The 72,089-nt window shown below is 34.5% G+C and overlaps 4 protein-coding genes across 7 annotated transcripts; 3 read left to right on the top strand and 1 right to left on the bottom strand.

Annotated features, from left to right (window-relative positions):
• Positions 1-18,197: 18,197 nt before the first annotated feature.
• On the top strand, positions 18,198-26,071 carry LOC114258408 (transmembrane 9 superfamily member 8). Its single transcript, XM_028198368.2, has 7 exons — positions 18,198-18,514; positions 23,126-23,290; positions 23,664-23,773; positions 23,871-23,979; positions 24,094-24,206; positions 24,306-24,456; positions 24,695-26,071. The coding sequence occupies exons 1-7, from the start codon at positions 18,329-18,331 to the stop codon at positions 25,850-25,852; spliced, it is 1,992 nt and encodes a 663-aa protein (XP_028054169.2). The 5' UTR covers positions 18,198-18,328; the 3' UTR covers positions 25,853-26,071.
• Positions 26,072-29,813: 3,742 nt separating this feature from the next.
• Positions 29,814-30,749, top strand: LOC114271206 (early nodulin-like protein 15). The gene is made up of 2 exons (XM_028212811.2): positions 29,814-30,092; positions 30,204-30,749. The coding sequence occupies exons 1-2, from the start codon at positions 29,870-29,872 to the stop codon at positions 30,560-30,562; spliced, it is 582 nt and encodes a 193-aa protein (XP_028068612.2). The 5' UTR covers positions 29,814-29,869; the 3' UTR covers positions 30,563-30,749.
• A 2,652-nt stretch (positions 30,750-33,401) lies between these two features.
• On the bottom strand, positions 33,402-49,161 carry LOC114271158 (uncharacterized). Of its 4 annotated transcripts, none has more exons than XR_003632257.2 (7): positions 48,785-49,160; positions 48,625-48,680; positions 48,324-48,378; positions 47,719-47,799; positions 47,391-47,631; positions 33,616-33,709; positions 33,402-33,551 (listed from the first exon to the last, which is right to left on the bottom strand). XR_003632257.2 is itself a non-coding variant. In XM_028212768.2 (6 exons), the coding sequence occupies exons 1-5, from the start codon at positions 48,990-48,992 to the stop codon at positions 47,396-47,398; spliced, it is 636 nt and encodes a 211-aa protein (XP_028068569.2). In that variant the 5' UTR covers positions 48,993-49,161; the 3' UTR covers positions 33,402-33,706; positions 47,391-47,395. The 4 variants fall into 4 exon arrangements, 2 of the variants coding, with proteins under 2 accessions (XP_028068569.2, XP_028068570.2); XR_003632256.2 differs by having other exon boundaries at positions 33,616-33,706; XM_028212768.2 differs by having other exon boundaries at positions 33,402-33,706; positions 48,785-49,161.
• An 831-nt stretch (positions 49,162-49,992) lies between these two features.
• LOC114271191 (uncharacterized) lies at positions 49,993-51,027 on the top strand. The gene is made up of 2 exons (XM_082890426.1): positions 49,993-50,560; positions 50,780-51,027. Exons 1-2 carry the CDS (start codon positions 49,993-49,995, stop codon positions 51,025-51,027), a joined length of 816 nt encoding a protein of 271 aa, XP_082746552.1.
• The last annotated feature ends 21,062 nt before the right edge of the window (positions 51,028-72,089 follow it).

Below are 72,089 nucleotides of genomic sequence, written 5' to 3'. Positions count from 1 at the left end.
ATGTAATTAACCCAATAAACAGACATATTGTCTCCCAATACACAATAAACAGTTAGAGGACCACTATCAACCCCAAATCTGTAGCCATTTTTACATAAAAAATAAAAACCCTAAATTTATCATTCCAGATATACCTATCTTCATGTCGTGACGTAAAAAAATAAAAATAGATGAAATACTTATACCCTATGACTTTATTGACACACTATTGGCTGCATATTTTGTATAGGCCAATCACAGCTTAATACGTGGCGAGATAAGGGTAACATAGGGAGGTAATTCAAGTCTTCAATCGAAATCAAACACGTGGTAGTTAGTATTGGTAATCAAGGATCTGCGTAGTACTGGATCAGCGGAAAAAATACAAGATGATGTGGCCTAACGGTTGCTCACAAAAGTTTAAATTCAAAATCAAGAGGGAAGCCTAACTACAAGAGTGACGTAGTGGGACTGACTGTGAGAAAGCATGTTCAGCAATCATGGGAGGACAATTCGACAGTTGAAAGCCCACTTCGACGGTTATCATTGAAAAGTATAAATAATAGAGAAGGCCCCAGAACGAAGGATCCAGACTCAGATTAAAAAACCAGTTTATTTACTTCGTTTTTCCTTCCAGTTTTTACATTTCTGCACTTCAATTCCTGTACTGCATTTCATTCCTAGGAGTAGTTTCAAATAGCATGTTGCTATAAACCTCTAAGAGGCTGGGTCAGATCATTGTAAGTTTTTCATTTTATTTAATGAAATTCAGATTCTGAAAATTATTCTTCTTGTTGTTATTTACTAAATTCTCCTAAACAAACCACCAGTAAAAGTCATTTTCATTGAGGCTGAGAGAACCAAAACACAATCGTCTAATAATTGGTTGGCAATTAATATTCTGTAAGGGCTGATTAATCCTTACTAGCACGCTTAAAATTACATTATTAACCTTTGAAAACCAAAAAGCCAACATATATTTTTGGCACGCCCGGTGGGACTAATTGAAATGGCTAGATGTAGGAGACAAGAAGAAAATGAATGCCTGGAAGAACGTGTGGAATGAGAGGTAGAAGTACCTAATCCAAAGGATAATGTGATAACACATTCTATGGAAGCATTTATCTCATCAGAACCTATGGTCAAATAGACCAGCAATTCAGAACATGTAGACCATCCACTGTTCCATCTACCTAGCCAATGAATACATGGGGAAGCTTGGTAGATGCCATGGGACAGCAGTTAATGAACACAATGGAAAGATGGGCAATATCCTTTATGGATCGAATGAATTCCCATCAACCAACTAGCACAAGGCATATGGAGGAAAATTCAAATGTTCCTCAGCAAAGATTGGCTAGAGATAAATAGCCTAGGCAAAGTAATGGACATACTAATGGTCAGACTAGTAATCAAAATTATGAAAGACCATCACTTATACCTTAGCCATGGTATGAGCCTCTTTCGAGACCTGTGGTAAATCAAAATGTCTCATTAACTAACAGTGAAGCCATACAAATTGGTGGATCTAGGCCAACACAAGAAAATGGCATGAGAATGTTTCCAAATCCCATGTTCGAAGCCATACTTGGTATAAGGGGGTTCACTAATCCTCTGTTCGAATTCACACCCGGGGCGTTAGAAAGGTTTCCTGCGGTTGGGAGAGGAACAACACATGTTCCTCTTATTGTAGCACCTTTCTCAGGTCCTTTCACAGGACAGGCTTAGAGAGGTCAACCATACCCTCAACAACAGCCAGTACCACAGGGGCAGCCAGTCCCAAACATATCTCCCTATAGACCAAAAGGGCCTCAAGCACAAGGGTTTCTACCAAATCCTGTGTTTGTTCCTCCAGTGGTAGTCTAACAAGCACAAAATATGGTTCCTAGGGACCAAATTGTTGATATTGTTAGAGAAATGTATGGACCTATGGCTTAGGGGGTTCAAACTCTTGTGTATAGAAAGCCATATCCAGAATAGGTAGATAGGGTGCATGAATACCCAAGGGGGTTTAGAATACCAAATTTTGCTCTCTTATATGGAAATGGAAACCAGTCAACAGTATAACACATTGCTAGATTCATAACCCAATGTGAGGAATTTACCAATAATAATTATATGAAGTTGAGACTCTTTCCAAATTCTTTAACTCGGGCAACTTTTATATGGTCTATTAACCTTACACCTGGCTCTATCCAAACTTGGCAGCAAATGGAGAAGACATTTCATTCCTAATTCTTCCAAAAAGAACCAGAAGTCTCCATGGCAAACTTGGCAAGGTTGAGTCAAAGGTCTGATGAGAAGGCAGTTCAATTTATTACCAGATTCAAAAGAGCACGGAACAAGTGTAGGGTCATTCTACCAGAGCTTGAATTTGTGAGATTCACTCAAAATGGTTTAGAGTTTAAGCTTCGAAAGAAGTTCGACTCAACTGAGTTTCGAAACTTAGTGGAATTAACCTATAAAGTGTCTAGATATGAATCATTACTTGAGAAAGAACAAAATCAAAGTAATGCATCATACAAGACTTATTATAGAGACCCTAATTACGAGAATAATGCAGGAGAGATTATAGGGAAAGAGCCTATGACCTGTGAGGCATTAATTCATAAGGATGCTACAATAGACCAGCAATTTAAAAAGAAAGACTTTCATAGAAAATACTCTTTTGATTTAACAAAGAGAGATGGCATTTTTTATTATTTGCTTGCAGCAAATTTCCTGAAGTTACCAAAGGGAGTTAACCTTGGGATGGGAATCAATATTACAAGGATGTACAAAGATGCCCTAAACCAACCAGTACCTACAATAAGATGCCATACACAACTGGTCCCAGACAGCAACCATTCTTGGCTGAACCACTAGCAGCTAGAGTGCATCCCAAGGGTAAGAGACCTCTACATGAGTTCAGACCACCCAACTACTACATGATGGAAGGCAATTATCCTGAGAGGAGGCCTAAAGTGGGCTCAAGTTATGGAATTAGAGCCAAAGATTGGCCTCCGAGATCAGTCTCAAACAAGATGGAAAGTAACCAACCTGACAAAAGGCCTGAATTAGGTTCAAGATAGGGGATCAGGACCAAGCAATGGTCTCCACTGGTAACTTCAAAGCTGGCTTCGAAGGCAAAAAGTGCTAGTTCAGCAACTAAACTAGTAAGTTCATAGGTATCTGGGGTTCCAAATTGGTTTGTCATGCAGAACAAGCCTGAGAAAATGCCTGCCCAGAGAAGTGTCTTTGGAGACCAGGGTAGAATGATTAAACCTTCCTTGGTGGCTGCAAATAATTGGGTATTACTAAAGCACCCAAAAACAAAGGAACCAAATATGGTTCTAGTAATCTTCAGGTCTCAAAGGCGGAAGATCCAGCAAAGGTACACTCAGTACCAAAAGAATCTAAAGGAAAGTGGAGAAAGTTTTTCATTAGCCCAGTCAAAAGGCCAGACAGAGGGAAAAGATGGTCCAAAATTAGATTCTAGTCCAAAATTGGCTTATTAGAACAAAAGAAATGTCAGCAAAGAGCAGTTGGCTAAAGTTCGCACTAAACTAAAAGCCAGGGAAAGATCCAGCTTAGCAGGTCTTGAAAAGGCCTTGATGGAAAGTGATAGTGTGATAAAATGAGAAGTTAAACTAGGCCAGAGGAAAGAAATGACTGAGGATGAGATGTTTGAAGCCTTCATGGCTAAACAGACATTTTTGGTCAAAAAAATTGCAGGAGTAGACCATTTGAAGGAAGTCACTAGTACTGAAGTACCAGAGTGCAGCATGGAAGATGCTTCTAAAATAACTGAACAAGTTAGCCTAGAAAAGAAACAAGTGCAGCCAACAGTTCAGTTTGGCTCATTTTCTCCAGTGTTAGTGAATATGGTGTATATATTGCCACAGAAGTTTTAGGCTGAAGATGGAAACCAAGAAGGTCAGGAAATTGACCCTATTCCAGTTTCTAGTGAAGATTCACAGGCTAGCATGGTTCAAGACGAGTCTGTAGTGGCCACGTCAATAGAAACCGAAGATGAGAGGAAGGAAGTGAGTATTAATCTCTCATATCCCTTTGAGTATCCTGCAACTTCCATGACACAGCACGTTAAGCCCTTTTATATCAAGGCTTTTTTCGATGGAATACAAATGAATAGGGTATTGGTGGATAATGGAGCAGCAGTGAACCCGTTCCCGAAGTCCTCTTTGAAGAAACTAGAGAAAAGAAACCCCAAATTAATCCCAACCAGCACAACCATTACTGGCTTTGCTGGGGATAAGCAGATGGCTCAGGGTATTTTGCCCATCAACCTGAGTGTGGGAACTAGAGATTGCATGACGACATTCTTTGTTATTAATAGTAATACTAAGTGTAATGTTTTACTTGGCAGGGATTGGATCCACACCAACAAATGTGTGCCTTCCTCTCTACATTAGAAAATGATGATGGCCTTATGTAATGGAGAGACAGAGGAGATCAATGCAGACCCTTAACCCTTATCGCTTGGGCTGACTTTGCAGAGGCCAAGTTGTATACTGAAGGAGTAACACCACTCAGTATATTGAAAAAACCTGATGGTTCAACCAAAGTGACGACTGATAAGAAAGTAGCACACTTGAAGCACTTAGTACAGGAGAATGCTGATGAAGAATTTGTCATCAAGGATGATAATGATGCCTGCTTATATAGAAGAAGATGAAACCCAATAAGCCAAACCCTTGGCTTTAGTTAAGTTTTCAATGCTGGACATAAAATCGATAGTCCAGAAGGTTCAAGAATAAGAGAAAGAAGCCATGGTAGTTGGCTGTAAGTAGGAGTAACAACAAGTCAGGTCTTTGACCTTTGATAAATACTATGCATTGGACATTGAAACAAAAGTCCAAGAAATACAGGAAGAAAAAGCCTTATGGATAGACTTTCTCTATGAGGAAGAAGGCAAAGATGTTGAACCAGAGAAAGTGGGAATAGAACAAAACCAAGAAGTTGTTTCGAGGGCAGAAGAAATCAAAAGAGAAGCATTAATAAGTGCTCAAGTACAAGACCTCTTGGAAGAAGTCAATTTAGGGGGATGTTCTACACAACAACCCATTTATATCAGTGCTTGGTTAAATTCTTATGATAGAAAGCAGTTATTGGTTGTCTTAAAATAGTATAAGGATTGTTTTGCTTGGTCTTACAATGAACTGCCTGGATTGGACAGATCATTGGTAGAACATAGGCTCCCTTTGAAGTCTAATTTCAAGCCATACAAGCAGAAGCCAAGAAGGATGAATCCTGAAGTGGTTCAGAAGGTCAAGAAGGAAATTCTTAGGCTCCTTAAGGTAGGCTTTATTAGAATAACCAGATATGTTGAATGGCTGTCCAATATTGTGCATGTGGTTAAAAAGAATGGTAAAATGAGGGTATGCATCGATTTTAGAAACATGAACTTAGCAACTCCAAAAGATGAGTACCCCATACCCATAGTAGACTTATTGGTGGATAGTTCAGCAGGGCACAAGATTTTATCTATGATAGACAGACATTCTGGTTACAACCAAATCTACATTACAGAGAAGGATGCCCATAAGACAGCATTCAGATGTCCTGGGAACATTGGCACCTTCGAATGGGTTAAAATGCCATTTGGTCTGAAGAACGCTGGAGCCTCATATCAAAGGGCAATGAACACTATCTTTCATGATCTCATTGGAGGATATTTAGAGTGTTACATTGATGACATTGTAGTAAAATCCCAGTCTATGGAGAAACACTTGGTTCACTTGGAAGCAGCTTTCGAAAGAATGAGAAAGTTCAAGTTGAAGCTTAATCCTCTCAAATGTGCTTTTGGTGTATCAGCTGAAAACTTCTTGGGCCATGTAGTACACAAGAAGGGAATACAGATTGATCAGAATAAAACCAAAGCCATCATTGAGGCTAAGCCTCCATCAAGTAAGAAAGAAGTACAAAAGTTCCTTGATCAGGTTAATTTTCTTCGAAGATTTATTTCTAACACTTCAGGGAAAACTAAAGTATTTTCTTCTTTATTAAAGTTAAAAGATGAAGAGGAGTTTGTGTGGAAAGTAGAGCATCAAACTGCTTTCAAAGGAATTAAAGCCTACTTGGCCAAGCCTCCAGTGCTGAAGCCACCAAAGAATGACAAGCCTTTAAAGTTATACATTGCTGCAGTAGAGGATTCACTGGGAGCTTTCCTAACCCAAGACAATGAAGAAGGCAAGGAGCGAGCAGTTTATTACCTTAATAGATTTTTAAATTCTTGTGAATGTAAATATTCAGCTGTAGAAAAGTTGTGCCTTGTATTGTACTTTGCAACAATGAAATTAAGATATTATCTTTTGCCTAATATTGTCTCAGTAATTGCAACCACATACTTGGTTAAATATATGTTATCTAGACCAATGTTGAGAAGAAGAATTGGCAAATGGATATTAGCCTTGTCAGAGTTTCATCTAAAATATGTCCCCCAAAAGGTAGTAAAAGGACAAGTTTTGGCTAACTTTTTGGCAGATCATCCATGTCAAATGGAAAGCCTGGAGATAATGGATCTTGGTATGATCAATGTTAAGCCATGGCAGATGTGGTTCGACGGGTCAAAGGCCAATGGTCTGATTGGAATTGGTGTTGTAATTAAGTCACCACTGAGGGCAGAAACCACAAACGGTTTCAGAGTGGATGAAACTACTTGTTCCAATAATCAAGCTGAATATGAAGCTTTAATAATGGGATTGGAAATGCTTATTGGATTACAAGCTCATACAGTTGATATATTTGGAGATTCTCAATTGGTGGTCAACCAAGTGAAAGGAATTTTCAAATGTTAAAGTGCAAGCATGTTGCCATTGTCATGACTCGAACCCACCCCCATGGGTTAAGGACATAACCGGCCAGTAATCGCGAGATTACCTACGGCCTCAAACCAAATAAGACATAACTCATCAGAGTAAAGGAAACGAAAGTAAATTTAAAACTTTGTCCTTAGAGTTGTGCTTATATGGCACGTCATAACAAACCATACATATACATGTTAATTACTCACATCAAAATATGTACAAACACAAAGCTCTGTACATACAGGATCATTCAAGTCTAGGTCAGCCAATCAAAACTATATACAATCACAATCCAAAGTCCTCACCAACATGACAAAATATAACAAGATAGCAAAAGGGCGAAGACGAGTCTCGTGCATGAAACGTGAGGGCTGACTCTTCAAAACCTTGGTTGTTCCACACAAACTTTACTGAGGCTGGGTTTGGACCTCTCTTAGCTCACCTACAAACACATGAATAAGCGTGAGCGAAAGCCCAGTAAATAATATCAAATAAGGAAGATATATTAGAATAATGTACATCAGACGGCCTTGGGCCCAATTCATATTTCTATCTAGTATATATATATATATATAGATCAAGTGACTGCGGTTCCAAACACGTCGGATGGCCTCGGGCCCAATCCATTCATGTCAAACTGGCCTTTGGCCCATTTATCTTTCATTCTTGTCAAACGGCCTTTGGCCCATCCATTCTTTCATTCATGTCAGACTGGCCTTTGGCCCAACCATCCTTTCATTCATGTCAAACTGGCCTTTAGCCCAACCATTCCTTCATTCATGTCAAACTGGCCTTTGGCCCAACCATTCCTTCATCTATATCAAACTGGCCTTTGGCCCAACCATTCATATGTCCGACCATCATTCGTGTCAAACTATCATTCATTTATGTCATACGGCCTCTGGCCCATTCATTCATGTCATACGGCCTCTGGCCTATTCATTCGTGTCATACAAATATTTGTCCCCAATTCAATGTAACAAACTCGTAAGACTTATGTGGAAATAAGCAATTGGACAAATAACATACTCCAGACATCTTTATTAAGATATTACTCACAGTGATCGGCTGGATGATTTGCCCTGGAGCTCAATCCTACACATTCCATGAACACAATGGGTCACAAACAATTCAATCCGTTCTTAATTCACATATTCCTCTTTAGGCTTCACTGTTATCCTTTTAACTCATTTACAATGCTTAATGCATGCCTAAGAGTACTTACAAATGAAAGAGAACGGAAAACGAAACACAGAACATCTTTACAAAATTTCTAAAACAGGGGTCCCCGCTCGCGTGTGGGCTTCCCCGCTTGAGCGGACCCATTAGGCCTGTAAAAGTACTGGTTGCCTCATTTTTACGCTCGAGCGAGAACTCGGATGCTCAAGCTGAAGGTCTCACTACATGGCTCCTCGCTCGAGCGTGAACTTCCCCGCTCGAGCGAACATCCATGTCTGCAAAAAGTCCTGGGAGCTCGTATTTCCCGCTCGAGCAGCGCTTTCCCCGCTCGAGCGGACATGCCAAATTTTGGAAAATCTAGAATTGTTCTTGGGCTCAAATTCAACATTCAAAAGGCTTCAAAGCTCAAATTAAGGCACCAAAAACATGCAAATACATCATATGGCATATGAATGTAAACAACATGAGGCCAATTATTCAAAATCATGGTCCAATCTTCAAAATTAATCAACATTTCTTTGTATAATCAAAGCTCATGCATTCAAACTTCATATAATCTCCATATCTTCAATATTCAAACATGCATGCCAATTTTTTGCTTCAATTCCATTTCAAATGATGCAAATGGTGTCCATTCTCATGAAATTCAACAAAACCATGCTTGCATGTATGATCCACACTCCCAATCTTGTATAATTGGCATGCTACATGTTAGATTATGCAAATTCATGGCAATTCATAGCAATTCTATGCATGCATGAACATACCAACTTCAATTTCAACTTAATCAACTCAACTCATGATCTAACTCACCATTTAATCTTCAATTCACAAAATCACAACCCAAACTCATGAGTTAAGGGTTGATTACTCACCTAGGAGCTTTAATCTTCCAAACTTATGCTTAATTCTTGAGTTGGTCTTCAAATTACTCAAGCTTTAAGATCAAAACTTCAATTTCCTTCACCCTCTCTCTCTTTAGCCGACCCTCTCTAACTCTAAGGTGCAAAATCTAATTTTTGAACTCAAACCCATGAATATAAGTGTATAATGCCCTTATTAAAAAGCTTCTTTGGTCACATTTATCAATATTAAATAATTGAGCACTAATTCATTAATTTAATCTATTTAATTTGATCCGAATCAGTTTTCAATTAAATTTCACCGTAGGCTCTAAAAATTACGCCAATCATAATAGCGTAGTCAATTTCGATTTCTGTAGCCGATAGGACCTTCAATTTAAATTCCAAAGCAGATAATCAAACAGATATTCTTACGGTGAACAGATAGAAATTCAAAACCACATATTTTCACATAAATGGCACACAAAATAATATCAAACACATAATCACATTCATAATAAGGACCAATTAGCATAACATGGAACAGGATTATCACATCCATACTATGTTGTTGCATTACATTTGCTTTTTCAGTTTCAGATAGCAAATGTGACTTATATCCCAAGGTTTATAAATAACAAAGCCAATGATGTAGCTCAGAAGGCTTTGAATTTCGGAAGAATGAATGACACTCAATTGAACATAAGTCAAGCAACATATCAAAAATTAATACCACCTTTAGCTAACAGGAATGTGGTGTTAGAAGTCAATCATAATGACTTACATGATCAAGATTAGAGGCAGCCAATAACACAGTACCTAACTAGCCCATCTTCGAAAGCCAGTAGAAAGATCAAATTACAATCTATGCAATACATAGTGTATGGTAATGCTCTATACAAAAGGGGAGCAAATGGATTGTTATTAGAATGTCTAGGGCCAAAGGAAGCATCGACAGTCATGGCTGAAGTTCATGAAGGCATTTATGGTGCCTATCAGCCTAGTGTGAAGATAAGATGGTTGCTTCGAAGGCATTCCTACTATTGGCCAACCATTCTTAAAGATTGTATACAGTATGCTAGAGATTGCCAGGCATGCCAAAAGCATGGCATGATAAGACATGTACCAATAACTGATTTACATGTAGTGGTGAAGCCTTGGCCATTTAGAGGTTGGGCTATGGATATGATAGGGAAAATACATCCACCCTCTTCGAAGCACCATTGTTTTATCCTAGTGGCTACAGATTACTTCACTAAGTGGGTTGAGGCTAAACCATATAAAGCTGTGGATCAAACTGAGGTTATTAGATTTATTAAAGATCTGATCCACAGATTTGGCATTCCACAGACCATAACTCTAGATAATGGGACTGTATTTGATGGAAAAATTGTGAAATCTTTCACAGCAGAATTTGGAATTAGTCTTGTTAATTCCACCTCTTACTATGCACAAGCAAATGGCCAAGCAAAATCATCCAACAAGTCCTTGAAAAAAGGAATAAAAAGAGTTGTGGAAGACAATCCTAGGGATTGGCATAATTTGTTATTGGATGTATTATGGGCTTATAGGACTTCTCCAAGATCAAGTACAGGAGTAACTCTTTATGCTTTAGTATATGGACATGATGCAGTGTTGCTTGTAGAAATTAACATTAAGTCTTTGAGAGTGAAACGCCAGGACCAGTTAACTTTTGAGCAATACCATCAAATCATGTTTTTGGATTTAGAGAGTATAGATGAAGCTCAAATTCTTACATTAAATGATATTCTATTCCAAAAGAAAAAGGCAGCCAAGAGCTACAATAAGAAGGTTAAGTACATTAGCTTTGATGAAGGTGATTTGGTATGGAAAACAATACTTCCAATAGGAATTAAAAGCCATAAGTTTGGCAAATAGTCACCTAATTGGGAAGGACCATATCAAATTCAAAAAGTCTTGCCTAGGGGAGCATACCATTTGAGAAATTTGAATGGATATGTGCATCCTAAGAAAATTAACGACAGGTACTTGAAACCTTATTATCCAACTGTGTGGGAAACACAAGGAGTGTGAGAAATGCTAAATCAAAATAAACACAAAATGCATCAAACACTTAAACAATAAATAAGGATTTCATTTCATATAGAGTTGAGTACATGCAGCCATAAATTGGCCCAAAACTCAGTACAAAGTCTCAGTTGTTTCCTTATAATTGATTCTCTACTCCTAAAGGATGGGAACAATTGAATGGCTGTAGCCATGTCCTACCTTCGATCAGCTAACCCTTGATTGGTGATTTACACTTTATAGCAGTTCGATCTAAAGCTAGATTAACTGCTAACAACTCTTGTTCTAATTGAGCCTTCTTCTCCAAGAGCTAGGTTCGAAATTGAGAAGCAAAGGAATATTGTCCTTTTAATTTAGATACCTCAGCATGCATATGGGAAACAAATTCATTGTCTTTCAATAACTTCTCCTCTGCAGCTTTGGCAATATGGAAAATGTTGACATAAAAATCTATGGTAGTTGCTGCTTGGAATAAGTGACTTGAAATAGCCATGTTGGATTGCTCAATGACCTTGCAGCATTGGAGAAAACCATTCTTTATTGTAGGTCTTTGTAAGGCTTCGAATGGAATCCTTGAGAATAATGTTAGCAATTCCAAACAGGTGCCCAAGTCTAGTGGAGGTAAAGAAGCCCTACTTTGAAGAGCTCTCAAAAATTTCCAAGAGAGAGTCAGCCAGAACTAATGGCTCAGTTTCATTATTGGTTGCTGGAATGGTAGGAGATATGTCAAAAAGGCTAGCCAGCCTAGCTTCAAAAATGTCCATCTCTTTCATTAACATTGGAGGTGCAGAAAGGTCTCTAGTGGAAAAAAGAGATCGTAGCATCGGGATAGGAGAGGAGGATGAAGTGTCCCTAGTAGTGTTTATAGTCCTGGCCACCAGTAAGTCAAGAGAGGATAGCCTGGAGCTGGATAGTGATGGTGGACAAAGAATTGGTGAGTTACCAGTATCTTCTCTGGGAGTATCAGCTATCACTGAAGATGAAGTGGTAACTGGGATCTCCTCAGGTGGGAAATGAGCAGCCACGATTGTAGAGAGAGTAAATTGGGCTGAGGTAAAGGTTAGATGAGGAAGATATGGAGTTAAGCCAAAAAATAAAGATATAGGAATGCTTTGCCTCAAAAAATGTATGAAAAGTGTAGAACCATGAAGTGGAAGTATTGCTTGGATGGGCTCTACACTTAAAGACACTTTAGTGTCAATTTTCTTCCTCCTTCTCGAGGTTGCTTCTAATGGTCTTTCAACTTCAAATAATATTGAAGAAACCCTTATCAAAGGAGGAGGTAGAATAATTATTGCTGCAAAATAAGAAATATAAAGCAATGTTAAGTTTCATTACTGAAAACTTGGGAAATGAAATTACCAAAGACACAAAAGGAAATTACCAGTTTCAGAAGTGGTAGCAATGGTTAGAGAACTACGAAGGGCATAATGTTCAACAGTTTGTTATCTTGTTGCAGCTTCTCTTTGGAGTGCATCAGCAGCAGTAGCTTCATCCCTTAGTACTTGTTGTTGTCTCCTCTTCTCAGACCTCTAAAATGCAATGATTTCTTTGGAGTGCTCCTCTTCCACTGCTTTGGCAGCTACTTCATGAGTAAAGTCCCCAATAAGTTCAGAGGGAGAAACTGTCATTTTCTTTCTTCTTTCAATGGTATCTCTTTCTCTTTTTCTATTTCTGCCTCTTCCAAGTGAGTTTCAAGTATCTCCTCCTCAGGATCAAGCAAAAGTCTTCTTTTCCTCTGTTGTTGTTACTTGCCTTTTAGGACATTCAAAGCCTGAACTCTCTGAGGAGATTCTACTTGTGAAGCTCCTGCATTAAAAAAGAAAGCCATACGTAGATGAACAAGACCTTATAAACATCATAGAGAGAAGAGAAGGGAAAAAATGAAAATGCATGCCTCTCTTTGAAGCAGCCCTGGTGACTTTAGGAGAAGGAGGAGAGGTAACAAGAGTAGTCTCTGTGACAGCAGGAGTAAGAGCTGGGATAGCAGGGACAGTAGAGACTGTAATAGTGGTCCTAGTCTTTTAGGTTTGGCTTGAGTGGGCACATCTAGTCCCACTAGCAGATCTTTGGAAGGTATTGCCAGGAGCACCTCCATATTGGTTGTCTACCAATTTTGAAATATTTTCAAAGTTGTGCCATGTGGGGTAAAGGGGGTGAATTGAAACTCACTCAACTCTTGTAGCAATTTGAATGTTGCTTCTTCCAATTTATTTTTGGGTACCTTCAGGTCTCTGACTGTGAGATTGGTATTGGAGACGCTACAAAGAGGGACAGGGATTCCTTGAGTAAACCCAAATTGCCTGCAAATTGGGAAGGACAGTAAACTTCAGATATACATTTGTAAGCTTGAAGGTTCAAAGTACCAATAAAGAGCTCCTTTAGCAACAAGATAGAGGCCCACATATCCTTGTGTAATGAATTGGAGCACTCCCTATCAGCCAAAAATGCCCTAAGCCAGGCTGATCCTGTATTAGTTTCAAAGGGGCAAAAGAAGGAAAGAAGTGGAAAAATTAGGAGTTGATAAAAGAAAGTAAAATAGTAGACAAAGCTGGAGGGGTATAAAGAAATCCGGGCAAAGTAGTGGGTTCTTGCACTAAAAATCTTAAGCACTTGGGAAGTAGACCAGTGAAATATGCGAAGAGCCAAAGTTGTAATGCCTATAGAGGGCCTCATTGGTTAACATCCAAAGGTTTCTCATAAAATTGGGAGTAGGCTCTATAAACATGGCCTAAAACATAAGAAGCCACGGCTATCATCTTCTTCGAGGAAGAGCCTTGGTAAGTAGGCAAACTCAGGCATAATCCGCTAAGATGAAATGCAAAAGAGAAATTTGCATAACCAGTACAGAATAAAGGAAAAGAACTCTTGATCTTCTACAGAACCTACCTTCTTGTTCTCAAATTTTACAAAATCATTGAAGGAAGAGTTCAAGGATGGAACGGTGAAGTTTACTAGAAGGTCTAGGTAACTAGGCAAAAAGGGAGTACCAAATGGTGAGAGCCCTAAGAGATGGAAAATATCAAGAACGGTGGGAGCCATCATACCACACCGAAACTGAAAAAAATTAAAAGGCGAATTCCAGAAACAAAGGGCTACAGGAATCAAAAAATGATCCTCATGGATAATAAACCTGGAAAGGCGAAGGACATCAAGAATACAGAGCTCTTGTAGATCTGATTCTCTAGCCGGCACAACTCTATCATACCACTCCTTCCATTCAATCCTAAATGTAGGCCAACAGCAGTGGGGATGGTTTATCCTCCAGCTTCCCCAATCAAAACCCCCTTCGTAGAGCAGGCAGTGATCCTCTAGACAAGGATACAAAGCAGGAAGTTGAGTTGGGGCTTCTCTAAAGATGGGTCCCAAGACGTATTCTTGTTGTTCATTATGGCGAGGAATAAAGAGGCGACCATCTATGGCACTCAATTCTCCAGCTCTGAGCTTGGATATCTCTTCATCGATACACCTCTTTAAAGCTAAGGATGGACTCACACCCTCCACAACTGGTACTTTTAGGGAGAAAGAAGCCATTAGCAAGAGTTTTCGAAGGATGAAGCTGAGAAAAGAGTAAGGAGGAGGAGAGAGCAGTAGAAATGAAAGGGTTTGTGTTTTTAGCAAACGAGTAAGATAAAAGCACGAAGGGAAAGGGTTTTGAACCTTTTTATTCGAAAGATGCCCCATCTTTCTAAATGGGTAAAAAGACCCGAGATAGATTGTTTGGCTGATGTTGGAACCCGTATGAGTTTAAGACTTTGTTCTAAAATTTGTGAGGGTCCTAAAAATGCAATGTGAAAAGTCTCTCTCAAGGTTGATTGTTTGGGCGGGAGACATATCTCAAACAATCAAATTGGCTTCGAAAACAAATATTTGGCTTCGAAAGTCAAGATTTGGCTCCAAAGCTAGATGTCAAACAATCAACTAAGGCTTCGAGAGCAGGTAATTGATTTCGAAGCACATTTCATGCTTAAAAATACCAGAATGCTTAGGTTTTGTCTGTTTCAAAGGGATTGGTGGCTTACTATTAGGTTTCTTGTAAAGATAAAATCCTTTGAAGTAAACTTTGAAGTACTCTGCAGCTAGAATTTGTTTGTTTTAGACTTCGAAGTTGCAAAACCAGTATTTGGTCAAGTAATGAAGAAACCCAAAAGGGCTCACTCTTTAAGAAGTAAGCAGTATAATTCCTAAGAGAAGTTTCCATACTTTGAAGCACGTAGACTGTTCTTTGAAGCAAAAATGTTTAAATTCGAAGCTGATTGGTTATGCAGATTATGTTAATTATGTAATTGGAATGTGAAGCTTAGGGCAAAAGTTGTCTTCCTTAAGGAAAAAATTCTGTTTCCACACTTTGAGAGTAAGTTTGATTGATTCGATGTTTTTTGCGAACATAGTAAGAAGCAAGGTCATATCAATCATACAACCAAGCATATAATTAGAACATAAAACCAGATCATGCCGAATGCAGAAAGAAAAACCTAGCTTTATTGATATGTAAATAATTACATTAGAAAGCCTTCTTGGCTACAAATTCAATCTCATAAAAATAAGGAATAGAAAGAATAACAAGGTCATGAAATTTGTTCCAGCAGTGGTCAATAAATTTATGTTCCTTCTTTATTCTATCCTCTATCCTATCTAAGCTGGGTTATTGTAGCTGATATCTTCTTATTTGATAGAAAAGTTGTTCGGCTTTCATTTCGAACTCTATCTCCTTCAATCCTTGTTCCATTTCGTCCATCTCTAGATTATCCCAATATGCAGAATCCTTATTCATAAAGTCATTATATTCGCCAATCAGATTCTCTGCCTCATACTTGGTTTGAATTCGTTTGGCCAAGATTTTGTCCAAAAAATTAGTGGTAGCCAAAGAAATTCGGTACCAATGGAGAAGAAGCGGGAGTTGATCCAAAAAAGCTTGAAGCTCTGCTTGAGCAATGGGGTTAAGAACATGACCCCGAGTCATAATGTCATAAGCCCATCGGAAGTTCTTGAGAGGAGTTTCATCTCCAAGAACATTAAAGAGTAAGTGAGAAAAGGCTGCAAGCAGAAGTTGAGCTTGGTATCACTCAAATGCAATGGGAAAATCTGGAGGTTGGTAGGAAGGAAGAAACTGATTCTCGAAGAAAGTAAGTTTCAGTTCCTCCATCCAGTGAGGATTTTGAGGAAGAGGAGATGTAGAAGGGTCCATCCCAAAGGAAGAGGGGAACTGGGGATTATTCACACATTCAAATCAGTCAGAAGAGCAAAGTTTTGCCTTCTTGGCCAAGAATGACGGATTGTATCCTTGTGCTTTCTCTGGATGAAAAGTTGCTCGCACTGTCTTCGTGGGCATAGAAGATGTGTACCACGCCTCAAGTAAGTTGTCCTCTAGACTGCGTCGGTGATTAATGGGTACATAAGGGTAAACCACTGAGCTCCGAGTAGAAAGAGGGATATACAGAGGATTAGCAAATTCGACGAATCGATAGTGAATTCGCTCTCTTAGTTTGGATTCATCAAGTTCTGGCCAACTGCTCCAGCCAGTAGACCTGGAGAAAGAAGGAGCAGTTGTGTCCCATGCAGAGGGTGGTGGGGCAGAGGAAGAAGCAGCTGTGTCCCATGCAGAGGATGGTGAGGTAGAAGAAGAGTTTCCAAGATCCATTTTTGCAAATGCTTGATCCAAGGATTCGTAGTTGGCAAACTTTGGGTTTAAAGGTTGGTATGTTGCAAAAGTTTCCATAACTTGCTTAAATGGAGGCGGATATGTGTAATCAATAAATGCATTAAGATTCTTTCGAGGCCTATAATCATCTTCCATAGACTCCTCGTATGCTCGATCAATGTAGAAGAAGGTGTGATTGGCCATTTGGGATGCACCAGTCTTTTTGTCTACTCAAAGAATAGAAATGCAAGATATAAGGATTTAATGAAGTTCACAGCTTCATTATTCAAAAAGCGGTTATGCTACCAGAATACACAGAGTCCATACACATCTTAGAGCGTGGGTGGATTGCACTAGTTCACTAATATCACCAAGTATTGGGTATATTAGTGCATGGGGTAATGTTAGCTGCATATTTTGTATGGGCCAATCACAGCTTAACACGTAGCGAGATGAGGGCAACATGGGGAGGTAATTCAAGTCTTCAATTGAAATCAGACACGTGGCAGTTAGCATTGGTAATCAAGGATCTGCGTAGTACTGGATCAACGAAAAAATACAAGATGATGTGGCCTAACGGTTCTCACAAAAGTTTAAATTCAAAATCAAAAGGAAAGCCTAACTACAAGAGTGGCGAAGTGGGACTAACTGTGAGAAAGCATGTTTAGCAATCATGGAAGGACATTTCGACGGTTGAAAGCCCATTTCGACGGTTGAAAGTCCATTTCAACGGTTATCATTGGAAATTATAAATAGCAGAGAAAGCCCCAGAATGAAGGATCTAGACTTAGATCAAAAAATCAGTTTATTTACTTTGTTTTTCTTTCCAGTTTTTACAGTTCTTTACATTTCTGCACTTTAATTCCTGTATTACACTTCATTCCTAGGAGTAGTTTTAAATAGCTTGTTGCTGTAAACCTCTACGAGACTGGGTTAGATCATTGTAAGTTTTTTATTTTATTTAATGAAATTCATATTCTAAAAATTATTCTTTTTGTTGTTGTTTACTAAATTCTCCTAAACAAGCCATCAGTAAAAGTCCTCTTCATTGAGGTTGAGAGAACTAAAACGCAATCGTCTGATAATTGGTTGGCAATTAATATTCTGTAAGGACTAATTAATCTTTACTGGCATACTTAAAATTACATTATTAACCTTCAAAAGCCAAAAAAGCCGACACACACACATACAAACTCTACAAAAAAACTAACAAAAAGACAACAACCTTAACAAAAAGCTAACAAAAATACATCGTGAATAAAACCCTACCAATAAAGCATTTTTTTAATTTATTTATTTGCAAACATCAAACATCAAAGAAGTAATTTTCCAAACATATTATACAATAAATTTAAAAATCGTAATTAAATCTTCAAATACTCACATAAAACATCAAACATTTAATAAATTTAGGGTTTTTCGATTGTTTTCTAGAGTAAAATTTCCAAAAGTATATTCTTTATAGTTTCAATCGATTGTTACTGATTCGATTTGGAAATCCTTTCAAATCCTAACCCATGTGTATCTCTCTCTTACTCTCAAAATCGTAATCAAGTAAGCATTATAAATATCTAAGTGTATTTTAATCTTTTCAATAATTTCGTTACGTTCCGTCATTTTTGCACATCCGTCAAAATGAGAAGAGAGTTTTAAGTACATTTATAAATGTTAAAAAGGTAATATGTAAATGTTTCTCCCTATTTTTTTTCGTAATCCTTTAATCCCTGATAATAATTTATTTTTTTCAAAAAACTCACCTTCTTGTTGTGGCCCAATTGAGGTGCAGTTTCGCTTTCTCGCTCTCAGTTTCGTTTGTTTGTTGGATCATTCTGATGTTTTCTGTTTTTCAGAGTTCCCAAGGAACCACAAACACCATTCCTCTCTCTCTTGCTAACTCCATGGGAGCTCGTGGATCCTTGGCGCTTCGTTCATTGATCTCGGCGATCGTTCTTCTGCTTTTTACCTACAATGCTTACTCCTTCTACCTTCCTGGTGTCGCTCCCCAGGACTTTGACAAGGTCTCTCTCTCTCTCTCTCTCTCTCTCTCTCTCTCTCTCGTTTTGAAATCACTATGTGTCAGTATGGTCTAGGATTCCACATTCTGCGCTTTCTCTGCTCTCTTTCTGTTTTGAGAATACTTGATCTGCATCTATTTCTCAGATCTCTGATGGTAGTGATCTCACATTATCTCTATTGTTGTTGCCTATGGCTTTTGATTGATGTGAAAAGTTGCTACTCTGGATTTAATTGGAATATGCACTTGTTCAATTAATTTCTTAATGTGTTTTCTTGTGTTCATGGAGTGCCAAAGTGTTGATTAGCTATTGTGTAATGTTTACAAGGCAGAGCCAGGATTTTTGTTGTCATAAAATAAAAACTTTAATTTTCAGTGGCCCAATTTCAAAATTTTAGTAAAAATGAAATTTGTCAAATGTCGATCCCCACTTGTCCCTTACTAGATCCGTTCTTATTGTATGTATATCGTATGATTTAAAACTTGTGTAATTTCAAGATAACTCAGGCGGTTAGAGCACAACCTCAACTCTTTTAGGGTTTGAACAACACAATATTGAACTCAATCTGGGTCTGGGAATCAATTTTCAAGGTTGAATTAAATTTGGGTTGAGCCTGAGCAGACACCTTGCGCAAGCCGACAACCCCAAGCCCGAATTCTACATATATATAATATTGAATATACTTGTATGTATGTTCTATAGGTTATGCTCTTTTATTTTTTTAGGGGTAAAGATAATGTCAAAGTAGTTAGAATCTTGTGCACTTTTCACATATAGTTATATACACTTCAAAATATTTTTTACAAATTACTGTACATTTTTTACTTTTACATCGAGACTGATGGGTGGTCATTAGCATTTTCTATTTTGTCATAAAGATTTGTAGCAATTTACTTTGGATGAGTTTGGTTAGATTTGCAAAAAAATTATTTGCCATAGGGATTTTATAATTGAATTTGGTCCTTTTTATTGTTGGCTATTAAAAAACCAAATTAACAAATGGTTTAATAGAAAAAATTAAAATAAAATAAAATAAAAAGGCATCTACACAAAGCCCATACATAGAGTAATATAATAAAAGCCTAAAAAAATAAATTAATAACTTAAAAACATTGGTTAAAATATAACCTAGCCTAACTGGAAAAGAAAAATTAAAAAATTACTGAGCCAAATATTTGTGGACAACTCGAGTCTAACCTAATTTCAATTTATTGGGTTCGTATTGGGCTTGGGCTGATAAGCTCGGATTGGGATGGTGGGCCTTGGTAACTCTCAACACAACTCGGGTTGGGCTTAGACAATCCCTCAACCTGGCTAATTCTGCTCAAGTTGCATCCCTAATGTCAAGTATTGGCATTGAAACAAGGCAATATCTTTTGTGGTCTTTCGTATGGCAGATTGTGACTTGTGACTTTAACAAATCGTTGTAGAGGTGCTATGAGAGATGATTACTTATGTATTCTGCATAAGGGGCTGAACTTAGACATGATTTCACTTATAAATACTTTTATATTCGAGAAACAATCATGTGACACCAACACAAAAGAAAAAGGATCATCATAACAACTTACAATTTGTAAGATTTTATTTATCTGGTAAATTTATCTAAATGTTAGGTTCTTGAGATAACAAATACTTTGTTTTAGTAAATTGTGGGTGCATGCACCAAGCTAGGAAATACAAGAAGACTAGGGTCCCATTTGAAAAAAAAAATTATTTGAAGGGTATTTAGCTTAAAATTTTAAATTTTGTGCTTATCTAGTTGTACTTTGAGAAGTTAGGGTTTGGAAAGAAGAAAAAAAAAAGGCTTTCTGCTTTTTTTCCTTTTTCAACTCAAAATAAGCTTAAAAAAATAACTTTTTGGAAGCTAGGTTTAGGATGCTTTTTTTAAGCTTCAACTAAGTTTCGCCGAATAACTTCTCAACTAAGAAGTATGGACACGAACATGGATATGGACATGTGGTACAACACGGACAGGCTGACACGCTAATTTTTAAAAAATACAAGACGCGACACGTGGGGGATAAGCACGAAATATATAATTATATGTATATATTATATATCATAAGATAACTAAAAAAATGTAATATAACACTTATTTTATAAATTTACATTATTTTTCTTTTATTATTATATTCTAAGTTATTTAGTTCAAATTTATAATTAGTTTTATGTGTGTGTAATCGGTAGACATGTGTGTTTAAGTAATAGACACGTGTGTCTTCTGAGTATCCAAAGGGTATCCGAACTTGAAAAACTTTTAAAAAATACTACACGTTTTGATGAGTATTGGACACATATCGGGAAGTGTCCAACAAGTGTCGGCGTCCGACACGGACAAAACACGAGTATGTCACTTTCTTAGAAATGTCTGTACTTCTTAACTTCTCAATCAAGCTTAATTTGTGGAACTTTATTGTGAAATGGAATGGAATGTTTTACATATTTGATGTCAATCCAAGGTTTCGAAAACCGATTGCAGTCACCGTAACTGTTGCGGTGGCGGTGACGCAATTGCGAGGTGTAAAGACTGTAGTGTAACTGTTGTGGTAATGGGAACAGTGACTTTGTTTATGTTTCGTATAATTTGAAAAAAAAGTTACTGATTCACTTATTTTTATTTCAGAATCATTTTTATTGGTATTTAAAATATATTGTTATCAATTTTTGTTAGTGTTTAAGTATAATCTAATATATTTTATATTTTTAAATCACTATAAATTGAGTTTTCTTATATTTTATTTCAATAGTTAATAACTTTATATGTCATAAATCCATATTGCACTTCTTCTTTTTATTTATTTTGTTATTAATTGTTACTCCCTTCGTCCTATATTAATAGTCTTTTTTGAAAATTCAAATTTTTTAAAGAAACATAATCATTACACTTTGAATTCAAATTTTAAAGTATTAATTTCAAAACCCTTCTATTCTCATTTTAAATATACTTATAATTACTTTATAAGGGATAATTTTGGAAACTTTTAAATTTAAAGTTTTGATTTTTCGAAGTGGACATACATTTTGGGACAATAAAAAACAGAATAATCGACCAATAAAATGGGACAAAGGGAGTATATAATATAGAGTCCGTGATGTATAATATTATGTAAGCTTTTGATTTTTATTTTATCTTTTGAAAAGAATATGTGCAGAAAGTGTAACGGGGTGTAAAGGCCCGTTACGGCCGTTACGGTATTGTTACAGTCATTATATAACACTGTAATGGCCGTTACATGTGTGAATTTCCATCACACCATAAAGGTAGGTGTAACGGGTAGCGCCTACTCCTGCAATCGTTATGTAATAGCTGCAATCGTTACGTAACACCGCTTTTTAAAACCTTGCATCAATCCTATTCTTTGCTGATAAGATGGGGTTAAACACTGGAAGTGTGGTTATTGGGGGCAGCAGCACTGCACCTAGTTTGTTTATGAATGATATTTTTCCGTTGAATTTATGTTAGTAATAAAACCATAATGTACTGAAGTGGATAGAGAGCAGGTAAGAGACTCTCAATGCAAGTCAAATACAAGAGGAAATAATAAATAGGATTTTACCTTATTGAAGGCTTTTCTCCTAATGAAAATGCAAATTTGTGAAGGCCCTAACCCTCTCCTTTTATAAGTTAAAATCTCTAATTATTTTCTAGTAATTTCTCTCTCTCTCTCTCTCTCTCTGTGCGCGCTTACTTTTTCCTTCTTTTTTGGGAATTTGGGTTAGTATTCTCCTTTTTAAGCATTGACAGGGTTTCTGTACCCATGCTAGTGCCGTGACTTCACTATATATTAATGGATGCATCTTTATTCTTTAAAAAAAAATAATAAATTGCAAGTATAATCATGAATGAAAGAAACTTAGAATAGCTGCTGTAAAGGCCTAGCAAGTACTAGAAAAGGCTCTGTAAACCTATAGTAAAAGGGTAGATCGGGATCCAATCATGTATGGTCCTGTTTCTCATTACTGTTCATTGTAAATGGCTGTTCTTTTATCAACCATATATTTATTTACTACAGATTGTTTTAATCCAATAATTGCTCTTGTATTGCTTCACTACTGTCCCATCAAGAGGGATGTTTTAGCCAACCTAATTTATTAAGACATAGGAACTACCCATGAATGAAGAGTGTGTGGGTGTCATGTTACATAGAAATTCTGTTTGTTGGATTATCTTTGATGATTTTTTTTCCTTTTTTTAAAATTTATTTTAACGTATGGCTTTGTGTCCCATAGAGTGTATGCGCGAAACTTTGGTTGTACTCATTCCTCAAAAAAGTTGCATTTTGTGGGTCTTGTTGCTGTCTGATCAACCCATAACTGGTGTTTTAGGAGGAAGTTTTTTACTTGAAAACAGTGATGTCCAAACTGGGATCAGTTATCAACCGAAACAATGCTTTCCATTATAAATTGTATGATCGTGCTTCCTTCCATCATGGTTGGATTGGATCAGTCAATATAGCATGTATTTTGTTGATTGTGCCTGATGTTGGCTCTCTCCTGCATTGAATCCTTGGTTGTGTTGCGTTTATTTCTTTTATATGCATCAAGATTCAAGATGTTTGAGGCTCCATTTGGGACATTTGCTAAAATTATGTTTGCTTGTCTTGGATGCAGGGTGATCTGTTGAATGTGAAAGTGAATAAATTGACCTCTACAAAGACTCAGCTTCCTTACTCGTATTATTCTCTTCCTTACTGTCATCCCAAAACCATAGTTGACAGCAGAGAGAATCTTGGGGAAGTACTGCGTGGTGATCGTATTGAAAACTCTGCTTATGTGGTCAGTTTGTTATCTATGTATATATCAATCTTCTATACCATTATAAAGTGAAGGCTGCTGGTGGTGTTGACACAAATGTGTCTCATATTTTTAGTTTTCCCAAAATACCCCTATATTTGGAGTTTTTGTAAAAATTATGCAAAGAGGACGGGTCTTGAACCATGACCATGAGTTTAATAATAAAGGCTCTTATTCATGTGCATTTTTCTTTGTCATTATTCTTAGTGTTATTTTATTTTTTTATTTTTTTTTGAGTTGCATATATATCACATGTGTGGACCGCTAGTATATATATATATATATATATATGTTGAGGTCTGCCTAACTATTTTCTCATTATTTACACTTCTTTAGCTGAATCGTTTTGTTGCAGTTTAAAATGAGGGAACCACAGATGTGCAAGATTGTCTGTCGGTTGACACTAGATGCCAAAACTGCAAAGGAGTTCAAAGAGAAGATTGAAGATGAGTATCGGGTCAACATGTAGGGTACTCTTATATATGGCCATTTACTTTATCCGCTAATTTCCATGATAATGTTGGATCATGTATCCTTAATAAATCTACCATGCATTTGACAGGATACTGGATAACCTTCCTCTAGTGGTTCCCATACAAAGGCTTGATCAGGAATCTCCACCAGTATATCAGTTGGGATTTCACGTTGGGCTTAAAGGGCAATATACTGGAGTAAGTACATCAAATTTAAGCACAACAGGCTTGAGGTGTGGTGGATGCACTGTTTTTCTTCTCTTTTTTTTTTTCTTTTTTTTGTGCTTATGTTTTTCTGTTAACTATATGCAGAGCAAGGATGAAAAAAATTTCATACACAACCATTTGAAATTTACTGTCAAGTATCATAGAGACATGCAGACAGACTTAGCAAGGATTGTGGGCTTTGAAGTCAAACCATTCAGGTTGGTTCCTGTCAGGCCCTTTGTTTCTTATTACTTCACTGATTCCTCTTTGTTGAAGGAACTTATGGTGATGTGATATCTGCTTCTTGATGTATCCAGTGTCAAACATGAATATGAAGGAAAGTGGACTGAGAATACTCATTTAACCACTTGTGATCCACAAGCAAAACGAATGGTCTCTAACAACAACGCTCCCCAACAAGTTGAAGAGAAACAAGAAATTATATTCACATATGATGTTGAGTTCCAGGTGATTTACTCGTCCAAATAATAGAATTTTTTTGCTGGTGACAGTTTCTTATAGGATTTACTGGTCATTTCTAATCAGGGACCATTTTTGGGTCCTCAATTACAATTGATTTACAAATCATGAATTTTGTTAGATACTGTGTGTTCTCTCTCATGCAAAGTTGTGTTAGGGTGAGTTTGTTGCCTTTCCTAGAGTAAGGTGGTTATTTACTCTTATAATCATCATGTCTGCCTTACAGGAGAGTGATGTCAAGTGGGCATCCAGATGGGACACCTACCTTCTAATGAGTGATGACCAAATACACTGGTTCTCAATTGTGAATTCCTTGATGATTGTTCTCTTTCTCTCGGGCATGGTAGCTATGATAATGCTAAGGACACTTTATCGTGACATCTCCAAGTACAACGAACTTGAGACCCAAGAGGAGGCCCAAGAAGAAACAGGATGGAAACTAGTTCACGGTGATGTTTTCCGGGCCCCAAATAACTCAGAATTGCTGTGTGTCTGTGCTGGAACAGGTGTTCAGTTCTTTGGAATGATTCTTGTTACTATGATCTTTGCGGTCCTTGGGTTCCTCTCACCTTCAAATCGGGGTGGACTCATGACAGCCATGCTCATGCTCTGGGTTTTCATGGGACTATTTGCTGGTTATGCCTCTGCTCGTTTGTACAAGATGTTTAAAGGAACAGAATGGAAGAAAATCGCTCTCAGGACTGCTTTTTTGTTCCCAGCCACTGTCTTTGTCATTTTTTTCGTCTTAAATGCGCTCATCTGGGGTCAGAAATCTTCAGGAGCTGTGCCATTTGGGACAATGTTTGCTCTGGTCTTCTTGTGGTTTGGGATTTCAGTCCCGCTTGTGTTTGTGGGCAGCTATGTTGGGTTCAGGAAACCAGCAATTGAAGATCCAGTGAAGACAAACAAAATCCCAAGGCAGATCCCTGAGCAAGCATGGTACATGAACCCAATCTTCTCAATTCTAATTGGAGGAATTCTCCCATTTGGAGCTGTGTTCATTGAACTCTTCTTCATCCTCACCTCGATCTGGCTGAATCAGTTTTACTACATCTTCGGCTTCCTCTTCGTAGTCTTTATCATCCTCATCATCACCTGTGCTGAAATAACCATCGTGCTTTGTTACTTCCAGTTGTGCAGCGAAGATTACCTGTGGTGGTGGAGGTCGTACTTGACATCAGGCTCCTCAGCTCTTTACCTTTTCCTCTATGCTGCTTTCTATTTCTTCACCAAGCTTGAAATTACAAAACCAGTTTCCGGGGCATTGTACTTTGGATACATGCTGATTGGTTCATATGCTTTCTTTGTGTTGACCGGTACCATCGGTTTCCTCGCATGCTTTTGGTTCACAAGGCTCATTTACTCATCAGTGAAGATCGATTGATTGACCAATTGATTGATAAATGATTCGTGGTCTATTATTCCTTCTTCGTTCAGGGACATACAAGCGATATTATTAGGTTGAGGTTCAAAATTAAGTCTTAGTGGGTTTTTTTTTTTTTTTTTTTTTTTTTGTGCCCAATTGTGAACATTGATGGTCATTATTCCATTGTTGTAGTATCTCCTTCACTATTTTGTAAAACAAATGCAGGAGGTTTACAAAGCTTGTGATTCCTTTCTTTTTAGATTCTTTCATATATTTCTTGGCTAGCCATGTGACTATCTAAATAGAAAATTGAAATCCAATTGGTCATTTTCCCACTTGGCTCTTAAAGTTTTTACTTATTTCATTTTTTCTATTTGAACTTTTCATGTTTCAAGTTTTTTTTAATTTATTCTTAAAATTAATTTCTGTTCAAAATAAGACAAAAAATGCAACATTAGTTGTCACATGATAATAAACATAAATTATTATATTAAAATTTAGGTTTGTATTAGAGTTATATATAATGTAAATTTTAAGAAATCATGCATCCAATATCTTTGTCATACTAAGGGGAAAAAGATGAATGAGAGAGATAGGTTATGTGCATTGGATCAAATGGATTGCAAAACTAATGTCTCAGTTGAGATTGATTGCACATTTTTTTTAAGTCTCTATTTTGTATGTGGAAAATGTTTGAGGGCCACAATTTTTGTGGCTCAAATGGCTCAAAATTGTCAAAACGACGTCGTTTTGACAATTTTGAAGTTGTTTTGTACTCAAAACGATGTCATTTTAGCAATTTCGAGTCATTTGAGCCTTGATAGCTAATATAATTCCCTTTTCCCCACCTTCATAGGTTTGAAGGACACTGGTTTAGATTCTCTACATAGTCTATACTGTTTCCTCAACAATCCCATTCCCAACTCTCTCCTCTTATGAGGAAAAGGGCTTTTTTAAATGACCAAAATAAAATTTAAACAAAATTGAAGAATGAAAAGCATAATTTTATTTATAATGTTAGTAATATTTTTAAAGTGTGCTGATTCGACTACTTTTTGTCCAAATTCTTGATGATAAGTGATGAGAGCGGTTAAAAATCTAGGAATTATATTGTTGCAATTTGAATATGAGTGACTAAAATGAAATTCATGTGAAAATTAAAGGTGAAAAATATAAATTACCTTAGTTTTATGTTTTTCTTTTTTTAATCTATAATTTAATAATGTGAAAACAATTTTGAAAGGCAAAACCTAACCTTCCAAATGTACTAATTTATATTACATGGAAACCATTTTTCTTTTTACTTTGTGAGTATTTGTTTTTTAATTGCATAGGCTCTGATGACTCTTCCACACCACAAATTTAATATAATTTATATTGTAATTCAATCGGGCTTGATAGTAGTTAAATTTCGTTTCCATTAAATTTAAGAATAAATTACAATTACACCCCTTAATTTTTTTTTTTTTAAATACCGATTTTCTTCTCACATTTTGAAAATTACAAATACTTCAATTATTAGAATTTTCCCTACAACTAACCAACACAGGAAATCAAATTACTCAAATACTCTCTAATACCTAATACCAAAATGAAACTATCATACTATCCTCATTTTTATTCATCCACTATCAAATCCCTCTTTCTACACCACTAAAGTGTTGACTTCTTAAAGGCTAATATAGTTATTTCTTAAGAAAAAAAAATTATTATTGCATCTTACATTATAGCATCTTCAATTAGGTATTTTACCCATCTAAAAGTTACTATAATGTTTTTTGTTTTTATTTTTTATTTTGCCTATTCACTTTTTTATGTTTTCACTCCAATTATACTTTTTTTTATTTCAACAATTTATCAAAATACTACTCACTTTTATGAAATGACATATCAACAACAAAGACGGAGAAAAAGGATTATACAGGTCAAATGGCTTCTGCCTAACCTTTGAAGGATGACTATATTTATCTAATGAACATGAGTTGAGGGAAAATGTCTAATTATATATATAGTGTATTGGAGTTTTAAAAAAATGAATTATAGTTGGCATTTTAACTAACATGCATTACATACCTAGTGGGTTAGAGTTACTCTCATATACTCTATTAGTTTGACTCAACGATTGATTAACGGAGAGGGTCATTTGTTATGCGATTAAACACATTAAAGGGTGAGATGTAATTTCTTAAACGTGAGGGGAGAATTTGTATTTTTAACAAATCATAAGAGATATATTTGTAATTTATCTTAAATTTAAACTATTTGTCACAATTTGACTATGTAAAAAAAGAGAATCATATATTAGTGAGACACTTTAAAAACAATTACACTGTACATGAAAATATTTTATGTGTGGATTTAACAGGTAAAAAATACTTACTCTAAAATATATGAAAAAAACTTGTATCAAATACATGACAGACTTATAGTTATGGAGTTTTTTTTTCTTTTTCTCCTACTATGCCCTCTTATTTGAGATTTTTTTTTTTTCATTTAAAAATTAGTAGTTTATATTTCAAAGCTTTTAAGTATTGAGTAGACCAAATGAGCCTTTGTTAAGAGTCAATAACCATAAATTAAAATTAAAATTTGAAATACAAATTTTATATTTCCTCTATTTCAATTTATTTGTCTATTTTTGAGAATCTAACTTATTAAGAAAATATACAACCATCACATTTTAAATTTTGAAATGAATTTACCAGCACTACACTACCCTTCTACTTGAATTTTGAAATGTGTTTATAATGATTTAAAGTGGATAATTTTGAAAATCTAACAAAATTTAGTATCTAAAATAAAAAAGTGAACAAACATTTTGAGACAGATCAAAATGGAGATGTGGACAAACAAAATGGTATGAAGGAAATATAATTTAAACAGCAGTGGTACATCCTCAATTTCCCCCGCCTCCCAAACTCTCCTAAATGAGGTGGCAAGACAGAATGTAAGTTCTATACCAATTGTTACATGCTAAAGCATGGGCCAACTTTTGAAATTTTGCTTGCCACGTCATTCGAGAAATTTTGAGAGAAAAAAATTGTATACATGAATCATTTTTCTAATTCAAAACATTTTAAACACATACAAATAGAGATTAGATTCTCTCAAAGTTAGCCATCCAACTAAAGAGAGTGTTTAGGTTTAGTAGGTTTATTTTGGAGTTGATCTCGATGATTTGAATTATTCATATTTTAGAACTCGTTGAGTAGAATATTCATATAAAAAATTAATATGATTAAATATCAGTAACTATATATTTGAATCACAATTATTTTATAAAAATAAATGACAATTATAATTTCAAGAATAATCATCTATTTTTTAAAATACAAGTGTGATTCAAATATAAAACTATCAATATCTAATATCTTATTTTTCACATAAATATTTTACTCAACAGATACTAAAAAACAAATAATTAAAATCACTCTAAAAAATGAACAGACCAACCTAAATACTCTCTCAATTTGACAAAAAGAGAATCCAATCTCATAAAAATAATATTAATGAGTGGTTATCATTTCATTTTAATATTTTTACCGTTCTCAAAAATGAACTTATCAACCTAAATACTTTCTCAATTTGACAAAGAATTATAATAGAGACCTTAAATAAATTATTAAATTTTCTATTAAACTTTTCACATGCGTATGAGACTCACACAAATTATATGTACATGAATTCCACACTCATATGAAAAAATTAATAAAAAATTTAATAATTTATTTAAAATTTATAACACTTCCCTTGACGAAAGAGAATCCAATCCCATACTAGCTATATTAATGAGTGGTTATCATTTCATTTTAATATTTTTACCGTTGTCATAACATAACCGACAAAACAAAACCATAACGTATCTCGAAACGCAGGAAAGCCAGCCGTGTCACTTCCAACCTTTCCCAACGGCTACTTCTTTCCCCTTCTCTCCTACCTCCATATATATATACACACACCCCTAACTCACCATCACCACCATAAAACATTCTCTCTCTCTCTCTCTCTCTCTCTCCAAGAAGCTAAGCAGTGTCCATGGCTGGTTTTGCAAGAGCTGTGTCTTCTTCTTCTTCTTCTTCTTCATTGGTTGTTCTATTGTTGGTCTTCTTGGCAAATAGCAGCTTATCAGAAGCCAGAGAGTTCTTGGTTGGAGGGAAGACACAAGCATGGAATGTTCCTTCTTCCTCCTCTCATCACTCTCCTGATTCTCTCAATCAATGGGCTGAAAGCTCCCGCTTCCTCATTGGTGACTCTCTTGGTAATCAATCTTCCTCCTCCATTTCCAAGCTTTATAGATCTCTTCCAATAATAAAATAAAACAAACATAGTCACAGAATTAACATAATCTTGTTGTGTTCTTGTTTGGTAGTTTGGAATTATGACAGCAACAAAGATTCCGTACTGCAAGTGAGCAAGAGAGACTATGTGACCTGCAACACTTCGAGCCCCATTGCAGAGTACAAGGACGGCAACACTAAGGTGAGACTCGACAAAGCAGGACCATTCTACTTCATTAGTGGAGCCGAGGGACACTGCGAGAAGGGACAGAGGCTGATTGTTGTGGTCATGTCTGAGAGACATAGGAGGCACTTGGGAATTGCTCCGGCACCATCTCCTGTTGAGTTCCAAGGTCCAGCCATTGCACCCACTAGCGGTGCCACCAGGTTCCAGGGCGGTTTAGTGGTGGTGACATTGGTTGTTTTGGCTGGGTTGGGTTTGATGTGGTGAGGGGTTCCTCAATATTTTTAATTCAGTGCTATTCAATTTGATTTGATTTATATATTTGACGCATGGAGAGAAAATGAGATGTATTTTTTGTGGGGGGAATGATTTGATTTTCTATGTATGTGGGTTGACAGTAGATGCTGTTGAGCTGCACAAGTAAAATTCAATATAAATTCATTTATTTATTTAATGTACAGTGCCTTTTTCTTTGGGATAAATTACACTGCCATCCTTTGAGTTTGATTTAATACAGATTTTTTCTATATTTCAAAAAGTACTCTTTTTTTCTTTTACTTTTTGATAATTGAGTGTCCAATTTGTGTGCCCATCAACTAATTGGAGTTAACGATCGAATAAATTTCCACTACCTATCATCACCACTTCTCTAGTAATGAATCAATCATTAGAAAACTTAAGTATGCTCGACTAAAGTTTTGTACAAAAGAGAGCCCATTTTTTTTAATATTATACACATATCACATCAAAATAAATACATTACCCACAATAAAAATAAATATATTAATAACATAACCTGTTTTAGAAAAAATCTAACAAATATATATTGATTTCTTTTCTAGCAACAGGCTCGAAATGGAAATGGTAGCATTTCAGTCCACACAATGTCAATGAAAAGAAAATGATAAAAAATAAAAGGTATGCATAAATTTATCACATTAAATTGTATTTCATAAGCTCATATGTCATTATTATACTTTGTCATCTCATTATCTCAATAAATAAATAAATTAAATAAATAAAAAAGAAAGAAATAATTAAATATTCTCATAAAATCAACTGTTAAAAGTAAAGAAAAAATATGCTATTTTGGTCCCAAAAAATCACCTAAAAGTGTTGCATATATATTTAAAATTGGTAAAATGTGAACTGCATGAGAATGATTGCAATATAGACCTGCTTTTTTGAATAGTTTTTTGGAATAGTTCTTTGTTTTACAGACACTCTTTGATAAATAAGAGTTAATTATCTAAAAATCATATCTATAAATATAAATGTTATGGTAGTTCAGGTCTTATCTAAAAAATTTTGAATCAATAAGTCATATTTAGTAAAAATGATAATATTATCAATTTTTTGTAATTTTTAAAATCAAGAACATTATCAATTTTGCTTATTGATATTCCAGATAATTATTTCACTAATTGATGGGAAAAAAAAACCGCATGAGATTAAACGTTTTTACCCTTTTACTTATTAGTTTGATTCAACTATCCATTAAAACTGAAAACATTATCAATGTTTTCATTTTTAAAGGTTTTTTTTTTTCAATTTTATACATTAATGTTCCATCATCATGCTCTTTTATAGATCAAAAATTTTCGATTTTGCAAAACATAATTCAATTTTTTGATTTTTTTCAAATAATTTTTTTTTTTTTTGCGCGTAATTTTTTTAAAATTTTTTCAATTTGAAAGTTCATATTTTTAAATTTTAAAAATCAACATAAATATCAAATCATCATATTCTTTTATAAATAATCATAAATGATGAACAATCATTGTTTAAAAGATAATTCCAACTATTAAAATTTAAATGAGACTTGAAAATCTAAAAAATTTTAACAATCTAGTATAAATTCATAAATTAAAATTTGTTTAAATGCTTCCGTAAAAAACTCCTTATGATTATATATTTCACTCAGTCAAAACAAAAAAGGTAAACTACCGATATGTCTCAATAGTTGAACTTAATTTCCATCAAATTTTATCAAAAATAAGTCTTAATAAAATTGTCGCTAAAAATAATTTTTGTGTGACAACTTTTTATATATGTCGCTAAAAATTAATAATTAGTGACTTCTTTTTTGTCATAATTTTTATAAATTATTAATAAAACTTACAATTCGCGAGTTTTTTTATTACAAATTTTGCCTATAAAACTTATTAGACAATAAATCCACTTATTAAGACTTACACGTAAATACTCCAAACAAAAACACTCACATGAACAAGAAAAATATTAAAGCAGAATTAATCAGGAAACCAACCACAAAAGCTCTTGCAAGTAGCAACACATGATTTTGTGTTTAATTTTTATAATTGATTGTACGTAGCGCTAGCAACGGTCAATTCTAAAAATATAAATTATTATCCTCTTATAAATAATTACAACATAAAATATTTACAAATGATCTCACCGCCCCCCCCCCCCCCCCCAAGTCTCACATAGCATATCATAGTTTGGAAGGGCTTTAATTATGTTGTCACACAAATCCATCAATATGGCCACTTCTGAAGAAGAATGAAGACGGTTACAACTTGACCACCACATAACTAATGATGATGGATCAATTTTCGTGAACAAATGAACAAAAATAAAATAAATGAAAATAACCCAATGCTCGAGACTCCTGCTAAAGTAGATTTGGAAAGGAACAAATGATCAAATTTATTCTGAATATATATATATATATATATATAAACTGAACTGACCTAAACCATATGAATTATTGAAATCAGCTATTCATGAAATTCAAAATTCATTGCATGACTGCAATAGCACTGTTCCAGCATCCTCTCAATTTATTCAAGGAGACTCCTCAACTTTCCTTTTTCTAACTAATATTCTCCTCTATATCAGTTATTGTCCAGTTCGATTTTGGTTGATCCCCAACAAATGCATAGAGTAGGACTCCAAAGCTACTCATGCATAGAGAATTTTTTGGCACAGGCTCGGGTTTTGGATTGGATACTCAACAGGAGTTATACACACATGTGGATCCATTTGCCAATGACAACCCAAATTTAAAACCGAAAGACTCTGGAAATGCCAACAAAACCAAGTAGTTGTGTTGCATAGGCAGTCTGGACAATGGAAAGCCAGGTAAGACAACTACTATGATCTCTAAATTAACAGTCAGTTACAATCAAAATACTGAAAGTAACTTTACAACACCTCTATGAAAGTTCTAGAAGCAAGAAGATGCTGTTTTGCAGGAGAAAAAAAAAGAAAAAGAAAGAAAAGAAAACAACACCTTTAAACTAGGGAAAACGCCAACAGTAGCATAATAAATGATATGCCGATGCTCCATATGCAACCTTTAAACTAGGGAAAACGCCAACAGTAGCATAAGAATGCCCCTCCACTGAAATTTCGTCACCAACATTAGAACATCTGCTCCATATAATTCTGCTAGAGAAGAAAAAAGAAAAAAGAGAGAATTGTCAGAAAGCAGATTATAACTAAGCTATACAAATCCTCAACCACAAACACCATTTAAATGCAAACGTTCAAGGTTAACGGAAATTGGAAAGACAACTCCACACTTTTCGTGCTGACTAGAAGTTCAAACTTGTACATAAATTTGACGGCACATGCTGCAATGACTTGTAAAGGAAAACAAAGATGAGAAAAAGGTTTATAAATTAAAAAACATGTATAAATTTGATGCTGCCTAGCCACAATTACTTGCAAAGAAAAAGAGATGAGAGAAAGGTATAAAATTTTAAGACATGTATAAATTTGATATTACATGCCGCAATGACTTGTAAAGAATAATTAATGAAATTTTCGTGATGTCGATACGGATGTCGTTTTGCCAATTGAATAGGATTGATTAATTTATCACACAATTATAAATAGCAAGCATAAAGTAAAGCGATCACACACGCAACAAAACGTGGAAACCCCAACGGTAAAAACCATGGGAACATAGCCGAATCCATGCGCCTTAGGTGTTGAATCCACCAGCTTGCGGGTGTACTTCTTGTACTAACCGAATCCATTATCTCTTTCTTCAATCGATGATTGAGTATCGATCCCACGATACCTTTGGAATCCACCATGAACTGAACACGATCCACTAAAGCCTTGGAATCCACCAAAGCTCTCACAAACTCATGAAATAATGATATATAGAAAGCTTAGAAAATAATCACTAATACGCCCATGGGTTCCGTATTTATAGATGAGACAATCCTTGAAGTCCAAAATTTATTCTGGCTCAAACGAGGAAATCAGAACCATGCAGAACAATTACAAGTTACAACACTCTGTCAAGCAGATAAAAAGAATCTCAAATCAGCATGCTTCATTTCAAGCAGATAAAAACAATCATCAAACCGTGAGAAGCCTGCTCGAGCTGGTATACATAGCCACTCAAGTGGCCAATCACAATTTGTGCATTTAAAGCTTGGAGTTCACAAATAAAATGCATGATCAGCAAATTGTCCCCCAAATAGCCAAACAATTCCATTTTATTTGTAATAACGTGAACATGATTAATGAAAGGTGAAAATGTCAAATAGACCCTTTCTTTTTTTCATTTTTCTTGCTATTTTACATCCCCAATCCAATTATATATTGTTTATATATATATATATATATATTTTGATAAATAAAAGCAATTTTATTGAGAGCAACATCAAGCTGATGCATCAAGCTAATGCAAAAGAATACAAAGAAGAACCCCAATATGGGGGGAAACCCCCTAACCAATCAAGTCATCCAAAAAATCTTTAAAAATGAACACATCTGGATCCACCCTTCCCTCAACCCAACTGCACAAAACTATTAACAGCTGATTCTCTAATCAAGAATTATACATTGCATATATTACATACATACATATACATTATATACATATACATACTACTGCTGGTAGAGAGGGAGGGTGGTCGTAGTGGATTTAGTAGAGAGAGAAAGGGTGGTGATGGTGGGCTTTTGTAGAAAAAGAAAGGGTGGTGTTGGTGGGCTTTTGTAGAGAGAAAAATGGGTGAGGTGGATTTTGGTAGAAAGAGATGTGATAGGGTGGTAATGGTGGTGGGGATGGTGGGTGGCAGCAGAAGGTGATGGCAGGTTGATAATGGAAGAGAAAAAATGTGAAGAAAGAAAAAAATAATGTATAGGGTTCTAAAGATCATTTTGCTACTGTCAATTGATATAAAAATAAAATAAAAACTCTATGAGTTTCCATTAATATGCATTAACCATGCCAAAAGAACAACAATGATAAGATCGCAATTATTATCCCCATACAAAACAAAACATATCACAGGTCTGGCTTCCTACAAATGAAACAAGATATTGTTTAAATGAAGATTAGACAAAAACAGAAAAACAAGAAAGAAATGAGAAAGGTAAAAAATACATGAAAAATGGGAGGAAAAAAAGAATGGAAGGAAAAGACTACAACTCTACATTGCAACACAAGCGAATGGAAAAACAAAGCTAAGATGGCATACTGCAATGTTCCTTTATGAGGGTTCCAGCCTATGTCACATGGACTATTCTACATGTATAAAGTACCCATGTTGAACACTCTGACACCTAGATAAGGGCATGACATAAATGCTCAACACGTATGAATATTTACATAGCAAGCATATTTAGTAATTCAAATTTATCATGAAAACCTATTAATATAACCCAGTATTATGCATGAAATGCTCTATGAAACCTTGTGAACACCATTTTAACCTAAAAATTAAAATAGGTATATTAAGAAATCCTTGGTCATGGGAATTAGATGAATCGGCCATGTAGACACATACCTACACTCGACACCGGTACCCAACCATGTAATATAGGTTCCAGCCTTGGAAATCATCAACCCATGAATGCAAGAAAGTTGTTACCTCAGGGGCACAAAATATAATAGTATCATCTGCATAAAGTGAGACCAGTAAAGATCCATCAGGTTGTCCCATGTCAAAGCATACAAGGAAGCCCCTACACCTTTTTCTCAATCATTCTGTTGAAAACTTCTGTATCTAAGATGAAAGGCAGAGGAGACAAAAGGATCTCCCAAATGCAATCCCCTAGACGTATGAAAAAAAGCCAGTTGGAGAGCCATTAACTAAGACCAACAACCTAACTGTGTCGAGATACAATACCGAATCCAGCCTCTCTACTAATCCCCAAACCCCAACATATACCAGTCTTGATGCTAGAATTGTCCTTTTATCACCACCAACACAACAACCAAAATCTACCTTTCTAAGACTTAGACACCACCATAAGCAACACAACTTTTAGGCAAGTAGCAAGAACTTTTGTCAAAATTCTCTATCCCTTCCAATTATGCTCAAAGGACTAAAGTTTCTAATATCCTCCCTCCTCCTCCCCCTTCCCTCTTCTTGCAAATTGAGGAAGAAAGCATTAAGTCTCTATTTTCCGTTGTTTGGTTGGTTAAAAAAAGTAACCAATATTTTTTAAGTAAAATATTTTTCATCAAAGGACAAAAAACAAATTACATATTAAAAACCCGTAAGTCATTTTGTATATCTCACTCTATGTTTTGGAAACCCCAAAATGGTGAAGGTTTCTCTTGCTCAACCCTTCAAAAGACCTGAAAAGAGTGAGGGCGGAGAGATGGTGAAACATTGAATCGTTGTTTCATCAGCTCTTGTTTGAGGAGTCATCGGCGAATCACCAATGATTGTTTTCCGACTACATCGCGCTTCATCGTGTTTTCTATTGATCTAGGGTTCATAGTCTATCTCACTATTTTATTTTGTTTGAAGCAAATACAGAGCATATGGTCATGAATCGTGACATTGGTTAATCTCATATTCAGATCGAAACTCTTTCAAGGCCTCACTGATTTCTTAATCTAATATTCAAATTTGAGTGCTCTCTCTTGCACATGTATATTTATACAAACATACATAGTTGATTTGAGGAATTGATATGAACTGGGTTTTGAGTATGTTGTTTTGTGGTTTTTGTTGCTTGTGTTTAATTAAGTTAGGATTAACTATTTGTACGGCTCTGTATTAGGTTCTAGGAGTTTTAGGCATGTTTGTCTTGTACATGCATATAACTTACATCTTGATCAAATGTTTCCAGTTTGTGTCATATACTGTTTTGTAGATGTGATGATAGTTTTGACTATTTTGATATTTTCTTCTGTGTTTTCCCCTCATATAATTGATACTGCCAATTAATGTTTGTATGTCCCAGAAAGCTGGCATTTGACTGTATTGTATTTGGTCACCAAGTAAGTATTGTTAGTTTATTATTCATAGATGGTTTACTCCTCTTCAATAATCCAGTATCTAGAAGTCTGCTCATTTGAGTGAATCATCGATGATGTTTTTAGGCTAGGACCCAATATTGCTTGTTGCCTTAACATTCCTTATTCCCAGATTCTAGTGTCCACAATTACTTTGTTAAGCTTCAGTCTCTTAAAATTTGAAACTAGTCATGACCACTATATTCTTGTTGGTCAATTCATGTTTGGCTTAAGACATGATCTATAAGAACCTAGAGGACGCCTATGGAGATGCTATAGAAGTTGAGCCTTATTTGGCAGTAGAAGATCAACTTAATAATTGTCTGAGGTAACCAATTATGCAGTACCTAACATTGAATCATCACCTATGGTGACACTTGAAGAACAGCCCATTGGTTTTGTGTCCTTGCCTGCTATTCCGGATCTGCTTGATTTTAGTATGGACAATCCCCCCAATCCATTCACTCTGTTACTTTATCCGATTACATGCTTGAAGTTGGTAGCACTTTAGCCGATATTCTAAATTCTCTTAAACATCAGGGCTTGCATGTGACTTTGGTGCAACCCATGTCTAATTCATTCACATATTTGATGTTGACATCTAAAGGGTGTATAGTTGTCATTCTTGAATATAGACCACATGCATATTTTATTGACTCTTTTTTTACTTTAAATATTGGCTCAATATTTCATATGGAGAATATGATACTACTTGATCAAGGAACCTTGCAGCCTATTGTTTTGTTTGATGGTGTTTCTCCAAGAATTGTTGATGCTTGTCCACTACCTTTTATGTAATTGCTTCTTGTCAGTCCTCTGTTGGATTTCTTATGATGGATGCCATCAAGGGTCAAAATGTTGTATTCAGGCATAAGCTTCATTTCCTGGATGACTTCTCTTAAGACTCTCCGAAGAGTTTTTCGCAGCTGAGGAGAAATGATGCCAATAGAAAAGGCATTGGATGAGAAAGGATTTGGAGATTTTCAGAAAGATAAGGATTTTAGAAATTGTTACATTATTATAATATTACTTGAGATTTCACTAGTCTTATTTTATTTTGGAAATTCTTATTTAGGATTTTTAATTATTGCCATGTTTCATTTTGGAAACTCATTAACTAGCGTTTTCTGGGTTGCCTATAAATAAGCCATTATGTAGTAGAGTTTTTTTAGCATTTGATGATGAAATTAAATTGAGAGAATTTCTTTGTTTTTTGGGGTTATGGTTTATTTTATTTGATTGGATCATTCCTTTTCCGTTGTATTATTTGTATTCTCGGGCCATCCTACATCAAATGCATATCTCATTCTTTTATAGCCATTGCCATGCAACCAGCAATTTTGGTTTGGTGGAAACAACTAACCCTACACAAATAACAAAATTTCCATTTGTTTCATTGAAACAACCGTAAAGTTCCATTTTCTAAGAGACGCAAATGAAACATTAGTGGAATAATGAAATTCTAGTGTTTCCATCAAAACATAGAAAAACACACCAAAACAAAATGCAATATGCTGAAATAATAAGTTTTGACGAAATGAATTTAGAATTTTTTATAAATGCTTTTATAATTTGTTTTCAAGAAGTATATATATATATATTTATGTAAGATTGCATTTTACTATATTAATAAATATTAGAAAATGCTAGTGTTAGAAAATGGGTATAAAGTGTACTGTAATGTGTGGAAAATGTATAAAAATATGTATTTTGGGATATGTGAAAGTGTATTGGGAATTTGGGATTATAAATATTTTTGCATTTTGCGTTCCTTACTGACAACCCTTAGGGCTGTCATTAGCAGGACCCAAAAATATTATAATTAGTAACATAGTAATGTGAGAATAATATGTAAATATATTAGATTGATTGTGTGAATATTAAATTGATTGTAGAATATAGGTTTATTCTTATTTTCTTTTTTAGATTAGGTCTATATAACTTGGTTGTACTCTTTGTATTATGGACACAATTGAATATACAAAATTCGTTCAGAAAACTTACATGGTATAAGAGCTACACCATTACTGATCTTGTGGTGGCTAGGGTTTTGCACAAACTGATTCTTTCTCTGGTTCATCTGGTTTGGTCAAATCTGGTTCGAAGTTCCCCTTTGTTTGACGATTCATCTGGTTCGTAGTCTTCCCTCTATTTGGTGACTGGTCTTACTTCGCGACTGGGTCTCACTCACAACTGGTTCTCTCTCGTCTTTGATTCGTGGTTCAGCGTGAGTCATCTCTAGCTCATCTATCTATATCGTTGGATGTAGACTCTTGGTTCTCTAGTTCGTGAAGACCTTTTGGTTCTCTGAAGCTGTCTTTAGACAGCTGTTGCAAGTCATCCAACCTGAAACTATGACTCATCTGGTTCGTGGCTCATCTCCTCTGCTTCACATCTCAATCTCCGACTCTATCTTCTGTCGATGACCCTTCAACTGGTGCGTGCGACACAGTTTAAGGGCTCTTTTCGGTTCGAAGAGTTGTGTGAGGGATCTCTCTCTCTCTCTCTCTCCCTCTCTGTGGTTCGCCAGGTCGCCAGGTCGATCTCTCTCTCTCTCTCTATGCCTATGTTCGTGACTCCTGGTTCTTTCGCACGGTTGATCTCTCTATCGTCCTTCGTAACTGGTTTGATCTTTACATTTAATTTGTGGATTATTACGTTTTGAACCCATCATTCTTCTGGTTATTACACTATGGTCATTTTGTTCTAGTGTATTACAGTTTGACCCCTCAAATTTTGGTTATTACACTTAAACCCCTAGTTCGGCTATTTTGCTTTATTTTAGGTTTATTACACTTAAACTCCCTCGGTTTTTTTTGTTTGGTTATTATAATGTCTCTGACTTCAGATGAGTGTGCCTTCTGCCATCAAAGGAGCCATTGGAAGTATCACTGTCCCAAGAAGGAACGTCTGCCTACCTCATCTCTTCAGCATTCTCAGAACTAGTTATGTGCTCCTCTTGCCGCTTATACTGCATCTGCTCCGGCTCTTGATCCTGACTTGGCTTCCTTGAGTGCTCAGATTAGTCAACTTCAGCATATACTGTCTACTTCCTAGCCATCCCCGTCTACCTCCGTTGTTTCTGCTCTTCATTTAAGTTTTCTTAGTTCTTCTTCAAGTATCTCTTCGTCTGTTTGGCTTTTTAACTCTGGTGTCTCTCATCATACGACGCATCATCTCTTCTTACTTCAGAATTGTACTCCCCCTCCCTTTCCTATTACTGTTAATGTTGCTAATATATCGGGTATATCTATTACATTTGTTGGGTTTGTCCTACCGTTTGCTATGTCTGTTGTCTCTATTCCATCTATTATATATGTTCCTCAGTTATCTGTCAGTTTATTATCTATCAGTCAACTTGATGCCTCCGGTTTTGATTTTATCTTTTCTTCTTCTATCTGTTTTGTGCAGGATCGAATGTCTAAGCAGCAAAATGGGACCGGCCGTAGAGTTGGAGAACTCTATGTAGTGGAGAGCTTGCCTATGACTATTTCTCCGACTGCTTGTTTCTCTTTTCAGTTAGATTATCTATCAAGTCCTTTCTATTTATGGCATTCTAGATTAGGGCATTTGTTTGCTAATCACTTATGGCCTTTGGCTCAAAGGTATATTGGGTAAAAATTTTCCTAGTCAAATTACCGAATGTCAGGAGTGTAAACTTGTCAAAATGACAACCTTACCTTTTTATAAAAGTACTTCTATATCTAATACACCGTTTTTTTTAGTTCATACTGATGTCTGGGGTCCTTATCCTGTTCTCACTAAAGGGGGTTCTGCATGCTATGTGTCATTTGTTGATGACTGCACCCGTTACACTTGGGTTTATCTTATAACTCATAAATCTGACTTCTACCAAATATACCGTACTTTTCAGTCTATGGTCACTAGACAGATTGGGTCTACTATTACATTACGGTCTGACTTGGGTGGTGAATATTTTAAAATTGAGTTCTGAGTATTTGGCCAATTTAGGTACTATTTACCAAACTTATTGTACTGATGCACCTGCCCAAAATGGTCAAGCTGAGAGTAAACAGCATTATCTCCTTGAGACAATTAGGTCTCTCCTCTCTGTCTCCGTTCTGGCCCCTTTTTGGGGTGAAGCAGTTCTTACTGCTACTTTTCTTCTAAATCGTACGCCTACTCCTCTACTCTCTAGTCGTTCTCCTTATGAGATTTTGTTCTCCCAACTTCTCAATTACTCCTTTCTGCATGCTTTTGGATCTGCTTGTTTTGTCCTTCTTCCCCATAAAAGATAAGGCCAAACTTACTGTCCAATCTATTCTGTATGTCTTTTTGGACTACAGTCTTACCCAAAAAGGCTATCGTTGTTATGGCTCTGTTTCTTGTCACCTTTATGTCTCACGCCATGTTGCCTTTCTCGAACATCTGTCTTACTTTCAGCTTCTTCCTATCATTGCTTTGGTTTCCAAAGATGATTTGATTCATATTAATCCATTTCTTTCTGAGGTCCCTCTGGATGAGTACATCCCCATTGTTTCCCATACACTTGTTCCCTCTACCACCCCACTTGCTGAGCCTTTCTCCACTAACCCCCATGAGTCTGTTTCCTCGTTTCCTCCTCATTTTCCTCCCCCTCAGGCTCCATCTTCGTCTCCTCCTCTGTTAGTCTATTCTCGTCGAAAGGCTCTCCCTCCACCAATTGTCTCTGCCCAGTTGTCGATCCTCCTGCCTCCGACGACTCTGATCTTGCCAATCGTAAGCATCCCCTTCGCATCCATAAATGGGTAGTCAAACTTGGTTTTGCTAAAATATGTTTTTCTCCTTCATATTGCACCTTTTTGTCTACTATTTACTATTTTTCAGAACCCTAGTCTTACAAGGCAGCCTATCAAGATCCTAATTGGGTTCAAGTTATGGAGGATGAGTTGTCTGCTTTGCAGAAGACTACTACTGGGAAGCTAGTCTCGTTGCCTGCTAGCAAAAATCTGGTTCATTGCAAATGGGTCTATAAAGTCAAGACTCACTCTAATGGTTCTCTTGAGCACTACAAAACTCGCCTGATTGCCAAAGGTTTCTCACAGGAGTATGGTATTGATTATGAACAAACCTTTGCCCCTATTGCCAAGATGACTATTGTCCATACTTCGATTTCTGTTGCTGCTTTTTGTCATTGGCCTCTCTATCAAATGGATGTTAAGAATGCTTTTCTTAATGGCCATCTCACTAAGGAGGTTTATATGCGTCCTCTCCCTGACCTTCCTCTTTCCTTTGGACAGGTTTGTCGTCTTCAGCATGCTCTGTATAGTTTGAAGCAATCCCCTCGTGCTTTGTATGATCGCTTTCAGGACGCTATCACTCAGCTTAGGTTTCATCCTTGTACCCAAGATTCTACTTTATTTCTCCTTCACACTTCTACTAGCTTTGTTGCATTATTACTGTATGTGCATGATGTGATCACCACTAGTTCTGACTCTTCTGCTATCTCTGAGGTCAAGCAACATCTCTTCAGCACCTTCAAAATGAAGAATTTGGACTCATTGCAATATTTTCTTGGTAGTGAGGTAGCTTTTTCTCCCAATGGTTACTTTCTGTCTCAGGCCAAGTATGCAAATGAGGTTATTCATTACACCAATCTTACTGACACTAAGATTTTTGATACCCCTATTGAGCTTAATGTGAAGCTTAACACTACTGATAGTGTTCCTTTGAATGATCCCACTTTATATCGAGAGCTTGTTGGTTACTTAGTCTATCTAGCTATCACTCGTCCTAATCTTGCCTATACTATTCATATGGTTAGCCAATTCATTTATGCTCTTCATTTTACACATTAAGCTACTTTGGTTCACGTTCTTCGCAATCTCTAGGGTACTATATTTTAGGACTTACTATTGTCCTCCATTTTCTCTTTGGATTTGGTGGCCTATGTTAATTCTGATTGGGCTGGTGATGTTACTGATCGCAAGTCTACTTTTGGCTTCTGCATGTTTCTTGGTGATTAAGAAACAGACCATTATTGCACGTTCCATTGTCAAGGTTGAGTATCGTGTGATGACTCATGCCACTGCTGAGATTGTTTGGCTTCGTTGTCTCTTATCTGATTTTGGTGTACCTCAGTCTTCTCCGATTTCCCTTTACTGCAACAATCGCAGTCTACGTTACACAGACTCGGGTGCGGGTGCGGGTGCATATCTGGGGGTTAGGCATTTCAAAACTAAAAATTAAGGATACGTGGATATGGATCAAAATGTGGATATGGGTACGGGGATACGTTAAATAGTTATTTTTAAAATATATTTATTATATAAAGATGAGTTAAATAGTTATTTTTTACACATGTTTGTTATTTTTTATCATATGTATTATTTTTATTGATAATTTTTTTAATAATTTATTTTTTTATTTTTAATTGACATATATAGTATAAGTAAAAAAATTATAATAAATAAGGGATAATAAATTCTGTTAAAAAATAAAAAAGAAATAACAAATAAAAATTATATTAGGCATTAAATAAATTATATTATATATGATCAAATAAATGATTTTTTTATTTTAGGCATAAAAATTATATAATATATATATTATATGATAAATTATATTATATAAAACAAATTATATTAAAACAGAGAGAGAGAAAGAGAGAGAACAGAAACCAGATCGAGATAGATGAAGAGAAAGAGAAGCATAGAGACAGACGAGATTGAGAGTGAGAGAAGAGAGAGACAATCGAGATCGACAATGAGAATAAAGTGACGAAGACGATCGAAACCCTGAGAGGCGAAGACGATCAAGATCAACAGTGACAGAGGAGAGTGACGAATCGAAGCCCTAATCTCAGCTCTAATTGAAGCCTCGTAGTTATGTCACCATATCCACTTTCTCCGTCCATATCCCAGCCGAATTCCGCACCCGTACCTGTGTCATTACTTCACAAATCTGGCGAGTCCGTGTAACGTAAATCGTAGTGCTATTCAGATTGCCCATAACACTGTCTTTCATAAGCAGATTAAGCACATTGAGATTGATTATCATTTTGTTCGTTAGCATCTATGGTCTTGCTCCATCTTGCTTCCTTTCGTCTCTTAGGCACTTCAGCTTGCTGACTTTTTTACCAAGACTCACTTCACTGCTCGTTTTTAGTTTCTTCTCAATGTTTTCTGCTAAAACACCTAGAGTTTGAGCGGGAGTGTAAGAATAATATGTAAATATATTAGATTAATTATGTGAATATTAGATTGATTGTAGAATATAAGTCTATTCTTATTTTCTTTTTTAGATTAGGTCTATATAACTTAGTTGTACTCTTTGTATTATGGACAACTGAATATACAGAATTCGTTCAGAAAACTTACAAGTAACACTAATATTACTATTGTCTACGTATATTTTAAATTTTATTTTGTTGGGATTCTACACACTTCAAAATCATCTACTCGTGTTTAATAAAATTGAGTTATTTGACAATAATTAACAATTTTTTGTTCACAAAAACTTTGATTTTTAAAAAATTTACACTCATTCTTTTATATGTAAGGTACATAGATCCAACCATGCCACGTGGCACCACCACGTCACCCTTTGAATGGTTGTTCCTATAAGACTCTAGCACAATATGTACATGTCCAAGATGGCATGTGACCCAATCGAGTGCCAACACTTGGACAACCAAAGTCACCACCCACAAGCCACATCCAAAGATCTCATACTTCTACACACCCAGAACTTTAAGCTCGCTCAATGTGCTTGGCTCGCCAACAGCTCTCATTGAGCATGCTTTGATCTAACAATCCCCAAGATTGAAGCTCATTACACACCTATGTTACACGAACTCTTCAAAATAAATCAAATACTCATATCAAACACTCAACACTTGGATAAGGGTATGGAATACATTTCGGATATTTTTCATCGACCACTTCTTATATATATTTGTATTTAACAAATTAATATATGTACATATTGTTGTATAATTGCAATATATATCTTTTTGACATTGTATGTTACATATAATACTATTTTATCTTACATAATAAATTAAAAATATAAAAATATGACCTTTTTTTGCCGAGTTCACTTACCCTTAAATTTAAAATTTGATGAATTCAACCTCTAGACACACACCCGCACCCAACACCTATATCCAAGTCCATGTAACATAACTACTCACAATACCTAAGCTAAGAGTACCTCACTTGAGACCACTAGAGGACTTGCGGATCGAAGGCTACAGTTGAAGGGTTCGTCTAAGTACTCACCAAGCTTACCATCAATGACAAGACGAGCTCATACTAGACTTCGAGAGAGAGGCCCTTTGTCTAAGACATGTGAATACCTCAACAGTCATACCATAACTTACCTCTGAGCCATTCTGACACAACAAATGGGGACGTATCATACATACCACTTGTTTACATCACATACGATATGTCCCTCAAGGCCTCAATCAGGTTGCGGAGGATCAAAGTTCCCCCCATTTTGCTTAACAAGGATGTTCAGCCACCTATCATCAGCTCAGTTGGCTTTCCCTAGCTTGCCACCCTACATAAAAGAGGGCTCATATGCAAATCGATACACTAAACTTCCTCTTCTTTTTTTTTTTTATGACTGAGTGTCTGGGTCAGCTTACGCACAACTCAACTAATTCCAAGACTCACGCAAAGCGCCCCCTCTATGTGGATCGGGCAAATCTTGGGTAGAGCCTGCGAACGTGACCCCAAGAAGCAGATTGCTCCAAATAAGAGTTGAACTTGAGACCTAGAGAGAGCACACCCCTAGGTCCCAAGTTGCACCCACTAGACCAACCCCTTGGGGTTGATACACTAAACTTCCTTTTGCTCATGTCCAACATAAACCTCTCCATTGCCACCCTCTCTCTATGCTAAGGCTGCCTTGGATCTCTCCTCTCCCACCTTTAGTGGTCTCCAACCCATCTCAATGTCTGCCATTTTCCCAATTCACCTCCCACAATCACAATGTGACATATAAATTTCAATATGTTTAATTAATCAATTGTTAGGCTTTTATATGTTTAGTTTAGATAGGTTCCAAATTACGTTTCCAAACAATTCAATGTATTTTCAGATTCTTTTGTCCCTTGAAAATTTGAAATGCTTCATATACATTTTCAAAATGTCTTTGTTTTCACATTAATCAAAGCAACACATTGAAATAAAATTTTGATCCATGGCCATGCAGTATTCCAATTCAGCAATTCAGTGCATGGCAAGTACGGGTGCAGAGAAGTGAAGGGCCAAATGCGCAAGTCCCCATCCCCTTCAATAGGTTCAATTCACTATTAATCAGTGATGTATGTTCAGGATTTTGCATAACAAAACTTTTCTATACACAACATCCCTCACTCCAACTCACTAAATTAGAGGGGAGATTGTAAGAAACTTAGAATGAGCACAAGACGGTCTCATTCCTCTGTTCTATGTAATCGTAGAATATCTTGTTTCTACTTTACTCCAGATGTTATCTATCTTCCGAAAATTTAACGTACTAATCCAATAAAATACCCCTTCGAAATTTGTAAATTTGAATCCAGGTACAAAAGCTCACCTTAACTAGAAAAGATATAAACCCAATGAATGTCAAGCATGGTTACTCCACCTAAGATAAAGACTTAGCCACTACATTGTCAATAAGAATCAATACAGTTCACATATAAATCAAGATGAATACAACCATACAAGACCCTTCACTGGAGATTGTGCCAAGAGCACCAACCAATTAACCGATTTTCAAACCTTTTGGTAGAAAGAATTGCAAGTTGGTAAAAGAAAATAATAATAAAAATGAAAGACAAATTATTCCTCCCAACCCACCCAACCCAACCCAACCCAAAAAAAAAAAAACAAAAAAACAAAAAAGATGTGAATATAAAAGTACCAGTGTCAATCCATGGATAGATCATCTTCATCTAAATTCTCAGGCTGCAGAGGTCCCTTAAAACCATTTTTATTATCACCAAGAAGCTCACGGGCTGCTTTCTCAAGAAATTCCTGGGTAGCAGTACGGACAGATTGTTGCCCGGATGACTGACATTTTCGCTTCTTGTGGACACTTCTCTCCACATACTTAATCTTCGGGCCCTCTCCTCTACTGATATCCCTCATACTTTGCCTCTGCTCTGCAAAAATAAAAATCTTTCAAACAAGATCAAAACATAAAGAAAGTCATTGCCACTGCACTGACAAGAAATTGTTTGATCAGCTACCTGAAGTAAGATCGGGCAATGAATGCTCAATAAAACGTGTTGCTGCCTGGTGATTCAAGGTAGTCGAAGGTCTTAGCGGCGCTTCACGGACAAATAGAGAATTTGTAATCGATGATAGGAAAATTATAACTACCAACCAAACTTATAAATCAAAGTAACAATAAGCCAATTAAAAAATTATGAATGAAATTGAATTTCAAATAAACGTACAAATGCCATAAACCTAAAATTCTTCATTTCAAATGATGTGGCCTATTTGTACTTTGATATATAACTAGATGGCTAACTATTGCCCAGATGATTCCAAAAATGTCATTGCCAATGCCATGTCATTGAATATACAAATTCAAGGTAAGGACCACATGTTGCTAAGAAGATGCAAGAAATAAAATGTTGCAGCCTAGATTTTTCATTGGCTAAAATCTAAGGGGTCCAAGCAAACGGTCCTAGAACCACTTTACTATTGTGGGTTTAGTCTAAGAAAATTTTGGAAAATAAAAATTATATCATAAACCAGATTCAAATTTTCGTTTCTTTTTTTTTTTCTTTTTTCCTTTTGTAAAAAGGTTTCTATAAGCCAACCATATTAAGGGAAGGAAGAGTACCTTTACTCAAATCAATGAACCGTTGTAGTTTTTCTTGATACAACCTTAATCTCTCCTACATATACAGAAAACATAAAGTAAAAGCCCTTGAATTAATTGATCAAATTCAAAAAAAAAAAAAAAAAGAGGCATAAATTTAAACAATACACAGCAGGCCAAATTTTCTGAACAAATCAAGGAAAGAGGGAAACTTTTATCAAACCCTCAATTAATAGAAACCCATTTGATTAAAGGCAAAAATTTTAAAAAGAAAAGAAAAGAAAAGAATAAGAAAAGAAAAGAACAGATAGGAAAAACATACAAGCTCTGATTTCACAGGGTGGTCATCTGGGCAAACACCACTGCACCTCAATTTCACTGAAACCAAGTCCAATTCAAATTTTAAGAAAATAAAGAAAAAAATGAAATTAAAACCAAGAATAGAAACAGAAAAAATGGAGTAACGGAGAGGACGAATTTACAGGTGAAGAGAGTTGTAGTGGCCTTGGCGAGCAAGAGGAGAGACTGAGCACGTTGTAAAGGAAGCATTTCAGAGAGAACTTGAGGGTCGCAGAGAGACAAGAAGTCGACGAAATGGGTTCTGAATTCTTCCATGTTACAAGATATTCTCTTCACTACCTCTATTACTGATTCTGGGACTAGTATATTGTCACTCCCCCCTCCCTCCATTGCCCTCACCTCACTCCAGGTTTAGATATCTCTATCCCCTTTCTCTCTCTCTCTCTCAAATTAAGGGTTTTGAACCAGAGATGTTTCACTAGGGTTTTTATACGATCGTGAGGACGTATAAGTTCTATCAGCCTTTGTCAGCGGGCTTAGTCCCAACCTAATAGGTATAGAATATTTTTGGTACAAATGACTAGCATGATTCACTTTTTTTTAATTTGAACGTACTCGGTATATGATTAGATATTTTAATTCAATTCACATTTATTAGTTACATGTAAATAGTCTTTAAGAATAGACAAAATATATGTAATCATTAGAATTATTTCTCTTCATCTTTGTTATCAATGTCGCATTCTATAAAATTAATAGTATTTTGATAAGTAGCTAAAATACAGAACATAGTTAGAGTGGAAACATAAAACAGTTAATAGGCAAAATAAAATATATACTTTATAATAATGTTTAGATAGATAAAATGCCTATTATCGTTGGAGATGCTCAACCATGCTCTCTAAAATGCCTCTTCAAAGTACATAAAAAACTACTTTCTTTATTTTGCCTAACTAGTTTAGCTAGTGTACATTCCAACCATACTCTTTATTTAGCTAACCAATCAAACTAAGTTAATTAATTTTTAAAAGAAAACTATTATAAACATTAATAAATAAATAAATAATCTTTTTATAACGTACTGCATATATTGACATGACATTTGTAAATATTTATTTATTTCAACGGTCATATTTTCAACGGTCATATTCTCAAATGGTAATATTCTCAACGGTCATATTTTCAAACGATAATATTCTCTCAATGGTCATATTTTCAAACGATAATATTCTCTCAACGGTCATATTCAAACGGTAATATTCTCTAACGGTAATATTCTGTAACAGACATATTCCTGACGGTCATATATTTTTGTTTATAAAAAGGATTTGCTTTTTCATTTTTACCAATTTGAACTATATTTCTCAACTTCATTCATTTTTTAATTATCATGGCTCGCAATACCATGAAAATGATTCTTAATGACTTTGACGATGATGACGAATTGCAGGTAATAACGATAGTTGCAATGGAAGAAGAGCGACTCAATAGAGAAAGATGTTCGAGAAGACGTAGTGGTTCCATTGAAGGCCATGCAGTTATTTATCGCAATCGAGTTCAAGGCCATGAGAGACTTTATCAAGACTACTTCTCAGAAAAAGCTATATATCCTGCCCATTTATTCAGGAGGAGATTTCAGATGAATCGATCTCTCTTTCTTCATATTCTATCTACAGTGGAAGCATACAATCCATATTTTGTCCAGAAAACAGATGCTGTTGGAATCATTGGTTTGTCTTCCCTTCAAAAAATGACAGCCGCTATGAGAATGCTCGCTTATGGAGTAGCAGCAGATTCGGTGGATGATTATGTGAGAATTTGTGAAAGCACCACCATAGAGAGTCTAAAACACTTTGTTAAGGCGGTGGTTGCAATGTTTTCTGAGAGGTACTTGAGGAGCCCTAACAACGATGATATTTCAAGATTATTAGCGATGGGAAGCAATCGCGGGTTTCCTGGTATGTTAGGGAGCATTGATTGTATGCATTAGAAGTGGAAAAATTGTCTTACTGCATGAAATGGTATGTATTCTGGTCACATCCATGAACCAACTATTATTTTAGAGGCTGTGGCTTCTCAAGATTTATGGATATGACATGCCTTTTTTGGGATGCCCGGATCTCATAACGACATCAATGTATTAGATCGTTCTTCTGTATTTTCACTCCTTACTCAAGGTCGTGCTCCTCCAGTCAATTACTCAATCAATGGAAATGATTATACAATGGGATACTATCTTGCCGATGGTATATATCCGCAATGGGCAACATTTGTCAAAACAATCTCATCTCCACAAGGGAATAAGCAAATATATTTTGCAAAAGCTCAAGAATCGGCAAGGAAGGATGTTGAGCGAGCATTTGGTGTGCTCCAAGCACGTTTCGCGATTGTGCGAGGACCTGCACGTTTTGGAAAACGAAAATAATGGAAGATATTATGATGGCATGCATAATAATGCATAACATGATTGTTGAAGATGAGAGAGATGCCAATGGATTAGACTTTAATTATGATACAATTAGTGAAAGTCTTCCACCAATGTCTCATGAGTGTACACTAGAAATTTTTGAATTCATTCAAAATCATCATCGCATCAGAGATAGAGGAACTCACTCCAAACTCAAACAGGACTTGGTCGAACACTTGTGGACACTACATAGAGACTTCTTGTGAGAAATACTAGTTGGTTCTTATTGATTTATGTACTAGCTTATATGCTTTAGTGAGTGTGTTTTCAAAAATATTTGTACTACTTTATGTGCTTTCAATAATATATCACTAGTGATTTGTTTTTAATCTATGATCTTTAGTGATACTTAGAATGAATTTTTTCTATCAATAAATCCCTAATATGGAGAATATGGAGAATTCTTAGTCTTTCTTTACATCTCTCATTAATTTTGAAATCCAAGACTTGAATGGACATCAAAAATATAAAGAGCAAAAATATAAATAGCACTAAATGTAAATAGCACTAAAATCCAACAAGAATTCAAACCCAACAAGTCTGTCTCCATTTCAGATTTCAACCAGCAAAATTTGAAACAAACCCAACTCTAAATCCAAGTCAAAGCACTAAAATTCTGAAGATCAAAAACAAATGTGCCAGCAAACCTAAAAATAAAATCCAGTCAAACTTAAATTAAATAAAAACATAGCTTCAAAGCTAAATAAAAACAATTAATTCCTTTTTTCAAGGATTTGTATCTAACGTTGGCGAATATATTGTGCTTGCAATGGAGGCATAATACTTATATCCATTGACATGATTCTCTCTTCCCCTCTCATTTCGTCCAATGTAAGCCTTCGTTCCTCTCTCCTTTCCTCATTTTCAATCCTTCGTTCCTCTTGAAGGTAAGATTTCTCAAATATCTTTATTTTCTTCTCATTTGTTATGTCATTCTTTACTTTTATCTCTTCTAATAGCTTCACAAAAGGCGACTCTGTAACATTATTTCCAAGATCTTTAGCTTTGTTTTTCTTTGCGGCCTTCCTTCCTATTGGTCTTTCCACAACATCATAGTTATCATTGTTCTCTAAGTTTACTGAATCTGGTGTACAAGGGGTAGACGTTGCCGGAGATGCATTTTTTGTGCTTTTTTGCTTCTTTGTTGTTGTATCTTCCATCCATTTTGGTTGGGATCTCAGTTCATTCCAACAATGCTCAAAGGAAAAGTTCGAGTGATACAAGTCTTTGTACAATTTTTTCGCATTCTGAATCTGAAAAATAGATTAAAGAATAATCACTATCACGCAATGAATAATATATATTCATTATAGGTACAAAATTAAATTGTAGTAATACCTTGTCTTTTTCAATCGAACCACTTCGATTCAACCGTTCAACTTGAGCAAAACATCCACAAAATTTATTTGTGGCAAGTTGAATCGTTGACCACCGATTCATTAGAGAAGTTTGAGTTCTTTTAGAATCGAAGGTTTTGTACTTGTTGTAGTTCTCTCACACTCTTAACCAATATGCCTTTGACTTTTGCTCATTTCCTCTAATTGGATTTAAGCTAATATTAAGCCATGAAGATATGAGCATCATGTCTTTCTCTTCGGTGAAATTCCCTTTGCGTTGTGATATCTTTGTAGTTTGACTAATAATTTCAAGAGAGAATGATAAAGATTGACACTCTTGTTGAGGAGATTCAGTGGTAAAATCATGGTCAACGTCAAACTCGTTCATTAGGTTGCTAAAATACACATTTTCTTGATATTCCATCTAAAGCACAATTGTTCATACCACACAAAAAGAAAAAAAAGAAAAAAAAAGTATCAATTCATGGCCTAATTCCAAAAATAATGAATTAGGGAATGGTGGACATAATTTGAACAAAGTAATTTAAAATTGGAACAAATCTGATTCATAATGGACATAATTGAACATCTTTGAAAGTAATTTAAAATTGAAACAAATCTGATTCATAATGGACATAATTGAACATCTTTGAAAGTAATTTAAAATTGGAACAAATCTGATTCATAATGGACATAATTGAACATCTTTGAAAGTAATTTAAAATTGGACATAATGGACAAATCTGATTCATAATGGAACAAAGTAATTTATAATTGGACATAATTGGACATCTTTGAAAGTAATTTAAAAGTTTCCTGATTCACAATTGGAACAAATCTGATTCATAATGCATAGAAAGTAATCTGATCCCATCTAGAATTTGCATTTGATTCACAATTTAAAGTAATCTGATTATGATATATAAACATAGAAAGTAATCTGCGGATTCACAATTTAAAATTTGCATAGAAAGTAATCTGATTCACAATTTAAAAGTTTCCTGATTCATAATTGGACATCTTTGAAAGTAATTTACTGTATTTTTTAGAATATAGATATAAAAATTATAAAACATAGACAAACAATAATTTCTTCAAACATGCTATCCTATAAAGCACACCAATGTATTTGCATCTATACTGATATATAAACATATTTATGGTTAGAAATTAATTTTCTTTAAGTATCTATAGCCTACCTTGAAAACAATATGTGACAATTCTTGTGTAGCATTAATAATTAGAGCATCAATTATAGCAAAAAAATTAGAGCATCATTTGCTTGGAATCGCATGATTCATAATTGTTTAGTGCAAAGCCAAGTCTCAGTGCTCAAGACTCAACTAATAAAACAACTTTCATATACATTTCTCAAACACTTACAAAATAGACTAATTAATTAGCAGAGCAATCAGTTAACACATAATATAAAGCATGCAGAGGACAATTCTTTGAGGCAATTCTTGGTTGGAATTGTGGGGTAATATAATATAAAACAATCAGTAACCCTCTAAACATCAGTAACAATCAATTCTTGGCTGCAATTAGTAACAATCAATAACACATAATATAAAACATGTATAGATTCTTGGCTGGAATTGTGGAGTCAATTCTTTGAGGCAATTTATCGAACATGTAGAGGACATTGGAGAAACCCCTCTACACATTGAAAAACCTATCATCAAGCAATCTATAAAAGCAAATACAACAAAATATAAAAGTGAATCACTCAATCTACCAGGCACATTGCATAAACACTGAATATAAACCCAAAACCCAATTTTTTACCCCAAAAAAAGTATCGAATGCAGCTTTAAATATAAAAAAATAGCATGAAAATACAGACCAACAAACAAAAATTGAAACTTTGGACAATGATACGCCCTCAGATCTGATCACTTCAAATAAATCATCAACGGTTTATACCCAGTGGCTATCATCAATTTCCCAATGAACAATTTCAGTACACAAACCCAATTTTTGCAAATGGATTGCCCTAAATCATGTATTCCTTTGTAGATAGATGATGGAGAAGAATAGGGAAGTGGAAAAAAGAGAAAGAGAAAGAGAAAGAGAAAGAGAGCCATACCTGGGATCATCAATGGGTTGGAACAGAGATGGAACAAGCAGCGATGGAGGCTAACACAATGGCGGGAAGAGTGTTTTGCCTAGTAATGGACGCTGGCTACCTGTGGAGAGCCAAAACGAGAATTGGCAAAATGCCTCCGCAGTTGCAGAACGCGTTGGAGCTTCGAAATCTAACTTCAATAGGCAAAATGCCTAATTCTCTCCTTTTGGCTCCTGCGTTGGAGATGCTCTTAGACTAGGCCTAACAAAAATGGATATTTGTTTGGAGTTTGGATCCTCCAAGGTACCTGTCTTCGGTGCTTTCTCTTGGGAACGGTCCAAATTGGTTCCCCTCCCCCCACTTAACAATAGGCGGCTCAGATTGCTTCAGTATACCAAAAAAATTCAAATTTTTCCTTAGGTAGTCGATCGGTTGGTTGACTGGGTAGACGCCTAGTGAATGAATTTTTGCCTAGTTTTGCATAAACAACATCACTCTTCTCGACCATGTGAGTCAAAATTGTAACAGTTTATATCATTTTAGAAGATAAAAGTTAACAGCGTGGAGAAAAAAGATTGATCTTTACTTGTTCTAAAAACTTTCCACTAGTATGCTGGAGTACGAAAAATAAGCAAGATAGAATATCTGGTTTTCTTCAAGTCTGGTGAATACAAATGGATCTCACCTATTAAAAATGCTTCCATGTGAAATTTCTTATTGCTTCCATGGAAATCCTTCTCGGTCTCAAGGATTTGGGAATGGCCGCCTCTACCTCCACTTCCGCCTTCGTTGGTGTATGTAGCGGTGGTCATCGTCTTCCTTTTCTCTGTTATTTCCCTCTTTCTTCATGGAGTTTGAGTTCCTAAGTAGAGAAAAGGACTCTGTTTTAGGGAAATTTTGATTTTCTATTTATTTATTGTTATTGAAGTAATTTGATCCGTCCATTGTTAAGTGGGTCAGGTGGCCCAATCTAGATCATCTATCATGAGCCAAACCCGCCCCTATAAGTTTAGCATTGTAACTAGCCAATAATCCTAAGAATGCTAAAGGCCTCTGAGACAGATTAGCAAAATAAGGGGCCAGCGGAAGTAAATACAGAAATATAATCGTCCAATGAGCTGTGCAGACTTATATGAGACAGAAATTTAAACTTTATATACATATATTATCACATCATTCTTACGTCATCCATACATATACAAATAAAACAAAAGGGACTTTGCACTATTACAGATAAACAAAAATTTTCATATACAAATATACATATCATCAAAGCTCCTACATCAAGAACATAAAACTTGTCAAAGGCCACCTAAACTTAGCCTCCACTTGGAGGCACCAAAAACTTAGACGGCTTTAGATGATGGCTCGACTAAAGGAGTTCTTCTAGGCTTGTCCTTCATGTCGCCCACCTATACATATATACACACAGTGAGCTAAAACCCAATGAATAATATTAAGGTAAAGAGGTTGGTGGACAAATTACGAACGTTTCATAATCATAAAACAGATCATAACATAATCAATCTCATATCTAAACACAATAATGGTATATCTAACAGAGCATAACATATCGTGTTCCGACTAGAGTAATTGGTCCCAGACACTGATTATCAAACATAACACCACTTTGTCAAGTGGCTAGTGACATCTCGTAATCACATATATTTCATGGATCCGCATTGATATGTTGTCCCTCATGACTTGGGACTATCTTTGGATGCCATAGTAGATTCAAACATAGGACATTCGTTTACTTTAACAAAATAACATTTCAGAAATCATAACTTATCGTATAACATTTCAAACATAATTCATATGAACATATCTTTACAATTACGTTACTTACAGTAGACTTCTAGAAATGGTTGATCAGTCTTTGAGTCTTGACCTACAATCACAAACATACATAGCACAAAACATGTCTTATCATTCCATATTCATATGGCAATTATGGCTTAGCTTCCCTTACATTAGTTTCTTATTCTTTCTTATCACATTGCTTGTACTACGGGTGTTCGCGGTTCGGTTGCAGCCAGAAAACCTCTAATCCGCTATCTGTCTGCCAGATGGGCGAATTGGAAAAAATCAATCCGCATCCATCTGTCGAATTGAAGGATACAGATTGAGCGGATTGGCAAATTAGTGGAGGGATGCGAATTAGTTTGGCGGTTTAAATTATCGCAAATTTTGAACATAATACAATAATTTGTCAACATTTTTTTTGGGGATAACAATCCAACTCAACATAACCAAAAGATTATCAAGTAAATTGTCAAATACTAATAATAAATACATATAAGAAAACCATGTATTGTCAAAATTATTTCATTACTTTTTTTATTCAAAAACTATTTAATTTGATTTTTTTTTTAAATGAAAAAAATTAAGCCTTAAATTTTCCACACAAAAATATCAAATATCAACCCTTGCTATTTGATAAAAGGATTTCCAAATTGAAAATAAATTGAAAACACAACAGAATATCTAAATTCTTTTTCAATTGAAAACACAAATAGAATATTTAAACATATTGAAAACACCAAGTCTTACAAATTATTAGGGGTGCTCATAGTTTGGCGGTTCGGTTGCGATCAAAATAACTTCAAATCCGCCATCCATCCAAAACTAGGCGGATTGGAAAAAATTAATCCACAACTATCCATTCATCATCATGCATTCTGTCCAAAATGCGGCGGATCGAATCGGTTTGGGCGGATCAGAATATTCTCTATTCACCCCTAGCTTGTACATATTGAAACACACACTCTGAATACACTTGATTTATCATGTCTCATTTTTAGGTGTGTTTCTAATTCTTATCCTCATTATTATAGCTTAATCATGGCTTAAGAATGCTTAGGATGCAATGAGGATACAATTATGCACTTTGAAACACTTGAAATAATTTCAGAAAACAGGACAGTTCGCTCAAGCGGACCCCTTAGTCTGCAAAACTTTTGAGAGCTCGCATTTTAGGCTCGAGCGAACTTCTCAGTTGCTCGGGCCAAGACTAAAAATAAAGAGTGGTCATTTGAGTGGTCTTTTGGTCGCTCGAGCCAACCATCAAACTCTGCAAAAGTACTGAGAGCTCGCAAAGTACGCTCGAGCGGTGAGACAAAATTCTAGAATTTTCAGATTTGCATTTAAAGCTCAAAACTCAATTTCAATGCACCAAAACTCATTCTTTTGGACCAAAACTTGAGAAAACATTTAGAAACTTGTAGAACATCATGAATTGAAGGTCATTTGCAAAATCAAAGCCTAAAAGCATACCAATTCTTCAAAACCAAACTTTAAAACACATGCATGAAATGATCATGAAATCCAAACTTCCAAAACATGGACAAATGAGATGTTTAAGTATGAAATCGTGGTGAGCTCTCAATTCTTAGCAAATATGTACACTTGCATGTGTACTAAAACTCATTCTTTTGGACCAAAACTTCAGAAAACATTTAGAAACTTGTAGAACATCATGAATTGAAGGTCATTTCGCAAAATCAAAACCCAAAAGTATGCTAATTCTTCAAAACTAAACTTCAAAACTCATGCATGAAATGATCATGAAATTCAAACTTCCAAAACATGGACAAATGAGATGTTTAAGTATGAAATCATGGTGAGCTCTCAATTCTTAGCAAATATGTACACTTGTATGTGTGAATTCTTAGAAAATAAACTCAAAACTTGCATGCACGTGAAAATCTTTTCCAAAATTCTTTGTTAAACTTCAAAAACATAAAAATCACTTTCAAAATTTCATGACTCATGCATGCATGTAACTTATAGCTTCTAATTTCATCTCTAATGACATGAATTATGTTAAAAAATGAGAGTTCATGACAAATTCATGCATGCATGTATGGAATTGACCTTAATTCTCACAATCCTAACTTAATTATCAAAATACATGCAAATGGTCAAGTATCATCCATGAATACAACTCTAAAACACATCATCTCCAAGAATTGAAAGGTAAATGCTCACTTAAAGGCTTCAAACACACTAGTTCTAGTACAATCTTGAGCTTCTCTTCTTAATCTTCAAGAATCAAGCCTTAATCTTTTCAATTCTCTAGCTTTCTCTTTCTAAAAGTGAACTCACTCTCTCTCTAGAATGAATTTTTAGATTTTTGCACTCAAAAGGAGAAGAATGAGCTCAAGAATGAACTTATATCACACTTATATAGCTATGAGTGGCATAATACAATAATTAGAACATTACGACAATTAACATAATAAACACATAATTTTATTTTAACCTCTTAATTAACATCCTTAATTACTAATTAAGAGCAAATTACGGATTGGGGTTATTACACCGTCCCTCATAGGAAGCATTGGAGAGAGTTTAGTGAAGAGGATCCGAACTCTTGTGTTTGCTTTAGTTTTCAAATCAACTCTATGGGTTGTGGCAACTTGGTAAGATTGTGAGATATAAGTCTTGAGGGCTTAGGTTTTATTTTTTCAGAGTTAGTTATCTGGCTGACAGCACATACGGTTGGTAGGACGAAGCTTTTAGGCTTAGGCGAACCATTTCTAGTGTCAGGAGTATGGGTTCAAATCCTTGTCTATGTGCAAATTCGTGACTTATCGCTACATGGTTGACTGGCCATGCTATATAGCCCTACTTAAAGATGACCTCTAGGGTCTCGACTTCTTAGGGTCTAGTCTCAGAGGCTACCCCTTTATCATTAAGCCTAGTTTTCAAATCATTTTTTGAGAAGTTAAAACCTAAAATTTGTTTAGTTTATAATTTTTTTTTCAAATTATTTTGAATCACTTTTCTATCTTCTCTCTCATTCTCTAATATTCTGCACATTAATCAATCATTTTTTCTCTCACACTTATCTATTCAATGACAAAAAAAAAAAAAAAAACACATCAGTGAGATTATAACAAATATAGATTACAAAAAGATGATAAACATTATAAATATTAATAATCAAAATTATAAACTTTTCACTTTTGGTAAAAAAAATTTCCCTAATTTCATTAATAGATAATTCTCCCAAAAAACTACAAATTATTCCAAACTACAAAAGTCCAACTACAAAATTATGAAATTATTTTCAAAATATGCAACCAAATAAATTTTTAAATTTTGAAAACTCTTTTTAAAAATTTATAATTTAAAATTGATTTCAAGACCAAACCAAACACAATTAGGGATTTTATTTGTTGTAGGCTGTTTGGGATGTCCCAAATAAGCAATTTTTTTTTTCCTAGTGATTTTTTTTCTTAAATTATATTAATTTTTTTTTTAATCCAATCCACTTTCTGTACACAAATTTAAAAAGTAAAAAATAAAATATAAAAATAAAATCTATAAAAAATTTGAAAAAAGCCAAAAATAATCCAAAAAAGTTCACTATTTTTTATTTATTTTTGTCTTTTCTGAACTTTTTAATTTTTCGTTCATCTCACCCAATAAAATCTAGAACCCTAGAGTTTTTTGAAAAAAAAAAAAATCACTAAAGATGAAAATAAATTAACAAAAAATTACCAAAAAAAGAAAACCTTAAACACCTTAATATGGTATTCAAGTAGTGCCCATGTTTGGTGTAGGGTTAAACAAAAAAAAAAAAAAAAAAACAAAAAATTGAAAAATTGCAAATTGATCTATTTAGATTAAATTGTAATGTTTAGTTTGATTTTCTCAATACATCATTCAGTCTTGGCTTTTAATAGTTTGGTCCATGTTTTTATAGTTATTATTTCAATTTGAAACTGATATTTGTTATTTAGGATAGATACTCAAGTATTTTATTAATATCTTGTATATTGAAAAACCTAAGTAGTGATTGGTGATATATGATTACAGTCAATTTCCCATGTGAGACCCCTTAATTTTGTAAATCCTAGTAAGACCCTTATTTTTGAATTACTATAATAAAAGCCCTTAGTTCCCTGTTTATTCGCAAAATTAACCCTAGAACTGAAAACGTATCACGGATGAACCCGTACAAACCCTGATTGAACCCGGAACTTAGGAATCATTTCTAATGCCCTAATACTAATTAATTGAATCCCTAAATATAAAATTATCACTTAAAAACCCTAGGTTTTTCCAGTCTTTACCACGTTCGTCAGTTGTTGCTTTTTTATTTGAAACAAGAAATCCAAACCGAATTAGACTCTGTAACCCTAATTTAATTTAATTCTACACTAAAATAAATGTCCTAATTCATAAATTAAACCCAAAGTCCTCACATTTTTATCAAATCACAAATTGACCCCAAACAAGTACCATTATATATATATATATACACTTGCACCCTAAAATCTATTTTATACACTATATTTTACAATTTCTAACATTTGTACACAAGAAAAAAAGAAAAAGAAGTCCCTCAAATCACCATCATGTGGCCGGACTATACATATATAGATGCAATGAGTGTATTTTTTGAGACAAACTTGCATAAATTAAGGAAATTTTTTGACCTAGGTACAAACTTGTATATATAAATGTATATATACATTATACTTGTAACTAGGATGGTTTGATTAAGATAAAATCCTAACAAGATCATGCTTAGGTACTCAATTAAGACCTCTAATCATCCACTATTCCATTAAATTCAAACTAAACCCAAAATATCCAATCCAATTCCAACCAATGGGCATTTTGGACCTTTTGCACCAATTTTATTATAAAAACAACCCTTTCCTTAGCATTTTACATACAAGAACACACACACACAAACACTTCATTTAGCTGAGAGGGAGAGAAGAGAAGAGAGTGAGGTTGGTGGAGGAAAGGAGAGAAATGAAAGGTCTTGCTAACTAACAAACCAAGTCTTAAGTAAGCCACAACACAACTCTCTCTTTGATTTTCCTTTTTCAAATACATGTTATTAGAGTCTTGAAATCACATTTTCAGAATTTTTGTAACAGTGTTCATGTGTTCAAAGTTGATGAATTGGGCTTGATCCTTCTTCTACTCATATTTTCTCTTAATAGATGCAAAACTATCTTTTTCTTCCCATATTTTACATTATTTCCAAAGGCATACCATCACTCTAAAAATATGAGTTATTAATACATTATTTAGTATGTTTTCATCACAAAAGAAGTGAAAAATTTCCCTTCGTTGGTCTCTTTTCTCACAAATCTTCTTATTTTTGAGTATTGTGCATGAAAAATCTATTTTACAACCAACTTTCAAAAATTCTAGAAAAATGTAGAAAAATATTATGGACCTCAGTTTTATGTCAAAATCTTCCTTAAGGAGTTATCTTTCAATAAAATTTGGTTTCATTGAAAAAGAGTGAGCAATTTGTAAGAAAATCCAATTTTCATAACTGTCAATGAATTTGGACAGCGCTAGAATGTTTCTTAAATAACTAAAAATCTAGAAAAGCTATTCCAGTTTAAATTCTTTACAACATGTTCTGAAACACTAGATTAAATTCTCTACAACCCGTAGGAAGGCCAATTTCGGAAAAGATCTGAAATATCCCTTTTTGATTTTAATCTTTAAATAGTACTGAATCTGAAATTTTAGTTTTGCATTGATGTTTTATGCTGTTGTCTTCATAAATATGCTTATTAGTATATGATCATGTCTTGGTATGATATTGCATGTGTTATAGTTATGTTCCTTATCTTCTTCATTTGATGATGCTCATACTTATGTAGATATTACTATCTTGTAGTTGTTCTAACTTTAATTTAAGACATCTAACTCAACGAAAACCTTAATTGGGGTGGTATTGGGTTTTCGATCACTTGGATAATCAAGAGATGATAATGTGTTATGTATGGATTGATGGGATGTGCTCCCTAATTGAAGGTTAAGTCTTGTGCAAGCGGTTATCGCATAAACCCTAGAATGGAACGGATGTATTCGGACTCTTTATAATGGCTTGATTGGTGAGATAAGGTTGGATTCAGATAAGACATTTAGAAGGATAAATTTTTTTTTGGAAGGATAAGATGGAATTCGGGATGATAAAACTTTTTTATTTTCACCTTCCCTTTTGAGGCCTTGCGGTTGGTACTACGTGGTATATAACCATTGGTAGGCATTCGAGGTAAATTCTACAACAAAGCAGCAAAAGGGGGAGTTTCGAATAGTCTGGTGTCCAATTCTTGTAGTTGGGGGGATGAAATCTCTTTGGGGGATTTCTAGATTACTGATATCTAACCTTGTAATCCTTTATTATTGAATGATTATCATGCTTCATTGTTTGCTTGTTATAATTGTGATGGTGTATTGGATTGGGAAAAAGGGACAGAGTGTGTGTGTGTTTATTGGGTATTCAAAGCTCATAACGTTTCATGCTAGGTATTGAAGACTATTAGACCAGTCGAAGGCAAAGCTGAAGTATTTGAAGACGTATAGCTATCCTATGAGAGTTAGGAACTAGTTATGTAAACATGTTTTGAGTTGTAAGTGATTAATCCTTGTTGTAACTAAGGCCTGTTTTGTAATTATTATATATATAATTTGTAACCTATCTATATACTCTGTCAACTCATGTAGGCCTTATTTTAATAATTTGTCAAGATCTGTCAAAAAGGTAATTTTGCTATCTAAGGTGGTTAGACTTAGACGGGAAGCTATATTGACTCCTCCGACCTTCCTAAGATCTTGCTTGGTTATTAACCAAAGGACTCATTAGTGACATTTCCTACTCTTATAACCTTAGATAAACCATGTATTTATTTGTTAATATATTATCTGATGTTCCTGATTTTTGGGGCGTCGCATCCCAAATTCCTAAACAAAAACTCAATCTAAATCAACAAATCAAGAGGAATTGATTTAGATTGAATCCAAGCAATTCACAATTGAACACAAACAATTTAACATAGAAAAAAAAATCACAATTGAACTCCTCCAATTGTGATAAAAAAAAAAAAAAACTACCCAAAAGAGTGAATAAATCCACTAAGATGAGAATGAAGATTACAAGAGATATCACCAAGTCTACCCACTTATGAATCCACGCAAGATCACCCGAAGACTCTTCTCAACCTTCAAAGCCCACTCTTCATCTAGAATTCTTCCATTGATGAACTTGGACCCACAAGTTCCAACAATCCGGAATCTACAGGTAGAACGCTAGAAAAGTTTATCTATCAAAACCCTTTTGGTGTGAACAAGTTAATCCATGAGATATGCAAAGATCTCAATAATTCATCAAGAGAAACTAATCAAAACACTCATAAATATATTCTAATAGAAGTCATCCCTTGTTTTTTTATGTCTTCCAGAGAGAGCTAGACGAGATAGATTCATAATTAGAGATCTATGGCAGTTATAGCTCAACAAAGTCACATAGACCACTCGAGGGATATGTCTAGTGAAACGGTTCTAACAAACTCTGAACTGCAATGATGACCTCTGAAATTGTCTCTTTGCTAGAGCACACCAACCATCACTCGAGCAATAAATCAGGCCTATCAGTATCTCAATATCTTAGTTTGATGCAAGCTTCACAAGATTGCAAGAGCACACAAATGGTCGCTTGAGCGGTCAAGCAAGGCTTGTAGGATCTCAATCTACAGGTTGAGATACTATAAGGCTAAAATGTTCGCTCGAACGCACCTTTGGTCACTCGAGTGGTCCATGAAGTCTTAAACATGTATTGCATAAGGATGATTCTAAGACAAGATCAATCGTGCATAGATTCAATACTACTCACTCAAAATCTCACAAAATTATAACCAAAACAATAAATAACTCAAATGTGTTTGTCACACGGGATTGCCAAAACAAGGGTCCTAACAATATTTCCATTTGGCAATTTTTTGATGAAACACTTTTAATATTGAATTCTAACAAACAATACACTAGCAAAATAGGGCTGGAGTGGCCAAATCAGAGAAGTGGTAAGACAAGGTTGGTGTGTGGCGAGAGTGAATTAATTTTATAATTTTAAAATTTGGGATGCTAATAATAATTTAAAATAATATATGATATTATGGGTAATTATTTATAATTAAAGAGAGTTTAAAAAAATGGACGATGATAAATGAATTAGTAAAATTGAATTGAGTGTAGTATTTTTATAATTTAATCTTATTATATTAAAAAAAATTAAATTACATATAAATATAATCGGGGCAGGAGAGTTCACTATTTTTAAAACTAAAATTAGAACCGAAAATAATAAAAATTAGACCAAATTAATTGTTTTAAAAATGCCTAAATAAAAAATGATTTCCGCTGCCAAGACTTGAACCTAGGGCTCTCAACAGAGAGAGCCAAACTTGCTAATTCATTAAGTTTTATTGCTACAGTGGATTGTTGGCAAATCTATTTCGTAGTTTAATTCTTATTTAATTAAACATTCATATGAGATAAATTAGGAGTGTTTGCGGTTCAGTTGTTGTTAGAGAATCTCCAATCCGTCATTTGTCTTCCGGATTGGCGGATTGGAAAAAATCAATCTGCATCCGTCATTGACGGATGTGGATTGAACAAATTGGAGGATTGACGGATAGATGCGAATCGGTTTGGCGGTTTAAACTTTTACAAATTTTGAACATACTGCAACTTGTCAACAATTTTTTTTTGAATAATAATCCAACTCAACATAACCAAAAGATTATCAAGTAAATTGTTAAATACCAATAATAAATACATATAAGAAAACCATGCATTGTCAAAACTATTTCATTACTTTTTTTTTAATTTAAAAACTATTTAATTTGATTTTTTTTTAAATGATAAAAGTAAGTCTTATATTTTCCGCACAAAAATACTAATTATCAACACTTGCTATTTGATAAAAGGATTTTCAAATTGAAAACACAACAAAATATCCAAACTCTTTTTTAATTGAAAATACAAATAGAATATCTAAACAAATTGAAAACATAAAGTCTTACAGATTATTAGAGGTGCTCGCAGTTTGGTGGTTCGGTTGCAGCCAAAGGAACCTCAAATCCGCCATTCGTCAAAAATTAGGTGGATTGGAAAAAATCAATCCACAACCATCCACTAGGCATCACGCATCCGTCCAAAATGTAACAGATTAGTTCGGTTCGGTTCGGTTCGGTCAATTTGGGCGGATCGAAATATCTACTACCCACCCCTAAGATAAATAAGTGTACACGCGAAAAAAACAAAGGATGATTTGGTCATACTCCCTCCTCATACTAATACGAATAAAGACAATATGATGGGTAGTTTTTTTTATTTTTATTTTTTTTTATAATCAGGTGTTCGGATTAGTTTATGCGCATGTCGACTAAATTTTGGACTCTGAAATTAACGACCAGGTAAACTTTCAATAACCCCAAAGTCTAGGATGTTTGGCGAGTTTTGAAGCTGTAACCTTATGATGGGGTAGTTGTACTTACATCACAGTTTCAACTCTTTATCCATTTTTAATTTAATTTTATTTATTACATTTTTACTCCTATGTACCCCAAACTTTCAAAAAAAAAAATTCATTACACCCCTCTCATCAGCACCACCTCCATCTGTCTGCCATTGTTTCTCTACCACTACTCTCTCCTCCACCCAGCCCCTCTCCGCTTCACACCACCAACCCCAATCCCTATCTGGCAACCCCTAACCCAGAACGCCGCCCTTCTTGCCACCACAACCTAGTTCTACCATGCTATCAAGACCTAGCACCTCTACATTATCTCCATTGGCAACCCCCTCTCCAGTCTATTTTCTCCTACTAGCAACCCTCTCTTCCCCAACCAGTAACCCCCTACTGCCGACTTCCGGCACTGTCATACCACCTCTGGAATCCTAGCTTTTCTTCATCGCAATACCCCTCCCATCAGCGACTTACCCCACGATAACTACCCATCATCAAGACCACCACCAAGAGAGAGAGAGTAAATCTAGGGTTTCAAACCTAAGGTTTGGAAAGGAAGAAAAATAGAAATAAGGGTTAGCGTTTGTGGATTGAAATTAGGGTTAGGGTTTGGGGAAAAATAAGAAGAAGAAGGAGAACAACTATTGGTAAGAATGGAATTACAGAAATTGTAAAAAATAAAATAAAATAATTTAATTTTAAGGGTGTAAGGAGCTAGATTTGTGGTGTAAATAGAATTAGCTTGATATGATTTGTTGTGATGAGTACTCAATTCTGGGTGCCTCTATTCACACACCACCTTTCATCTCAAGGCACACCACTACTCAATGCAAACCTTTAGTAATATGATAAATAAGAAATTTGTTCAATACACACCACAATCTTTCATCTTTACCCTTATTCACACATCTCATCCACAATCTTCCATCTTTACCTTTACTCACTCACACACCCTATCCACAATCTTTAATCTTTCATATTCTACAACTCCACTTCAAAAACACACACAACGTCCCCTTTTATTCTCTGTTTCATTGTCATCCCAGAGGTTTAGGAACCAATCTAAACCGATCTCCATTCGTGTTGAAGACAACTTCACTTCATTCTCCTCTGGTTCATGACCCCCTCCATGGATGCACAATTCTGGAAAAATCAAAAAAAAAAAAAAAAATTGTTATAAGTGTTCGGAAATACAGAGTTGAGCTAAGTTCAAAAGTTCGACTGTTAAAAACCAAACAAATTCTATAAGATCGGAACTTATTAACCGATCATGTAGACTATGTTCAACACTAGAAAATCAAACAATTAGAACTTGTTCGGTTGCAGATAGTCGAATATGAGTACATTGTTCAAATTTGGATATCCGAACGAATACAAACAGTTTACCATTCAGTAAGTACATGAAAATGAAAAAAAAATAAAATGAAAAACTAACCTTTTCCTTGCTCCATTGTTCCAAACCAATATTGCCAGATGCATCCATCATTCAATCCAGTCAAAATCTTCAATAATACGTATATGTCTTGAGAGAGAAGATACGTAAGTAATGTTTCAAAAGAGACGTGTGTATTGTATTTATTATTATCCTTTATGGTAATTTTACATAAGGTATATATCATAGCCCTTTGTCCTGTGTGGTCATTTTCCATTAGGTTAATATTGTAATAAAAAATAAACTAATTAATGGTGTGCCTTGAGATGAAAGGTGGTGTGTAAATAGAAGCACTCCTCGATTCTTATTACATATAATCGGATTCCTAAAATGCCCATAGTGGTGAAATATAATTTTAAAATTTAAGAATGTCATAATTTTTTTTATTTGGATGTTTTCTTTTTGAAGAAATAGTATTTTTGAAATCTTAGCAAGATCTATCAATCAAGACCATTGAATATGAGATTTGGAAGAAAAAAAAAAACTGTGTTTGCTATTTTGGATAATAAAATTTTACCTATCTTTCACTGTAATTTTTTTTTTTGCAAACAAAGAAATTTTAATTTGAGGGTTAAGAAATGCAAGATTGTGGAACAATATTTAATTTTGATGATTAAAAAAGAAATGATAAAAATAAAAATAAAAAATTTACTTTGTTCATTACTTTTGAAAAGTAAATTTTACTATCATCACTTTTTTTTTTTCTTTTCCATTTTTTTTGTTGTGAAAAAAATATAAAATAAAATTTTATTATCATAGATAAAATTTTAATAATCATGAGCTAGGCAAGTTATTTTTTTATTTTATTTTATTTATTTTCAATCATACCAGTTTGACAAAATCAACATCCATATACAGGACACTTAAATTGGCCACAACCAGTGCTCTACAAAATAATGTCATGGTTCTATTTATTTCCACATGGACCCTATCACAATCAGTGATATGGCACCTGGTTGACTCCCTAACGACCGCATCCAGTGGCGGAGTCAGAAAATTAAGTTAGAGAGAACACTTATTAATTATAATTTTTTATTATTCAGTGGCGGAGTCAGAAAATTAGGTTAGAGGGAACACTTATTAATTATAATTTTTTATTTTAAAAAAATTTATGAGTAACATTAAGATAATAATCATTTTATAAGATAAATTTAAACATAAAAAATTATATATTCATTATTAATAAGAACAAATCAAAATTCTATAATAGTGTTGAATAACTCAGTGTGAGATGATGATGTAAGTTTGTAATTTTAGCATAAAAAATTATGGATCAAAATTCCTAATTTTAAAAAATAAAAACACATTATTTATAGCACAAATTATTATAAAATCTATTTAATTTTTATTTGACAGAAAAATATTAAAGAGATGACATTGCTTATAAATGATGTGTTTTGAATGAAAATTATTAAACAGTTTTAGAGTACCATATGACGTTACCTACGTGATGCTCAAAACATAGAAAATTACAAATCACACTAAGGGGTTGTTTGGGGTGTCTTAAATAAGTGCACTTTTTGTTTTTTTGGACTAAAAAATTAAGGAAAAAAATATAGATGTTTGAGTTAACTTTTTGACTTTTTATGGAAATATGTGTATTAAAAAATTGTATAAATTAATGTGTAGGGAAAAATTAGAATTGGGAGTTGTGCAGCCGTAATTTTTGATTTTTGGTGAATAGTAATAACTTTTTAACTTTTTGAGTAACTTTTTGGCTTTTTAGCTTTTTTTAACTTGCCAAACTTGGCCTAAGGAGTTGTTTAGGATGTCCTAAATAAGTGCGCTTTTTGACTTTTTGGACTAAAAAGTTGAGAGAAAAAAATATGGTTGTTTGGGTTAGTTTTTTAACTTTTTATGGAAAAATGTGTATTAAAAAATTGTATAAATTAGTGTGTAGGAGAAAATTATGATTGAGAATTATGCAGCCGTACTTTTTGATTTTTGGTGAATAGTGATAATTTTTTAACTTTTTGAGTAATTTTTTGACTTTTTGACTTTTTGGGCACATGCCAAACTTGGCCTAAGTGGTATTTCAACTACTTGAAAATAATGAGTTAATTATATCCAATTTATAATATTTTTCGCTACACTATTGATTTAAACTACTACATAAATAATACCACATAGTGTTACCAAAATATCAAATAACTACTTGTTGTGAACAATATAATAAATCATTAGTCAAAGAACACGTTAAGAAAATATATATATATATATATTTTATACATGACTAAAAAAAAATATTTACAAAACTGAGAGAGGGCACGTGACCTCCCTCGACCTATGCTGCCTCCGCCCCTGACCACATCAACACATGTATGGTGTATATGTATAAATGCGCTCTACACTCCAACCATTATAACTAATGGGTGACACATGCAATTTAATAATTAATAATAAACATAAATAATATATAATTTAATATTATAATATGTATATACTTAAGTAATAAGTATGTTCTTAATAAAATTTAAAGTTTTTGGTTCAAAATTTGTTTACGTTGTTTATAATAATTTTTTTATTTTAACATATATAAAATTGACACGTGGTATGAGGAGAAGAAGGTTTCACTAAACTAATTTAGGCCTTCACTTAATAATAGTAATAGATATATAAGATCTGAACCACCTATAAAAATAAAATAAAATAAAAGAAAACAAAAACCTAGAAAAGAAAACACAGAATAATATAATCAAAGTAAAATTTTACTGTCAATTTCAAACAGAGTAACAACAAACAAAAACACATAACACATAATCAAAGTAAATTTTTATTGTCAATTTTAAGCAGAGCATCAACAAACAAAAGGCAAAACACATAACCAGAGTAAAATTATTAAATTTTCAACCACAATTTCAAAACAAACCAACACTAAACACAAAAGTTGAAGATTGCAAGCTCCAATGGTAAATCAAATCTACAATACAAAACTTTATCAACATGCAAACAATGATTGAGGCTTGGTCCTGAGATTTCCGAGATCCAAATTTGATAATTAACTAATAAATTTTTGGGATCTTTCATATTTTTTTTTATTGAATGAAAAAAAAAAATGAAGGTAAAAGACAAAATTTGTGTCAAAATCACAAAAAATACTTAGTATTACATTACAACAATTAATAAATGTCGCATGATTCTCGTTATTCTTGCATTTTTAGAAGCAAATAAATCAATCACACTTGCATAATCTAGTTTTTTTGCAAAATCATTTTCAATAGATAACAATGCTAATTATTTTAAATGGGTCTTTCAATTTTTTAATGGGTCAATTTATTTTAAATTAGTTTGGACCTTCCTTAATTTTTTTTTGGATTTAAAACATACTTAATATATTACAATAAACTATAATAGGAGGGGATCCTTTTTTTGGGTCTATTTTCAATAGATAACAATGTTAATTTTTTTGAATAGGTCTTTCAATTTTTGAATGGGTCAATTTATTTTAAGTTAGTTTGAACATTCTTCAATTTTTTTTTGAACTTAAAACATACCTAATATATTTTTTGGGTCTATTTTGAAGGGCTCTAGGCCATGACTTGGCTGACACATGCCTAGAGCCGCCGTGCAATGAGTGTAATACACCAAATATATTCTTACAAATCAAACAATCCGCAATGAATCCTATGAAGAAATCTTCAAGTTTGAAATTGAATAAAGAGTTCTAGTGATGTGGTAAGAAATGAGATACACATGTGATGTGATGTGATATGATGTATGTATCTATATTTTTATTTTTTTTCTCTTGCTACATCACTAGAGTACTCTTTAAAATTCTAAAATTAGAACTTTTTACCACTGTTGTTTGAAATTTTCATAACAAACACTTAAATCATTAAATGATCTCAATCAATACATTATTTTATATAACCAAGGGCGACAATGCTACGTAGCTCAAATTTTGTGGCTCAAAAGTGGCTCAAATAGTCAAAACGACGTCGTTTTGAGTACAGAACAACATAAAAATGGCCAAAACGACGTCGTTTTGGCCATTTGAGCCACTTTTGAGCCACAAAATTTGAGCTACGAGACATTTTCCAACCAAGGGCAAACTCATCCGTACAAAACAATAGACGTGCAAATTTGTCCTTCGCGAGAGAGAAATCTATTTTTGGAGGACCTATGAGAACAAAAATTTCCAACCATATAAAAATAATGGTTAGAGGGAGTTTTGGTCAAAAATTCTAAATTTATAGAAGTGTATGAAAATGTATAAATTGTGTATTAATATTTCAACCATTTTTTTAAAGAAAATTTGACAAATATTTGTTGGATGGCAGTTTGCGGGACCATAATTATAATTAGGATAGATTACACTAACCTCTTTTAAGTTTTGAAGAAAATATGAGTAGTTTCATAAGGAAATTACAAAAAAGCTCCAGAGTTTGACCATTGTAACAAAATAAATCTCAAATTTTTAATTTTATCAATTTAAATCCTAAAATTTTGATTTATTTTTAATATAAATTATTTGTCTATTTTCATTAAACTCATGGTTTATTTTTGTCCGAAAGTCAAACTTTGTGTTTTATTTATTTATTTGTTTTTTGTAAGTTCCCCTATTGATATAATTACAGTGAATTGCCTTTTAGTAAGGTTAAATGGAGTAATGATATGAAAATATAAAGATAAACAAGAAATATTATATATTATAGTATAAAAAAAATGGTAATATAAATTTTTAAATTAATGAAATTAGAGCTAACTGTTATATGAACTAAACTCTTAAGGCTCTGTTTGGTTTGCAGTAATAAACATTGGAATGGAATAGCTATTCCATTGGAATAACCATTCCGTTGTTTGATTGGTTAAAAAAAAGCCCTGTCTGTTTGGGGTTAAAGGGAGAGGATTGTGATTGATAGAAAAGTGAGACTCACTATATGTGGTGTT

This window comes from Camellia sinensis, chromosome 10 (assembly GCF_055761805.1).
Source record: "Camellia sinensis isolate YWXY chromosome 10, ASM5576180v1, whole genome shotgun sequence".
NCBI classification, from domain to species: Eukaryota; Viridiplantae; Streptophyta; class Magnoliopsida; order Ericales; family Theaceae; genus Camellia; species Camellia sinensis.
The sequence above is the reverse complement of the archived record's forward strand: the minus strand, read 5'-3'. Positions and strand labels throughout refer to the sequence as shown.

Bases quoted from the DNA above. Each gene is read 5' to 3' on its own strand.
- LOC114258408 (XM_028198368.2), top strand. From the start codon at position 18,329: ATGTTTTCTGTTTTTCAGAGTTCCCAAGGAACCACAAACACCATTCCT. The intron at 18,515-23,125 runs GTCTCTCTCTCT...TCTTGGATGCAG, and splicing joins CTCCCCAGGACTTTGACAAG to GGTGATCTGTTGAATGTGAA. The intron at 23,774-23,870 runs GTAGGGTACTCT...TGCATTTGACAG, and splicing joins GATGAGTATCGGGTCAACAT to GATACTGGATAACCTTCCTC.
- LOC114271206 (XM_028212811.2), top strand. From the start codon at position 29,870: ATGGCTGGTTTTGCAAGAGCTGTGTCTTCTTCTTCTTCTTCTTCTTCA. The intron at 30,093-30,203 runs GTAATCAATCTT...CTTGTTTGGTAG, and splicing joins CCTCATTGGTGACTCTCTTG to TTTGGAATTATGACAGCAAC.
- LOC114271158 (XM_028212768.2), bottom strand. From the start codon at position 48,992: ATGGAGGGAGGGGGGAGTGACAATATACTAGTCCCAGAATCAGTAATA. The intron at 48,681-48,784 runs GTAAATTCGTCC...ACTTGGTTTCAG, and splicing joins CACTACAACTCTCTTCACCT to TGAAATTGAGGTGCAGTGGT. The intron at 48,379-48,624 runs GTATGTTTTTCC...CTGTATATGTAG, and splicing joins ACCCTGTGAAATCAGAGCTT to GAGAGATTAAGGTTGTATCA.
- LOC114271191 (XM_082890426.1), top strand. From the start codon at position 49,993: ATGGCTCGCAATACCATGAAAATGATTCTTAATGACTTTGACGATGAT. The intron at 50,561-50,779 runs GTATGTTAGGGA...TCCTTACTCAAG, and splicing joins AAGCAATCGCGGGTTTCCTG to GTCGTGCTCCTCCAGTCAAT.